The 69,685-nt window shown below is 36.1% G+C and overlaps 1 protein-coding gene across 3 annotated transcripts; it reads left to right on the plus strand.

Annotated features, from left to right (window-relative positions):
* The first annotated feature begins 3,970 nt into the window (after positions 1 to 3,970).
* Positions 3,971 to 57,162, plus strand: LOC127844970 (sodium- and chloride-dependent glycine transporter 1-like). 3 transcript variants are annotated; one of them, XM_052375567.1, is made up of 14 exons: positions 3,971 to 4,121; positions 8,403 to 8,616; positions 9,999 to 10,130; positions 14,296 to 14,572; positions 16,122 to 16,297; positions 19,085 to 19,176; positions 35,852 to 35,955; positions 40,838 to 40,962; positions 41,691 to 41,803; positions 43,505 to 43,633; positions 46,677 to 46,776; positions 47,606 to 47,706; positions 48,842 to 49,009; positions 50,713 to 57,162. In XM_052375567.1, exons 1-14 carry the CDS (start codon positions 4,083 to 4,085, stop codon positions 50,860 to 50,862), a joined length of 1,920 nt encoding a protein of 639 aa, XP_052231527.1. In that variant the 5' UTR covers positions 3,971 to 4,082; the 3' UTR covers positions 50,863 to 57,162. The 3 variants fall into 3 exon arrangements, with proteins under 3 accessions (XP_052231527.1, XP_052231528.1, XP_052231529.1); XM_052375568.1 differs by having other exon boundaries at positions 4,092 to 4,200; XM_052375569.1 differs by lacking the exon at positions 3,971 to 4,121 and adding an exon at positions 6,316 to 6,360.
* The last annotated feature ends 12,523 nt before the right edge of the window (positions 57,163 to 69,685 follow it).

The following is a 69,685-nucleotide window of genomic DNA, read 5'->3' on the forward strand; positions in this document are numbered from 1 at the left end:
GCGTATTCCTTCGGATTCCCATTGTGGTTTATTCATGCTGACGCAGTCTTTTATTTACCAGACCAATGTCACAAGAACGGCATATAAATTATGTTGATTTAAATGCACCATCTGAAACATTATGCTTTATTTTATTGTCATGATTTGTTGTTGCCTTGTAGGTTACATTTTTTGTCGTGCAAATATTTCCAAATATCGACTTTACAAACTATAGACCATATTTGTCGCCGATATAACCCTCCTGAAATTTTAAAGCGATTTCTGGTTATATTTGTTAATCACTTAAAAATCGACGTTTTATTCATAAATTGTCAACATATTAAAAATTAATGTTGTCATTTCCATCGTAAAATAGAAAATTGTATTTGAATGTTCGAACTAAGTTTATCACCCACAGCGATATCCAGGTAGAAAATGGAAATATCGGTGTAGCTGTCGGTACAATTTTGAATTGTTAAAGGAAGAAGATGTAATTGAATGCCTGTTGTCTCGAAATTATTCTGTCAAAATGGCTAGCGTTGTTCGCATGTGAGTTTTTCCCTCACATAGTTGTCCGGGCGTATCTATGTCTACATAGCTTAATTAAAATCCGTCCTGCTTAACTCAGATGCAAAGGGAGGAAGGGGAAACGAAGTACCGGTAATGTGCTTTTTGAACGTCATAATCTTAATTGTTTGTAATAACGTTGTTATTTTACATTTTTTGAATTAAAACTAAGGGTTCATGCACATAACACGATTTTATCATGGGTACAATTCATGAAATAATCAAACTTTCGAATGCGATTTCCCCTTGTCGCATACTCATATTATTTAGTTAGTTTTATTTTATTTATATTATTTATTATTATTTATTTTTATTTTTTTGTGGTGGGGGGCATATTGACAAACAGTTGTAAACATAAAAACTAGAAAAATGGCGCGGCAGAGGCCGACGCGTATCTCCACGCCGCATAGATGTTCAGTTTTAATTTGAAGTCGATTGGGTACGAAAAAATATTTAGGTTCGAACAAAAAAATGGGTATGAAAAACATTTGGTACGAAAAAATTGGATACGAAAAAATGTGGGTACGAATTAAAAAATAGGGTACGAAAAAAAAGATACGAAAAATATTGGGTACGAAATAAATGGGTACGTAAAAAAATGGGTATGAAAAAATGTGGGTAAGAAAAAAAATTGGGGGTACGAGGAAGTTGCACCCCTGGACCTCTCGATAAATTAAAAAGAGGACGGGAACCAAGCTGCCTTTACCTTTATAAATGGCCCTGGGGCGGGTAATGTGGACATCGATGGTCGATATAGATCGTGTTGCCATAAGAGACAAAATTTTGGGTGGGCGTGATTCTCCACTATCTCCCCCTACACTATTAGCACTAGAACCTTGAAACTTACATACATGGTAGATATGAGCATATGTGCGACGGTGACGGCGACGGAATTTTGATCTGACCCCTGGGTCAAAAGTTATTATCGTGTGCGTCGCATGTTGTTAGTAAAATTCGGTCGCCGTCACCGTCGCAAAAATGCTCATAGCTATTATGAGTGTAAGTTTCAAGGTTCTAGTGCTAATAGGCAAAGACCTAGGCGTTAATTATATATATGATTGCACTCAAAATGTTGGTAAATTTGTCTTAAAGCCACACACCTTGTTTAATTTATTCTAGGTCTTTGTAATAGTGTAGGAGGAGATAGCACATGGCCGAACGGACGGACAGAAATCGGAGATCAATACAATATCCCCACGCTTTTAAAAGCGAGAGGATAACAATCGCCGGATCAATGTTAACACTTGTCAATGCGGTTACTTGTCGCCGTTATTAAAATGCTTATTCGGATGTGGTGTCTAATTTTTAAAACAGGTGCGGCAAATAACATTGCAAGAGTAATGGCTAGTAAAAAGAACACGCTCCTGTGTCACGTTAACTTTACTATTGCGCGCTTTTGAAACATAAGAAAGTAACTTTATATATAGAAATAATAGCAGGCATGTTTGTCCAACTTGTTGACGCTCTCAAATATTAAGCTACTTTTTATATTGGTAATATTTAGTTCCAAAGAATTTAGCCCTTATAAATAGTATCTCTAAATTCTATCTATATATACTGCTAGTCGCCAACAATTAGCATTACACGCAGGCGCGTGTCAGTGCTAGGAAATTAAGGAAGAAGTGTATAGGAGATAAAAAGCAATACATAATGCATTTGTGAGACATATAAAAAAGGTGATAGTGTTATTTAAAAGAAGAAATATACAAATAAAAGGTTAAAAACAGCCAACCTGCTTAGAAACTGTGGTCTAGTTTGGTCACCCCCTGTCTAAACTGGTCCAGGTTAGGTGCCTGTACAATATTGGCTAGTAGAGAGTTCCATAGGACAATAGTTGCTGGAGAAGGAAAATTTATAGAAGTTGCTTGAAGTGGGGATTTGTCTGAATGAAAGAGGGTGCAGATGTCTAGTGAGCCGGGTCGAAGGAGTGATGTATTGAGGCATTGGTACAGCAACCAGTCCGTGGACAATTTTATAGAACATTATAGCCGGGAGTCATAGCTTCTGTTCTCAAGTGAACGTCACCCTAATTTGTCTAGCATGTGTGTGACACTGTTGTGATATGAGAAGTCATTTGTAACCCATCGAGCGGCCCTGCGTTGGACCATCTCGATCTTGTTGGTGCTGTGTTGTGTGTGGGGGCTCCATACTGAGCTACTGTACTCAAGTTGTGGGCGGACAAGGGTTTTGAAGGCAAATTCTCTAATGCGTGGGTGTTTTATGGAAATGTTTCGTTTGATGAAGTTAAGTGTTTGAATGGCTGTTGCGGTAACCTGGTTTATGTGTTTATTCCAGCTGAGGTCAGATGTGATGCTAACACCCAAGTATTTAGCATCACTAACTGTTTCAAGGGTATGACCGTGGAGTGTGTGAGTGGATTTGTAGGGATGTTTTGACCTGGTGATGTTCATAACCGTACACTTGGAAGGATTAAATTCCATATCCCAAGAGTGTTCCAATTTTTGTAGCCGATCTAGATCTTCTTGCAGGGTATTTTGTTAAGTGGGATTGTTGACCGTGATAAAGACAGCAGTGTCATCAGCAAATAACCGGACCTGTGACACTATGTTTTCTGGCAGATCGTTTATGTAAAGCAAGAAGAGGAAAGGGCCGAGAACAGAGCCCTGAGGGACACCTGATGTGACTGGAACCTCGTCTGAATTGTCACCATTTACCAAGACAGACTGAAGTCGACCTATAAGGAAAGATTTGACCCATTGTTATGTGCTATCTTGGATGCCGTGTTGGTGCAGTTTGTAGAGTAACTTCATGTGATTGACCTTGTCAAACGCTTTCGAGAAATCCAGGAGTATTCAATCTGTTTGTTGACCATTAATAAGGTTCCTGGATAAGTCCTCTACAAGTCCTATGAGCTGTGTCTCGCATGACAGTTTTGACCTAAAGCTATGCTGAAGATGGAAAAGAATGTCGTTGACCTGGAAATTCTTTGCGCGTCTTATAAATGAGACTAGCAGGCATGCGTACCGGAAAATATTATATGGAAATTATTAAATATTATGAAATAAAAATAGCACTTTAGCGTTTTGTCTTGTGTGGAATTTGTTGGTAATAATACTCACGTTAAAAAACATTACTACATAAAGTTAAAAGAGTCTGTCAAATAAATTGCGAAGCGCAATGATCTATGTACAGTAGGTTTTTTAATCACTAACTGAATATTATCAAAAACTTATACTACAATACTTGACTTTAAAATATACCCAATTCAGATTGTTCACGTAATCATAATGACTTTTTAAAGAAATATTTGAAAACTTCGTCAGATTGCAAATAACTAATGTTAACGTAACTAAATATCGTTAAAAGAATATCATCTTGTAATCAATGACCAGAGTTAACCAGTCATCGTTGAAAGAATACCATCTTGTAATCAATGACCAGAGTCAACCAGTTTGGACCCGACTTATACACACGAACGAATAATACTAATGTACTAAACTTTAAGTAGAACATCCGTTGCGAAATAGGAACAGCCCTTTATCAGCGTGCCCTTTTCGAGTGTTTATTACAACGAAATGGGATTTTGTAAATTCGACAGTTTAATAAAGAGGAAGGTAATTCTGCTGTTTGTTTCTATTCACCATTAGACGTCAAATGGATCTAAATTTCGGTCAACATTTTCGGACAACAGAAGTAAACAAATTCTAGCTATAATTATTTAATGTTCGGTTAATAACTTACAGTTACTTTTTAGGTTTATTTTTCATCAGATAATACTTATGATCAGTGTAATTGTGACTAGTCTTTGCTGTTAGATAATATATAAACAAATCATCGTTACTAGGGTGCTTTCTTATAATTGGCCTGTTTTCCCAAGGCAGAAATATCTGGTAGGCCTACGTAAATTATTTTGACTTTATATTATATTGCTTTAAAAACATACACAATATTTCAAATATCTTATTTGTGGTGTGTGTTTGTTTTTCATTCATGATTAAAATATATATTAACTCTTTACTGCCATAGAATCATATCAGGGTTAGAACGTTTTCCTTCAATGCACATCTTGCAATACTAAAGATTTAAGTGCTACCTCCAACTGCCAACTTAACATATTTAGTATTTTTTAATTAAATTAACATACCTGTATGAATACTAAATTTTTATTAAAAATTTCCTTAACATTTTTATGATAATAACACGTCCATTTCGATGCATCAACAACTATTAGTCTATTAAAAAAAACTAATCATCCATTTGGTTTTTGCATGGCATTGTAGGTATACACAAGAAAATTTTATGTATGATGTACCGTGTACGTAAATATAATAGATAAATCAGAAGTTAAAATTAGGATTTAATCAAAAATGCACTAGTTCAATGTTAATATCGGCACGCATTAGACATTTAAGGGTTTGTTTCAACGAAAACAGTTGATAAATTGTGAAGTTATCCAAATTAATCAATATTCACAGCAATTTAAACTCTCTGATTTCCAGTATATACATGGAAATGGTCACTTTGTGTTATAAGTCTCATTTATTAGAACAGGGTGGTAGAAAATGTGTTAGTAGTAAACTATAATCTATATTTGTAGTTTCAATCAATTAATTTGCTTATTTGTATTGTTCTCTTGTATTCTTTCTTATTGTGTAAAGTGAACAGTGTTGTTTTTTTGTCAATTCATCTGTGACTGTAACGGCAATTTAGAACACATGCTTGCATTTTTATGCTCCACGAAAATATTTTCGGTGGAGCATATAGTTGCAAGTTTTTAGTTCCGTTATTCCTTACTTCCTTCCTTCCTTCCGTCACACTTTTGGTCACTGGGGTCAAGATCAAGGTCACCGAGGCTAATATTACACTTCCTTCCGTCACACTTTTGCTACCGTTTCTCATAGCGCCTTTAATATTTTACCAATTGCTTTCATATTTGGCATGTAGGTACCTTGCATGGACCTCTACTTTTTGATGAGGTTTGTGGTCACTGGGGTCAAGGTCAACAAGGCTAGTAATCCACTTCCTTCCTCACACTTTTGCTACCGTTTCTCATAGCGCCTTCAATACTTTACCAATCGCTTTCATATTTGGCATGCAGTTACCTTGCATGGACCTTTACCTTTTGATGAGGTTTTAGGTCACTGGGGTCAAGGTCGAGGTCATCAAGGCTAATAATAGACTTCTGTCACACTTTTGCTACCGTTTCTCATAGCACCTACACTATTTTACTGATCTCTTACATATTTGGCATGTACATACCTTGCATAAACCTCTACCTTTTGATGAGGTTTGAGGTCACTGGGGTCAAGGTCACAGAGGCTGATAATAGATTCTTTTAGGTGGTTATTAACACATAGATTGACAAAGCGCATCATCGGGGAGCATCCATCAGTTTCACTGATATTCTTGTTTTAATTTTTAGCTCGGCTGTTTTTGGAGAAAACCCGAGGTTTGTCATAGCCAGCTTGTTGTGTCGTGTCCGCCGTCCGCGTCGTGCTAAAACCTTAACATTTTGTCAAGGTTTTGTACATCTATCAGCTCTAAAATCAAACTAGACAAAGGCTTCAACCTACAACTTTGAAACTTCATATGTAGCTGCACCTTAATGAGTTCTACATGCCACACCCATTTTTGGGTCACTAGGTCAAAGGTCAAGTTTACTGTGACCTCTAAAAAAAATAAAAAAATAAAATAAAGTTCTGACAAGCTTTCATCTATTCAAAACTGCAACCGCAGCCCAGCGTGGTGCTCTTGTTAAGTATATATATCTATTGTAGATCTACATGCATTTTTAGCGCTGACTGTATAATGTTATTGTAAAATATGAAGTGTCCTGTTGTCTGCATTTCAAAGGTAGGGTTATTAAAATTTTGGATTTTCAACGTTTCTATTATTTTGAATGCTATTTTGGTTGTTGCATTTAATTGTACATGTTTCATGTGCAAGTGTATTCCATCAGGTTCCATTTGTGGCTTTGTGCAAGTGTATTCCTTCCAGGTTCCCTTTATGGCTTTGTACAAGTGTATACCTTCAGATTCCCTTTGTGGCTTATGCTGAAACAATAAAGAAACCTATGCCATGTTAATTTACCAGTGTGATAACACCAAGTACTATAATAAGTTGCAAACATCAGCTTAAGCACAAATGATTTCCAAAGATGTGAAGACCAGATATAAACAGCTTACATGTATTTACAGATTTCTCCAAATCAGTGACAATATACCTTTTATTTCTGCTTAAACTGTCTCTTAACAAAATCACCATACAATTTTTTGTCTATGTTCCAGTCAAGACCCTGTTCAATAATGGGCAATCTCTCTAAATAAATTATAAGGTGTAGGTTTGATGTCATAAGTACTTTTGAAATGCAAGGATTTGTCTTTGGAATATGATTAGAGTCGCATTGTGAAAAAAACTGGGCATCATGCATGTGCGTAAAGTGCTGTCCCAGATTAGCCTGTGCAGTCCGCACAGGCTAATCAGGGAAGACACTTTCCGCATAAATTGGATTTTTGCTAAGAAAAGTCTTCATTTGAATGAAAAATGTCATAACAGCGTAAAGTGTCATCCCTGATTAGCCTGTGCAAACTGCACAGGCTAATCTGGGAAGACACTTTTCGCACATGCATTTTGCCCAGTTTTCTCAGAACGCGACTCATTTATACTGTAAAATCATGAATTTAAGCATCAATTCACTTTGAAATATTGATATAGTGATGGCTTCAGTGTGTGTTTTTTCATTAACATTCAGGCACATTACCGGTAAACGGCCCCATTCCCAATAAAAAAAACATATTTTTTTCCCAAATTGGGCCTAAATTGAAGGTTTCAAAAAAAAAAAGATTTTGGATATAAACATACACAAAATGTAAATTTAATCTCCCATCCAGCTTTTTAAGTTGAACCTGAGTAAATATTATATAGAAAACACTTTGATTCTTAATTTTGAAGCATTTTTTAGTAAACAAAAACAACATTTATTTCCCAATTTTAGTCAAACCGCCACAATTTTTCCCAATCCAAATGAACCCGGCCCAATTCCATAAATGGTTTTAAAAAACACACTTTGTTTCATACATAAATTTATAGTACTTACATGTATTAATAATTATTAATCAAATTTGTTAATTGCATAACAGAGAAAGTCCTGAACATAAATATATCAGTAAAATGAATATTACAATTTAAAATAGTTTTTTTAACAGTCAGCAGCTATTTTTCCAAATATCTGCAAGTCAAAGTATCTGTCAGGAATTAAAGAAATGGATTGGGGTAAAAAACAGCATCCTTTTGTGATTTTAACTTTGACCAAATAACAGCTTTAAAATCGGCATAAAATTGTCTTCAAATAGTTTGTATGGCTCAAATATTTTGTATACATTTTTCTTGTAGAAAATGATTTTAGCGTATTGATATAAATAATTCTGTTGATGCTATACTTTGATCATGAAGTTCATCTCAACCTTGGAATGTACTCATTTCAGATGGCTTAAAGTTTGTTTAATGTCAACATAAAGTTGTACCTTGTTTTTGTTATTGTTTGCATTCATTTGTTGAACTTTTTGCAGAAACTGCACTTTTTGTAAGATATCCTCATGTATTAAATTCAAAACAATTTAATCCGAAGTCAAGTTACACTTTATTTCTTGTTTGAAATTTACAAGTTAGCAGTTACAAGAAAGTGAGAAGGCATTGAAGCTTATTTATTTTATGTTTATAGAATGTGCAGACCTGTATATTTGGAATTTAAAACCCATAAATTTGTGCATATGTTTTTCTGTACAATATTAACATATGTTAACCTATATAAAAAAAAACATCAAACTATGGGTGGGAGGACTTTTGTCATTTCAAAGCCTTGTTTTTAAGACCATGGAATGTGCCTGTATTTTCAGAAAGACTCCAAAGAGCCAGAGAGTGAAAATGGGGGCTACCAGCCAGCAAAGCAAGACGATGACACAGAGGGAACCGAGTCGAGTTCCGAGTCTGGTGATTACTCGAGAGGAGTGTGGGCTCGCAAGATTGAGTTCATCTTGTCCGTGATTGGCTACTCTGTTGGGGTTGGAAATCTTTGGAGGTTTCCTTACCTGGTGATGCAAAATGGAGGAGGTACTATACATACAATGACTCTAAGTTCTACATATTTTGTGACAGTGACTTAACAGTTAAACTTAGTGCCTGGGGTGTTTTGATGGTGATGATTTTTATGCCCCCGGATCGATAGATCGGGGGTATATTGTTTCTGTCCTGTCTGTCTGTCTGTCTGTCTGTCTGTTGTCTGTCTGTCCAAAACTTTAACCTTGGTTTAAGTTTGATAACTTTTGCAATATTTTACATACCAACTTGATATTTACCATGCATGTGTATCTCATAGAGGCAAGTCAAGGTCAAGGTCATCCTTCAAGGTCAAAGGTCAAATATCATTGTATTTTTCTTTCCTTAAACTGTAACCTTCATTAAAGTTTTATCATAACTTTTTAAAATATTGAACACAGCAACTTCACATTTGGCATGCATGTGTATCTTGTGGAGCTGCACATTTTGATGGTGAAATGTCAAGGTCAAGGTCATCCTTCAAGGTCAAAGGTCAAAAATATGAAAAAATCATTTCTCCATTCAATCTCTTACTGACTTCTAGTGGAGCTGCACATTTTGAGTGGTGAAAGGTCAAGATCAACCAACAAGGTCAAAGGTCAAAATATAAAAAACATAAATTTTCATAACTTTTAAAGTATTGAACACAGCAATTTAATATTAGGCATGCATGTGTATCTCGTGGAGCTGCACATTTTGAGTGTTGAAAGGTCAAGGTCATATTTCAAGGTCAAAGGTTAAAAAATATTAATATTTTTCATTTCTCCATTCAATCTCTTACTTACTTCTCATGGAGCTGCACATTTTGAGTGGTGAAAGGTCAAGGTCAACCTTCAAGGTCAAAGGTCAAAAAATAAAAAAACATAAATTTTCATAACTTTTTATGCCCCAGGATGGAATGATTGGGGGCATATTGTTTTTGGCCTGTCAGTCTGTCATTCCGTCATTCTGTCCCTAAACTTTAACCTTACAGTAAAGTTTTGCAATAACTTTTGGAATATTGAACATAGCAACTTGATATTTGGCATGCATGTGTATCTCATGGAGCTGCACAATTTTAGTGGTGAAAAGTCAAGGTCAAGGTCATCCTTCAAGGACAAAAGGTCAACAAAAAAGCAGCGCATTAGGGGGCATTTCGTTTCTGACAAACACATCTCTTGTTGGATGATTGAAATTGGTTTAAACTCATAGACCCTGCGATGATATGTTTGCTATCAGGCTTGCCCTTGATTCTCTGCTTGGCCTAGCAAATTTTCTCATACTGAAAGTACTACATTTTTCTACTTTCGTATGAAGGAAAAGCAGTTAAATATATTCATGTTGGTTGTATTCAAAATTTGAAAATGCGTCAGATCTGATAATGATAAATATGCTAATATTATGCTCTCTTTTTTCAGGAGCGTTTCTCATCCCATTCTTCTTCTTCCTGTTTGTGTGTGGAATTCCCCTGTTTTATCTGGAACTCTGCCTTGGCCAGTTCTCTGGGGTCAGCTGTCTCTATGTGTGGAAGTTCTGCCCACTCTTCAAAGGTTTGTAGCCAAGCTTTGACCAGTCTGTGTGCTTGGCAAATGGTCCCAATGGTGTTGATGTTGTTCAATAACTAGTAGACCTGTTGACAATAAACTAAAGTACTTGAGAGTGATACAATAAAATTCTTATTTAAAAAACAAGTTTAACTTAAATATTATTTGTTAAAAGACCGTCACTTAAAATGTAGTTTTCTAATCCCCCCTACTCCCTTAAAGAGTGGCTGAAGAGGACCTATAGGAATGCCGTTTGTAAGTATGTGTGTAACATTTTTATGCCCCAGGTAGGGTGGCATATATCATTTGAACTGTCTTAGTCCATCAGTCAGTCTGTCCGTTTGTCCGAAAACATTAACATTGACAATAACTTTTACAATATTGAAGATAGCAACTTGATATTTGGCATGCATGTGTATCTCATGGAGCTGCACATTTTGAGTGGTGAAAGGTCAAGGTCATCTTCAAGGTTAAATATATGGCTTCAAAGCAGCACAGTAGGGGGCATTGTGTTTCTGACAAACACATCTCTTGTTTCCTATGTCTTTTGAATAATTTTCATGAAATTTCCATCCAATGTTTCAAGTCATTTAGGCAGTGTGCAAAAGACAAATGTCAGCAGTGCTTTACCTGGCTTAATAATTTATTTAGCCTAACTTTCCTAGCCAGCTATGGAAAATTCTTTATATTTTGACTCTTTTAAGATTTAAATGCCCTTAAAGACAATTCATGTGATTCAATTTTGGATATTTTCGATTTCTCACAGCTTTAATGTTTAAAGTTTTTATTTCTCTCAAAAAGAGAAGTTTCGAGTTTTTTTTTACTATTTTGATTTTTGAGTGTTTATATTTGTCTCACCCATAATTTTGAGTGCTTACATTTCTCACAGCTATAATTTTGAGCGTTTATGTTTCTTACAGCTATAATTTTGTGTGTTTATATTTCTTACATATATAATTATGAGTGTGTATATTATTCACAGCTATAATTTTGAGTTTTCATGTTTCTCACACCCATAATTTTGAATGTTTATATTTATCACACACATAATTTTTAGGATGTGTATGAAGTTGTGGATGTGTGATTTTGTCCTGCATCAAATATTACACAAGTTATGCCCCCGTTTTCAACGTTTAATTTCTGTAAATTTCTGTATTGTTACTTTAGGCTCTATAAGCACAAAAAACATATCTCTGAAAGTAGAACATCCAGTGTGTTATATTTGGTACATGTATGTAATATTTATAATGGACCTCTCCTTAGTTTCATCAAATCATGACCCTGGGTTCACAACTGGCAACACTCAGGGGAACAATTCATTTGTATAAACAATGCAGAAATACACTTTAACATTGGTTTTCTCTGAAACCACAAAGCCCAAAGGATTAATATTTCGTATATATTATGAATGTTTAAATGCTTTGCCCCAAAAATGCCCCAGTAGTGATAACTGGCCATGCTTAAGAGTTTTTTTTTTATAGTAACAACTTGTTGTGTGTTGCTTCTTGCTAGGGGGGCAGGGAGACGTTCTGGTGGCCAACTTCAGTTCGCTTATATACTTATTTTCCTTTAAATTATGACTGTCGGTTATTCATGTAGTTCTCTATGGCTGCAGTTATAGGCTTCATAATGCTATATCTCTCAAGGGCTGAAGTTATAGGCTACATGATGTTTGTACTAAATTGCAGGTATAGGCTACATACTATATTGCAGGTATAGGCTACATACTACATTGCAGATATAGGCTATATAATGCAATGCCTCTCATTGGCTGCAGGTATTGGCTACATAATGCTATGTCTCTCGTTGGCTGCAGGTATAGGCTACATAATGCTATGTCTCATTGGCTGCAGGTAAAGGCTACATAATGCTATGCAGGGCCCTCACACTACTTTGAGGGAAGGGGTCCGCAGCCCTTAGAAGGGGGAATTTTCGCGGCGTTTCCCTTTTTGGGGGAATTTTTTACTTACTCTCTCATTATTTCATTTGTACATGTTTGCACTATATTCATTGCATTTTTCATAATTTAGTATGTTTGAAAAGATTAAATTGAAATAGAATTGAGATATAATAATCATGAGACATGTTTTCTATTAAAAAAACAAACAAAAAAAAACATGTTTTTTTTGGGGGGGGGCGAATTTTTCCCCCTAAAGGGCAAAAAAGTATACTTTTCAGGTGGGGGACTGCTGTCGAAATTCGGCGGCAGATTTGTTAGATTGAGGGCCCTGCTATGTCTCTAATTGGCTGCATGTATAGGTTACATAATCTAGGTTGGCGCTAAGGAAAAAAAAATAGTAGCCAAATTTCAGCACAACGATGACGACCCACATTATAACATTATTTTCTCAATGAACCACATAATCATTATCATGAATCTATAGGTATCAACAATGAATGTATTAAATTATCAACGAAGTCACATTTAAATAAATTATTTGTTACCTGACATCACATAATTTCATGTTGTTTTTTTATGTTTTTTTCAATTATATTTATGTTCATGCACTGGCATAATCGGTATACAATGTTATAACTTTCAGATATCCCCTGGTCTATGATTGGATGTGTCTTGCGTAACTCCTATTCGCCACCCCCCCCCCCCTTCTCCCAATAATTTTTGCCGTAGTCTGGTGCTTCTTGATTCTTGAAAAATAAATTTTCTGCAATGTATTCTTGAATTGACATATGTTTCCATAGTTGCAATATATTATTTATTCAAACGTACCGGTAAATTTGTAAGTCTTAAATACTGCATGTACTGAGCGGCTAGGCTATATTTAGTTACACATCGTCTGTTTAAAAAAAAAAGCATGCTTTGCATGCGTAGAACTTGGCATTGCAGACGATTGCAATAATTGCGCGCTCTTTCTTATAACACGGGTTTTACATGGCATACCGGTATTAAAGCATAGTGAATAGTTATTATCACGTGGCTGTAGAAAAACGGTGTAAATCAGTTCTACAAATAGACATGATAAAATATACATGCATTGGATTTAATTTGTTACCGCATCAAATTATTAACGGGTTTTGTTTTTTTACAACTTACTTGCCGTTAGTAATTTTACACTGCTCACCAATTGCAATTAATTTCGCATAATTAATGATTGTTTACAGTACGGTAAATAGGTGTGATGATGATGCTCGAAACCGCCTTTAATGTACTGCTTTATTTACCGGTTTTATATTACGTATTAATGCTACAACTGTGATTCATTGTTAATAAACCTGCGATAAACGCTTACTCTGTGACCGACGTCAATCAAAAAATAATAATCACTAAATAACTCCGCCTCCATAGACATTCTCGTAACCGATTGGACGTTAAATATCACAGTTTGGCGACTGGAAAGTTACCCCAAAATTTCCCATGATGCATCTGTCAGCATACATGACTGTGTTAAGTGGCTTGAATATACGATACGGGCATCATCTCTTACCAGTGGACTATCTATTACCACCTGGAGCTTTTATGGCGATTACATGTGGAAATCGGTACCGAGTTCTCTTTAAAAGTAGGGAATATTATATACTTATAGAGAAATATCAGGGTTTTTTGCAATCGCCATTTTCATTCACATTTTAAACTTTAATCGCCAGCTGAAAGATTCAATCGCCTTTGGCGATTTTGGCGATCGGAAACGCTAACATAGCATAATGCTATGTCTCTCATTGGCTGCAGATCATAATGCTATATCTCTCATTGGCTGCAGGTAAAGGCTACATAATGGTATGTCTCTCATTGGCTGCAGGTATAGGCTATATAATGCTATGTCTCTCATTAGCTGCAGGTATAGGCTATATAATGCTATGTCTCTCATTGGCTACATAATGCTATGTCTCTCATTGGCTGCAGGTATTGGCTACATAATGCTATGTCTCTCATTGGCTGCAGGTATAGGCTACATAATGCTATGTCTCTCATTGGCTGCTGGTATTGGCTACATAATGCCATGTCTCTTATTGGCTGCAGGTATAGGCTACATAATGCTATGTCTCTCATTGGCTGCCGGTATAGGCTACATAATGCTATGCCTCTCATTGGCTGCCTGTATAGGCTACATTATGCTATGTCTCTCATTGGCTGCAGGTATAGGCTACATAATGCTATGTCTCTCATTGGCTGCAGGTATAGGCTACATAATGCTATGTCTCTCATTGGCTGCAGGTATTGGCTACATGATGTTGGTGGTCTCATTTGTCTACTGCTGGTACTACATCATGGTGCTGGTGTGGGTGCTGGTGTACCTCTTCAACTCCTTCATGTCTCAATTGCCGTGGGGACAGTGTAACCAGGCCTGGAACACCGAGCACTGCGTAACCGGGCTCGCGTCTGGAGTCAGTGCCATGAGGAATGTCTCAGCTGAGAGCTTTGAGAATGATACAACATTTTCTGAAAGCAACATTTCTGTTATGTCCCATACTGCCAGTAAGGAATTCTGGAAGTAAGTATCATTTGTATTGATATACAATTGGCGTTGTCCGACAGTCGTCCGTCATTATGTTGTCCATCGGTCTGACCATTTTACTGTCACAAACTTGGCAGGGCTATAGCTCAGAAACTACATGATATGAGATATCAGCATGAAACTTCATGGGTGTGTAGATATCAATGAGGGGAATTGCCTTGCATAAGATAAATAGCCCTTCACTTAGTTATTTCTAAAGGATTCTACTGTATATAGAGGGATTTGCACCCATCCATAAACAAAATATATTTGGCAAGCGATGTCTGTTGAACAAATTTGAATGTTATGTTTATTTTAAATGTTTACCATAGTTGTAATCAATTTAAAAATCATAATAAACTTTGTAATTACTAAACCTTGTAATGACAGATTTTATTGAAAATAATTGTTGCTAAAAAAATTAAGATTTGTGTCTTTTGGCCTGGTAACAATAGATTTTCTAAAAGTATTAAGTTTGCTCCTAAGGAAGTTGTATCCAGCACATGACAAACATTGTTTAGGGCTTTCACTGGAATATTTTTAAAGACTAAGGGGAAATCGTGGTTGGCAATTGATTAAATTTGTATTATATGTGGCTTTAATGATTTTTTACTTAACGTCAGAGCTACAACCAACACAAGCAGATAATATTAGGAAATTCAGCACATGTTTGCCCCTGATTTAGAAATTGAGGCACTGGTTTGCCCCTTATTTGGAAATTGAGGTACTGGCTTGCCCCTGATTTGGAAATTGAGGCACTGGTTTGCCCCTGATTTGGATATTGAGGCACTGGTTTGCCCCTGATTTGGAAATTCAGGCACTGGTTTGCCACTGATTTGGAAATTCAGGCACTGGTTTGCCCCTGATTTGGAAATTCAGGCACTGGTTTGTCCCTGATTTGGAAATTCAGGCACTGGTTTGCCCCTGATTTGGAAATTCAGGCACTGGTTTGCCCCTGATTTGGAAATTCAGGCACTGGTTTGCCCCTGATTTGGAAATTCAGGCACTGGTTTGCCCCTGATTTGAAAATTCAGGCACTGGTTTTTTCGCCTCCTTATTTTCGAAAATTCAGGCATGGTTTGCCCCTGATTAGGAAATTCAGGCACTGGTTTGCCCCTGATTTGGAAATTTAGGCACTGGTTTGCCACTGATTTGAAAGTTTAGGCACAGGTTTTCCCCAGATTTGGACATTTAGGCACTGGTTTGCCCCTGATTTGGAAATTTAGGCACAGGTTTGCATGTGATTTGGAAATTCTGGTAGATGGGTGTTTCTGAAATATAAATTCAAGCACTGGTTTGCCTGTGATTTGGAAATTCAGGCATGGGTTTTCCCTTGATTTGGAAATTCAGGTACTGGTTTGCAGGTGATTTTGAAATCAAGATATGTGTTTTCCCTTGATTTGGAAGTTCAGGCAGGGGTTTGCCTGTGATTTGGAATTTCTGGCAGATGGGTGCCCTTGAAATGGGAATTCAAGCACACAGGTATTTCTATGATAAAAGGAGGGAATGTTCTATTACTAAATAATAATGGAAACTTAATTTTCAGCCGATACGTTCTGAACAAGTCCTCAGGCCTCGAGGACTTTGGAGGCATTCAGAGCCACTTGGCTATTGCCCTCGTGGTGGCCTGGGTGGCCATTTTCCTCTGTCTCATGAAGGGAATCAAGAGTGCGGGAAAGGTCGTCTATGTCACCGCCCTTCTGCCTTATGTACTTCTGACAGGTGGGTTGGCCAATTATCATGAATGTTCTCATTTTTTGGCGCAACTCAGAAGATGAGATTTGAGTTTCCACTCAGCTGGGTATTGTTGTTGAGAATATCTGTAAGCTCATGTACTATCTTAAAACTCAGCTATTAGAATGTCCACATATTTTTCTGTAAACTCAGGTGTGAGTCAGACTCAGAACACAGAAAATGCTTGAACACCAAACTGAGCCTAAATCAGCAAGCTCATTAAAAAAATTGAGGAAAAATTTAAAGTTGAGTCTGAATATTTCAAAAGTATGTTTGTGATATTTGGCCCTTATTGAAAAAATTTAAGCAAAACAGAATGTTTGTTTTGGATACTGAAAAATGTGTTCAAGTCTTTTTAAACAGACATGTACTGGTTTTACAGTCTAAATTCATCTGGTCTTTGTAATACTGTTTTGTAAACAAAGCATGTATTTGAGTGAATATCCAATTCTAGATCATCTTTATTCCTCTTAACTCTGAATAAATTGAAAATGTGATAATTCAGTCCAACTGAATAGTCACTAATCCAATGTGGAATGCACGAACTGTCACATATTTTATCCACAATAAAAGAATGAAATTTTATAATGAAAATATCTTATTTGATGTAAGTTATCATTTTGAAATATAGGCCTTTTCTTTATTTGGAATAAAACATGCTTTTGATAATGTTTATATTATACATTAAACATAAATATTGATCATTAAGAGTTTTTCTCTGTCTGGACATTGATATCTTTTTATGTCCCCCACTATAGTAGTGGGGGACATATTGTTTTTGCCCTGTCTGTTGGTCTGTTGGTTGGTTGGTCTGTTGGTTGGTTTGCGCCAACTTTAACATTTGCAATAACTTTTGCAATATTGAAGATAGCAACTTGATATTTGGCATGCATATGTATCTCATGGAGCTGCACATTTTGAGTGGTGAAAGGTCAAGGTCAAGGTCATCCTTCAAGGTCAAAGGTCAAATATATGGGTCAAAATCGCTCATTTAATGTACACTTTTGCAGTATTTCAATATTCAAGATAGCAACTTGATATTTGGCATGCATGTGTTTCTCATGGAGCTGCACATTTTGAGTGGTGAAAGGTCAAGGTCAAGGTCATCCTTCAAGGTCAGATTTCAAATATAGGCCAAAATCGCTCATTTTATGAGTACTTTTGCAATATTGAAGATAGCAACTTGATATTTGGCATGCATGTGTATCTCATGGAGCTGCACATTTAGAGTGGTGAAAGGTCAAGGTCAAGGTCATCCTTCAAGGTCAGAGGTCAAATATATGTGGCCCAAATCGCTAATTTTCTGAATACTTTTGCAATATTGAAGATAGCAACTTGATATTTGGCATGCATGTGTATCTCATGGAGCTGCACATTTTTAGTGGTGAAAGGTCAAGGTCATCCTTCAAGGTCAAATATATTTGTCAAAATTGCTCATGTAATGTCACTTCTGCAATATTGAAGCTAGCAATTTTATATTTGAAATGCATGTGTATCTCATGGAGCTGCACATTTTGAGTGGTGAAGGGTCAAGGTCATCCTACAAAGTCAAGGTCATCCTACAAGGTCAAACGTCATTTAGGGGGACATTGTGTTTCACAAACGCATCTTGTTTATGTTTGACTTGATTATTCACCAGTAATCCCAGCTATACTTCTCAACCAAGTGTTGAAGTCAGCATCTGTTATGTTCTGGTTAAGGAGCATAACAGAGTAGGGATGGCAAACCAAAGCAAATCAGTAACCTGTTAACCTGTTTCGATATTCGAGCGGTCAACCGGTTAACCGACTGTCGTGAAAAAAAGCATCCGAAAAACGTATAAATTTATTAACAATTACATGTATATGCAAATACACTCTGTCTTGTTGATTGTCTTATAACCTATTTACTTAAACCATTTTATGTTTCTTTACAAATTTTTTGGTCCTTTAAATTGGGAATTCAAATTCTAAATTTAATATTATACATTTTGAATCTAATACTAAGTCATGTCTGAAAGTCATTTCCGACATTTTTTACATGCTTGTCGGTGAACTGTAATAGTATTAAGAATTACGTGCATTAAAACAGTTTGCTGATCAATAACAATTGTCAATTAGCGTAAATAAATTTTGCAATGGGCATAGTGGTTTCCAAACCTCTGTTGTTAAGGCCTGTTTATACTCAATGTCTTTATAAGGGCGTTTAAGTTTGCAATAGTCTTTAAAACAACAATGATCGGATGTAATCACAGTTTCCAGCTTTATTGAATAATTGAAACACAATAGAATGTATAGTGCTAAACAAACACAATGCGGAGTAGGTGCTAATTGCGCCTGTGCCTGCTAATTAATCCGCTACAGCCCGATGGTTTACAACTCCACAGGGGGCATCAAGGGGTGGTTATTGCCGATAATTTGAGATAAGATAAGCAGATTAGCCAACACAGTGAAATGAGGTAAAACAAAACTAAAATTTGAGCATTTATTGCGTTCAACAAAAATGTGTTTTCTGCAAGAGTAACTGAATATTGATTTTGTAACCGGTTAACCTCCTTAAGAAACGGATAACCAGTTAAATGAATAACCGTTGCCATCCCTATAACAGAGTAATGCAACATCAGCGTATTGAATTGTACTACAGGTATTCAACTGAAACCTCACACATGTGCCTGGGGTTATTGGGTGTGTTCAATTACTAAGTTCAATAACTCTGACCTTCAATTTAGCAGAATTATTTGCTCTTTTGTTTAACATGCATATTTTGTATAATGGTACCGTGTCTCTATGGTTACAGTGTTCCTGGTAAAGGGCCTCACATTGCCTGGGGCTGCAGATGGAATCCTGTTCTACATCAAACCTAACTTCTCAACCCTTTTGGATTTCAACGTAAGGCTTAATGTGACCCTTTCCACCTGTAGGTGGGAAAGTAAAAATGGCTATATGCAACCAGCAGTTAACCAGATCTTCTTATTAGTAACTCACTGCTTGTTTAAGTTTAATGCTGTTCGCTGCTCATCAGTATCTTGGGGTTGAAATTAAGTATTTTAGAAGGTCTTTAATTTTATTTGATTTTTCTAAGGGACTATATTGATGCATAAAGAAATGGTATTGTCTGTCCTTTCATTTTTCTGTCTGTTTTTCCGTATATCAATCTGTTTAACTCTGTAAGTATTAAAGGGAATCAAATGAAACTTCATTTTATGATAGAGGGCATTAACGAGATAGGCAGGGTGCAAGGACGATAACTGTAACTTAAGGATTTACAGATTTATTTACTTTTTCGTCATTTTTCTTTTGCCAGCATAATTTCCAAAGTATTGAAGGCACTGTAATTATTCAAGGTTTGTACAAGAACCACAACTATTGTATCAGTATTTTTGGAGTTAGTGCCCATTGCTTGTGTTTTTTTGTCCAGTTTTTTCTTCTTGTCCACTGCATTATTCAGTAAGTATTGACTGGATTCACATGAAGTGTTCATATCACAACAGAGGGCTAAAATGGGAACTACAGATTACAGAGTTATTGCCCTTTAAAAAAAATCTTAATTATCCCCACGCTTTTTAAATAGGGTGGGGATAATGTGGTTATCTCCTCTGTCCGTCTGTCTGTCCGTCCGTCCTGGCCACTATCTCCTCCTACATTATAAGCACTAGAACCTTGAAACTTACACACATGGTAGCTATGAGCATATGTGCGACCCTGCACTATTTGGAATTTGATCTGACCCCTGGGTCAAAAGTTATGGAGGTTTCACTCATGTTTTTATGTTATTTTACAGTAACTTCTTCATCTCTTATGACAATATGGTAGATCTCAACTATGCATGGCCCCATTACCAACCCTGGGGCGGCTCCCTGGGTCAAACATGCGGCGTGGGAATACGCGTCGGCCTCTACCGTGCCATTTTTTACATTAACTTCTTCATACCGATTTACTTAAAAATGATACTGAACATCTCTAATGACAATACGGTCAATCTCAACTATGCATTTCCCCATTACCAACCCTGGGGCGCCCCGCCCATATAGACCATGCGCACCCAAAATTTTGTTTTAACATAACTTCTTCATTTATTCACCAATTGTCTTCAAATTAATACTGGACATCTCATGGTCAAGATCCTGAGCTATTTCCAGCATAATTAAAATCAAAGCCAGATTGGCGGTCAAGTCCCCAAGCTAATTCATAATTAAAATCCAAGCCAGATTGGCAGTCAAGACCCCAAGCTATTTCAGCATAATTAAAATCCAAGCCAGTTTGGTGGTCAATATCCCAATCTATTTCAGTATTATTAAACCCAAGCCATTTCGATGTTAAGACCCCGAGCTATTTCGGCATAATTAAAACCCAATCCAGATTGGCAGTCAAGATCCCAAGCTATTTCAGCATAATTGAAATCCATGCCAGATTGGTGGCTAAGACCCTAAGCTATTTCAGCATAAAAATCCAAGCCAGTTTGGTGGTCAAGATCCCAAGCTATTTCAGTATTATTAAAACCCAAGCCATTTTGGGGGTCAAGACCCCAGGCTATTTCAGCATTTTCAAAATACATGCCACTTTGGTGATCAAGATCCCAAGCTATTCAGCATAATTAAAATCTAAGCCAGTTTTGTGGTCAACAACCCCAAGCGATTCAGCCTTATTAAAATCCTAGCCAGTTTGGTGGTCAAGATCCAGAGCCAATTCAGCATAATTAAAATCTAAGCCAGTTTGGTGGTCAAGATCCCAAGCTATTTCAGCATAATTAAAATCAAAGCCACATTACCCACCCCAGGTCACCGCCAACATAGGCCACACCCACCAAAAATTGCCTTTTCGTCCGTCTTGGCCACTATCTCCTTCTTCACTATAATCACTAGAACCTTGAAACTTAAACAAATGGTAGCTTTTGGAGTGGGGATACGCGTCAGCCTCTGCAGCACCATTTCTAGTTTAATATGCGCAGGATAACATCCTAAGCGTTGAAAGTACTTAAGTAAAAGTTTGTACATTGATAGAAGATATTGAGAGTAAGTGCAGAGTAACATTTCACTTATAATACAGGGACAAACCATTTTTAGTTGTGAGCGGTAGCTCACGACTAATGTTACAGAGCAATTTTGCAAGTCAGTCTGCTTTTAGCTACGCTAGGAATGATAACCACTGACTGTTTCTGCTCTTAGCTACGCTAGGAACAATAACCACTACCTGTAGGCCTGCACTACCTGCAGTAACATTATGCAGACGACGAATGCTAGGAGCATCTGCTCAACTACGCTAGGAACGATAAACATCGCATCTGCCTGTTTGAAGTACACAACTGGTAGCCTCTGCAGTGTGTAATAGTGTTTAAAAGCTTGTAAGACGACATTGGCCAGTCTAGTGTTTATCATTGAAATCTGTCCATATTGGCTGCTTTCAGGGAAAACAGGGCTTAATGCATGTCAAATAAGATTAGCCTGTGCACAATGATTAGCCTTTGCAATGTGCACAAGCTAATCAAGGACGACACTTTCTGATTTTATGGTGTTTTTCGTTTAAAGAGAGTCTGTGGTACTGGGATGACAATTTGTGCATATGCATTAAGCCCTGTTTTCCCAAAATGAAGCTTAAATTATCTTTTTATGCACCCAGATCGAATGATCGTGGGTATATTGTTTTTGTCCTGTCTGTCTTTCTTTCTGTCTGTCATACTGTCATTCTGTCCCAAAACTTTAATCTTACAGTAAAGATTTGCAATAACTTTTGAAATATTGAACGTAGCTACTTGATATTTGGCATTCATGTGTATCTCATGGAGCTGCACATTTTGAGTGTTGAAAGGTCAAGGTCATCCTTCAAGGTCAAAAGTATAAAAAAAAGCGGCGCATTAGGGGGTATTGTGTTTCTAACAAACACATCTCTTGTTTATTAATGATTTGAACACATCTTGACCTGTGCTTTAAGATACACTCTTTATAAATTTATTTACTTATGGAAGTCCCAATAAAAAATGTTGGAAGTCCAAACAACTCAAATGGTGATGTTAATGGAATGTCAACTGTGTAAATGATCACAAACACTTCCTATCCTTTTTTGGTTACTGTACATCTGTGAAAATAACTAGATATATCATACAATAAGGGATGAATTTTACTGCAACCAGTCAAACTGCTTTAACCAAGTCGTCTGAAACACGCGACTTCCGTGTTTCAATTGCTTTGGGTTATTTTGTTTTCTGATTAGATTTATTTTCATTAATTTTTTATTTACGTTTTGTCTAAAGAGGAATGCACAAATCGGCAAGGGTATGTTGCGACATTCTGAACACGAATGATAAGTGGTACAAGTTTAATATTTTTGTCAAATTCATATCTGTGTTTGCCAATTAACATGTACATGTTTGTATTACGACATACAAATTTTCTGACAGCCAATCATAACACTCGTGAGCCGCTTTTCCTTCAGATTTATTCATTATAAATGTTTGAAATCTCTTTTTATGCCCCCCTTCGAAGAAGAGGGGATATATTTTTTTGCACATGTCGGTTGGTTAGTCGGTCGGTCCGTCCACCAGATGGTTTCCGGATGGTAACTCAAAAATGCTTAGGCCTAGGATCATAAAACTTCATAGGTACATTGATCATGACTCACAGATGACCTCTATTGATTTTGAGGTCACTAGGTCAAAGGTCAAGGTCATGGTGACCCGAAATAATATAATGGTTTCCGGATGATAACTCAAGAACGCTTATGCCTAGGATCATGAAACTTCATAGGTACATTGATCATGACTCGCAGATGACTTCTATTGATTTTCAGGTCACTAGGTCAAAGGTAAAGGTCATAGTGACCCAAATAATATAATGGTTTCCGGATTATGACTCAAGAACGATTATTCCTAGGATCATGAAACTTCAAAGGTACATTGATCATGACTCGCAGATGACCCCTATTGATTTTCAGGTCACTAGGTCAAAGGTCAAGGTCATGGTGACCCGAAATAATATAATGGTTTCCGGATGATAACTCAAGAACGCTTATGCCTAGGATCATGAAACTTCATAGGTACATTGATCATGACTCGCAGATGAACCCTATTGATTTTCAGGTCACTAGGTCAAAGGTCAAGCTTACAGTGATCGAAATAGTAAAATGGTTTCTGGGTGATAACTCAAGAACGCTTTAGCCTAGGATCATGAAACTTTATAGGAACATTGATCATGACTCGCAGATGACCCCTATTGATTTTCAGGTCACTAGGTCATAGGTCACGGTGACTTGACACAGTAAAATGGTTTCTGGATGATAACACAAGAAAGCATTTGCCTAGGATCATTAAACTTCATAGGTACATTGATCATGACTCGCAGATGACCCCTATTGATTTTCAGGTCACTAGGTCAAAGGTCAAGGTCTCAGTGTCAAAAAAAGTATTCACATAATGGCTGCCACTACAACTGACAGCCCATATGGGGGGCATGCATGTTTTACAAACAGTCCTTGTTTTAATTGAGGACTAAGTGAATAAAAATATCAAAATTGAAAAAAAACATTAACAAAGAATTTTTAAGTGTTTAATACATTGAAATAGATTATATACCAATTTGAAGAAGATCAATGTTACCTTTTTATGCCCCCGGATCGATAGATTGGGGGTATATTGTTTTTGGCCTGTCTGGGAAATATTTTTTGAAATATTGAAAATAGCAGCTTGATATTTGGCATGCATGTGTATCTCATGAAGCTGCACATTTTGAGTGGTGAAAGGTCAAGGTCATCCTTCAAGGTCAAAGGTCAAAAATTTAAAACTTTAATATAGTAAAGTTTTGCAATAACTTTTGAAATATTGAACATAGCAACTTGATATTTGGCATGCATGTGTATCTCATGGAGCTGCACATTTTTACTGTTGAAAGGTTAAGGTCAAGGTCATCCTTCAAGGTCAAAGGTCAAAAATTTAAATATTTAATATAGTAAAGTTTTGCAATAACTTTTGAAATATTGAACATAGCAACTTGATATTTGGCATGCATGTGTATCTCATGGAGCTGCACATTTTGAGTGGTGAAAGGTCAAGGTCATTCTCAAGGTCAAAGGTCGAAAAATTTAAACTTAAAGATAGTAAAGTTTTGCAATAACTTTTGAAATATTGAACATAGCAACTTGATATTTGGCATGCATGTGTATCTCATGGAGCTGCACATTTTGAGTGGTGAAAGGTCAAGGTCATCCTTCAAGGTCAAAGGTAAAACAAAAAAGCAGTGCATTAGGGGGCATTGTGTTTCTGACAAACACATCTCTTGTTTAAAGTTAACATTATCAAGCATATTGTGAGTATTTATTGACCATGCGGGGCGGAGTATCATGGTCCGGCGAATTGCTGTGTAGGAAATATCCAACCGTAACCAAACAGTTACTTAACAATTACGGGATTAAAAATATATAATTACCTCCCTGGTTTGGTTGTATTTCGTGTAAACCATTATTTGCTTAAGTCAGAGGTTAATTCCGCCAATCCAGGTCAACAAATACGCACAATATCTATGAGTTAGCAGTCAATAGTCCCATAATTTGGTATAAATAATAATAATAATAATGTTCAACAAATAAGCACAATATCTATGAGTTAGCGGTCGATAATCGCATAATTTGGTATAATTAATAATGATAATAATGTTCAATGTCAAATATCTCTATAAGCAACAGATGTAAGGCGTCTTCTGATAGGCTAACACTCAAGGGTGAGTAAAAATTGTATGTCGAAGTACAATTTTGTACGTTGAAGTTAAAAAAAGTGTACTTACGCCATAGTTATAGTCGAAGTCCAATTTTGTACGTCGAAGTTAAAAAAATGTACTTGCATGTAGACGTACATATTGTATGTCGAAGTACATTTTTCTTTTTACCTTGTAGGTCTTGTTGACATTCGGTATGCCATAGTTATCGGCGTATACAAACAATTATCTGGCGTAATGTACGGCTGTACACCACTTAGTGCAAGCCCTGATGACTTGTGTTCATTTTAAACTTGCGATATAAAAAGCTATAACATAATTTTAAAAACTGAGTTACGTCTAAGATTATTCAACAGCGAACAACTTCAGTGCCTTCAGCGCTTTGATTTCAAAAGTACTTTGAAGAACATAAACATACTTTTTTATCAAAGCTTCAGTTGGCAAACTTTGCCATTATTGATAAAAAATTCTTCATAAAGATACTGATAATACAAACGATGGTGGATAATGAAAATACATAAAATTCCAACTCTAGAAGAAGATGGAAACAAGGTATATTTTAAATAATTTTAATATGTTTTATGAAGGTTAACAAGAAATATCTTTAGAAAAAGATATTCGGCTAATGTCCTGACATTGAAATAAAGGTAGATAATAAACTTTTCTAAGTTATTAAATAAGAAAGAAAGGTTAAAGATTGTAGTGTAATTTTTTCACTTAAAAGTCCCATATTCATCACAAGAAATGTTTGTTAAGAAGCACACTTATATTTAACCACATAATATTGTTTGTTGATACAAATTTTACTACTTGAGATCACATCATATGTGTCCTCACCTGGCTTAACATTTATTTATTTCTTTGTCATCGAAAGAAATGATATTTGATTAAGACGAAGTTTTCGGTCCATACATTCAAATAACACTATAACGTGCATGCCATGCAGAAATTGGTCTCATAGCATATGCCGCCAGCATGACTCAAGCCCAGCCTCTCCGCACTTGGGCAGTATTGTCAGGGGCTACACTTTCTGCTATAAAAAAAGGTACTCAAGGTTTTATGGTATCTCCTGAGTATCCTCCCAGTATGCATATCCTGACAAGACTCTGCGGATGCTCAGACTGGGCTGGAGCTTTGCTCACACTGTGTTAATTATGGCAAAATGGCAAAATTAATGTCAGTAGCCTATTCTGGCTTGCAGGTAAGATGTTCAGACAGACTAACCCCTGGTACATCACACATTTGTGGGTAGATAATGAAACGATTTTCCGTCTATCATTGACACTACACTATTTCGATAGTTTTGTCTCACAATACAAAACAAGTGGCATTAAACAATAGTTTTCATTCATTTCTATCCCTAAAATTTGTGATATTTTATCTCTTGAAAGCAATTCTGTGTTTTCAACATCAGGCATTCATTGATAGTACTTTTCGTCTTCCCCTAACGATTTACTGACCCAGTACTAGCCCTAAACAAGGATTTTTTTTACATTTAATTGGGATTAAAGTTTTAACATTCCATTTAGCGCTTGTATTAACATATTTTCATGTGTTCCTATTCATGGTCTAATTGACTGTTCCAGGATGACGGGAATTTAGACCAATACATGCATGTTTCTGCAAAACGTTATATCCACCAGAGAGCTTATAATTATTATTTCAGTAGTAAAATAAACGTCAGTGGGATGTATTGAGACTACAAAAAAATGTAAACCTAAAGCAGTTTATTTGACAAAGAAACACTTTAAACTTTATTGTAATATTTTGTCGAAATACAGTATTTTTGTCCCAAAACTAAATTTGTTAAGTATATGACTCCCAATAGGCCATCAAAGGCGCACATACAAAAACAGCACAAATCCCAAATACCTTCAGTTTCGTTTAAAAAAAGATGAGCATAAATGACATTCAAACATTTGTCACTCAACAATGACTAATGGATAATTAAAAAACATCAGAATTTATAAATAATCAAATATGGATACTATTTAAAAGTAACTTACCATAAAAACATTAAAACCATATATTAAAATATTTCATGAAGACAGACTGAACTATTAATAAACATTAACATTCTAGATATTTGTCCTACATTCTTCTTTTGAATGGTTCTATCTTGAGAGCATTAAACAAACTTATTTCCAAAATAAATTTTAATTCTTGTGAATAACAAAAGATAAATTGAATTAACTATTATTATTGTCTTGACCTAGTGGTAAACTGCTATTACGTAATAATCCATGAAAAAAGATGGAAATTTCATTTATAATCGTATTCATATGAATGTAGCACTGGAAGAGCTATTTTAAGTTCATAACAATGATTGTACTGTTATTATTAAGTCCTAATATGATCTGGTGAGTGTTAGTGTTGTAGCAGACAGACACTAGGTACCTCACTCCATTTATCTGTGAAGCCAGATTGGCTAGTTTTTGTCTCCCCTCACTATCCACCTGTATGACATTTGGGGATTTCCTTCCACAGACTAGTAGGCGCTTGTTTTATATGATGTAATCTTAAGACATTGAAACAATTCAGTTTAAAAATGAAGTTTAATTACTTGTTAATAACAAAAATGCTTTTCCTGACCTATATAAAAACCTTGATAACATAAAAAGCCATTAAAAGAAAAAAAAAGGAAAATACATTTATAAACTTTACATAATTGTGTTCACACTGTAATGGCTATTGCAAGTCCATAACAATGATTTTACTGTTATTAGTTAGTCCCATAATGATCTGGTGAGTGTTGGTGTTGTAGCAGACTGAGGCTGGTTTGTAGATTCCATCTTTCTGTGAAGCCAGAGTTGCCAGTTTCTTTCTTCTCTCACCATCCACTTGTATTACAGTATGGGAGCTTTGGCCACAGACAAGCACTTGTCCTGCAGGTGTGACATGTAAACCCCATGGACCTTGTTGTTCAGGGTCCATGAAGGTGGATATCAGGGTGCCATCTGTGGCCAGAGTGAGGAGCTTGTTCTGCTAAAAGTTGCTGACATAGATCCTGTCTCCTGCAAGACTCAATGCACATCTGAACACTGCAAAACATGGAACATAAGTAGATCAAGATTATAATATATGTATTAATACTATTTTTCCTTTATTTTACATGTTTGTTCTAAAAATAATTTCAAAAATGTTAATTAGTGTTTACAAAAATCAGCAATAGAGAAAATCTTTAATTTGTATTGATGAAAAATATATTTACCCCCACAAGAGTCTCTTAAATCCTCATACAACGTTTTCACAAGACATCCTCGCAGTGTGTAGTGGTACAGGGCAGTGCCAGAGGTGACATACAGCGCTCCCTGATGGTGGGCAATACCTTTGACATCATGTTCTAATGGAAACATAAACATCCTCCCTTTCACCAGCTGCCCATTGCTCACAGAGATAAACTGCACATCTTTATTTATATTCAAAGTTACAGCCACCTCACTGGATGTGATATTACAAATGTCGCCTGGACCACCATATACGTTTAAGTGACTGGACACTTTGTAGTGCTGGTCCAACAGCTTCACTTTTTTATTATTGTAATCTGCAACAATGACCTGGCCACTAGGCAGGCTGCAAATGCCACTGATTTCGAAACGCTTTTGTGTGTCACTTGGTATTGCAACACTATAATTTGATGTCCTTTTCACAAAGAGAGGTTGCGTACTGTCTAAAATCCTTCCTAAACTAGACTGTGTAAACAGGTACTGCTCAATGTCAGTGTTTGCTCTGAATATCATTGAACTCAGCTTGGTTACAGGGTTCTCCTTCAGATATGACTCTGACTCATGTATTTTATCCAGACATTTCTTGCTGGCTATGAACTCTATTTTTTTTTTGCTCTTATCATAAAGGCCAGTTACAGCTTCACTGAGTTTTTGCAAGTCATCCTTAAGTCTGCTGCAGTTTTCAACATCTTTCTTGAGAAAGGTTTGCCATGTGGTCCGTATTTCATCCAGTTCTTTCAAGGTTGTTTTTTCTAGTGTATCCAAAGCAGCATTTAATTTCTTTCGCAGGTCTTGGATTTCAAGCAGTTTTGCATTACATGATACCTCCACAGACTTAATGCTAGCCTCTTGTTTTCTCCTAAACTTATTTAATTCATCAACAATACTTTGCAGTTTGTTTGATAACTGTTGCATATCCATTGACAGGTTTTTGTCTGACTCAGAAATTAGAGCCATATTTGTGCACTGTCTGAAATAGCAACAAGAATCAAAATTATCACAGTTATCATTTGTATATATGAAATATCTTACTAAAATAAAACATGAACAAGTATCAAATTTTTAATACTCAAAGCAAGGCATGTAATGGCAAAGATTTTGAGTTTTAAATTTTAAACTCCTAAAAATGTCCTTACACAAATGTTCTCAAAAACAAACATAAGTGTACTACACAGTAAAAAGTTTTATAAACAAGAATTTTACATTAATGGTGAGCAATTTAGTCATCTTCCAATCAAAACCGTATCAATTAAAGCTTTGGCATAACAAACAATGTATGCCCCATTTTTCAATCAAGACATCAAGCAAAAATGTATTCAGCCATCAACAATTCAACATTGTCTAGTATAACTATTAAAATGCTTAAAACTTCTGTGAAATCCAGGAGAAGAATGAAAATAAAAACATAAATTTGATTCCATTGAAAGCAACCTACATTATTAAACTGTAATATCTTACAATATGTAAACTTTTCCTAGATTGTGCTAGACATTGGAAACAACCACTACACTGTAACGGCAATATAACATGGATGACGGGGTCCAAGCCACAAGACTGCATTATAAACGGATCCACATTATAAGTTCTGAGCTCATATATAAATTATTGCCATGTTGTTTTGTCATTTGTCAATACATGCATATAAACCTTATATTATCGAGTGTGCACATGCTGCTTTTCTAATGTGCATATATATCTGAGAATCAAATATAATTACAATATCAAATTTAAAAAAAAAAATCGGGCAATTTATGATGATTGATTTGTTTAAGAATTTCATAAGCACAAACATACACCATTTTTCAGAAGGGTAAAATGTGCAGTGCATAATGGGACAGAAACTTCATTGGGCACTGTTTAGATTTAATTATAATAACCAATGGACGATGGAATTTTAAATTTTGATTGAACGGAATTCAATGTTTTATTGCAGCATACTCTGAGTCATGCAAAAAACTTGCTTCTTGGGAACTTTCTGAAAACCAGGCAAAATTGGAAGTGATTTCTGTTAACAATTACCTGGCGTTTGCATGTAATTAAATCCTCTGGATTACTTATTATATCCCCATTACCATTTGTAATGGGGCTATATAGGAGTCACTTTGTCGGTCGGTCGGTCTGTCCCGAAAATTTCATCCGATCTTCACCAAACTTGATCAGAAGTTGTATCTAGGTGATGTCTAGGTCAAATTTGAATATGGGTTATGCCGGGTAAAAAAACGAGGTCACAGGGTCACTTAGTGCGTTTTTTACCGAAAGTTTGTCCGGACCATGACTATGTCATTTATTGTTAGATTTTAAAATGGCTTGGTACATTTGTTCACCATCATGGGACGGTGTGTCAAGCGAAAGAAGTACGTCGATATCGTCAAGGTCACACTTGGAGTTGCCCATAAATGAGCTTGTACAGGCCATAACTTTGTCATTTGTTGTGAGACTTTTATATCATTTGCCACATTTGTTCACCATCATTGGAGGGTGTGTCATGCAAAATAATTACGTTGATACCTCCAAGGTCAAGGTAACACTTTGAGTTCAAAAGTCAAAAATTGCCATTGATGATCTTGTCAGGGCCATGACTATGTCATTCATTGTGAGATTTTAATATTACTCCGTACATTTGTTCACAATCATTGGACAGTGTGTCATGCGAAAGAATTACGTCCATATGTCCAAGGTCAAGGACACACTTTGAGTTCAAAGGTCAAAAATGGCCATAAAAGATCTTGTCCGGGCCATTACTATGTCATTCATTGTGAGATTTTAAAATTACTTGGTACATTAGTTCACAATCATTGGATGGTGTGTCATGCGCAAGAATAACGTTGATATCTCCAAGGTCAAGGTCACAATTTGAGTTTAAAAGTCCAAAATGGCCATAAATGATCTTGTCCGGGCCATAACTATGTCATTAATTGTGAAATTTTAAAATTACTCAGTACATTTGTTCACATTCATTGGATGGTGTGTCATGCGAAAGAATTTCATCGATATCTCCAAGATCAAGGTCATACTTGGAGTTCAAAAGTCAAAAATGGCCATAAATGAGCTTGTCTGGGCCACAACTATGTCAATCATTGTGAGATTTCAAAATGACTCTGTATACTAATTTTGTTAATAGTCATTGGACAGCGTGTCATGCGAAAGAATTCAAGTGTTCAGAGGTCAAAATGGCCATAAATGATAATGGCATAATAATTCTTAAAAATCGCCATAAATTGGTTTCTTTTGTTTTGTGAAGACAGCATGCAAAATATTATGTGTCAGTGCAGCATGTGGAGGTATGCGTCACATCTGTGACAAAGCTCTAGTTAAAACTGTCTTTCAAATGCATTTTAGCAGGCAATATTTAAATACATATTGTCTTCAAATAACAATGAAACAATAATGCCTTTATGAACTTGTCAATGATTCAATAGATCTATAGCACATGAATAGTAAAAGCATAAGGTCAATGATTCAATAGATCTATAGCACATGAATAGTAAAAGCATAAGAGCGTGAAATACTATAAACAGGCCTCTTGTTCACAACTTTCTTTGCATCATTTATAAATTTCAAATGCCTCAGTAATCGTTATCGCTCATATTGAGCAATTATGCAATCAGCCCAATTGCTGCTGCCATACTTGAATTTCAAGAAAATGCTCAAGACCAAAATGGAAGGTTGCAGAAAAAACAGGAGACAAGACCCACCCGAGTTATATTAGATTCTGCACTATACAGAAGCGCGTTATATAGGATTTACAGTGTTTAACCAATGTACCAACAATATTGCCCCATTTAATGTCCAAATGTTTGATTCATTCATATAACGTTTGTTATGATATGTGCTTTGGAAAGGATTTTAAATGGGTGAGTTTTGTTTGTAATATCTGAGGATGTTGAGGTTTTCTTAATCTATGCCATGATGGTGTGTTACTTACCTGTGATTTAGTAAAACACAATCAGTGCAACACAGCTGACTGTGATCCTTACAAAACATTTTCAGTTTCTTCTCCTTGTGGACATCACAGTTCAGTAGCAAATCCTCCATTGTCTTTGTAAGAGGCCATTTATTTGTTTCTCCCCTACCATATTTGGAATGGTTGGCATATATTTGATCATGAGGATCAATACATTTTCTGCAGAAAAACTTTGTACATGTTGAACAAAAATAATCTGCACTTTCATAAATTTTTCTGCTTTCGCAGCCTCCACAAACATAGTCTTTCACTAAGTCTTTCACTAAATCTGAACCACTATGACATGAATCTACAGATGTCGCCATTTTGCAAAATATTGTGAACTGTCCTTTGTTTTGAAACGCTATGTTTCAACTGTTATCATTATCCCATCCCTACTGACAGAATGAGTATTTATCATGAGACGCACAGTTTTTGATTTGAACATTCACAAATATTCTTAAGTTTAACTTTTGAAAAAAGATGAATTATGTTGCCTGTTTAAGCCCACAACCCAGTTAAAATATGCACTGAAGTACAAATCAATAGTCAATCTACAAAAAGATCATGTATATAGTTGGCTTAACATTTCACTTATAATACAGGGCCAAAATATTTTCTGAAAATAGATTGAAACATGATATGTATAGTACACAAGCACACTTTTGGTAATTTTCTGGTTTAACTTTATTTATTTCATGTTTCTCCCTGACAATTTTTATCAACTGTTAATTTGTGCAATTGATTTAACAAACTTGCAAACCTAATAACCCTGAATTGCACTTCATTAAAGATTAAAGAGTCTACTGCTGTCTCAAAACATTACATCAAAGCACACCCTTTTGTTTTATCTTGGTGTTTCTAAACCAAATTGAATGCACATCTGCATCTAAGATTTTATAGCCACTATGGATTGAGAAATAAAAAATCTTGATTAAATTTCAGTCCAGTACTTGGAAGATCATAAAATAAACTTTTTAATGAAAACTACAGTTTGCATAGTTTGCAAATATAAATAAGAAATGCTTCTCATAGAGACAAATCCTCTTAATATGAAGATAGATGGATAAGGAACATGCATGCAAGCCCCAGAAAAAGACCGAAAAAATGTATATTTGAAATAATTTTAAAATGTTTTATCAGGTTTAAAATCTCTGTTCAAGCAACTTTTTAAAAGGCAGTACCTGTCTTGATATGATTCAGATGCAAATTATAATAAACTCACAGCAGTTTCAATGCAGACATCTCAACAGATGTAAGGATAATCCTGAGAAATATAACATGCTCAGGCAGTGCACAAACCCAGCCATGTCTAGAATTCTTGATACTGATTTAAGTATTTTAAAATCATGGCTTTTTGTTTCACGATAAATGTTTTCCATTAATAAGATTGTTTTGTCAGTGGCACTGTTGTTTAACATTTTTCATCTCTGTGGCAGAAGCACAAAAACATGAAATTTTTAATGTGTGGATATGATTTTTCTATGTTAGATTGCAAAAAAAATATCTTACAATCATATTTATGGTCAGAAGATTTGTCCCAATGATATCGGGATCGAGTTCGAAACTGGGTCATGCTGGGTCAAAAACTAGGTCACTAGGTAAAAAAAAAGAAAAACCTTGTAAACACTGTACAAGTCACATTACATGCCCAATCTTCATGTAACTGTGTCAAAATGTTTGCCTTAATGATATGTTGGTTGAGTTCAAAAGTGGTTCCGGTCCGTTGAAAAACATGGCCGCCAGTGGGCGGGGCAGTTTTCCTTATTTGGCTATTGAGAAACCGTGTAAACACTCTAGAAGTCACAATTTTTGCCCAATCATCATGAAAGTTAGTCAAAACACTGGTTTTATTGATATCTCGAACAAGTACCAAAATGGTCCAGCTCGGTGAAAAAACATGGCCGCCAGTGGGCGTGGCATATTTCTCTATATGTATACAGTGAAAACATGTGAACACTCTAGAAGTCACATTTTTGGGCCAATTTTAATGAAATTTGGTCAAAATGTTTGCCTTAATGATATGTTTGTTGAGTTCAATAGTGGTTTCGGTCCGATGAAAAACATGGCTGCCAGTGGGCCGGGCAGTTTTCCTTATTTGGCTAAAGAGAAACCTTGTAAACACTCAAGGAGTCACAATTTTTGCCCAATCATCATGAAAGTTGGTCAAAACATTGGTTTTATTGATATCTCGGACGAGTTTGAAAATGGTCCAGATCGGTAAAAAAACCTGGCCGCCAGGGGGGTGGGGCATTTTTCTCTATATGTATATAGTGAAAACATGTGAAAACTCTAGAAGTCACATTTTTGGCCTAATTTTCATGAAATTTTGTCAGAACATTTGTTTTGTTGATACAAGAGTTGAGTTCAAAATGGTTCTGGTCAGTTGAATAACATGGTTGCCGGGGGAGGGGGGCAGTTTTCTTATATTTATATATTAAAAAGAGCTTGTGAACACTCTAGAAATCACATTATTTGCCCAATCATCATGAAACTTGGTGAAAAAAAAGGTTTTATCTATATCTCAGATGAGTTCGCAAATGGTCCGCATGGGTTTAAAAACATGGCCGCCAGGGGGGTGGGGCAGTTTTCCTTATGTGACTAGAGAGAAACTTTGTGATCGAACACTTCAGAAGTCACATTTTTTGCCTAATCATCGTGAAACTTAGTCAAAACATTGGTTTTATTGATTTCTCGGACAAGTTGGAAAATGGCTCAGATTGGTGAAACACACCTTTTAGCTCACCTGATTGCTCAGGTGAGGTTTTAGGATTGGTCTTTGTTTGCTGTCCGTAAACACTCTAGCATTCACATTTCTCAAGCATTCTTTATCAAAGTTGCTGAAAGATCTCCGTCAAGTTTGATAATTAGCAAAATCTATTAATTAATGCCATACTTATTGCCCTTAGATTGTTCAAATTTTCATTATATTATACAAAATCTTTTTAGTAAACACTCTAGAGGTCACAATTTTGTTTCAGATTTTATGAATCTTGGTCATAATATTTATTTTTGTAAGCATATTTTGATGTTTGGTAAGGGGGGTCAACTCAAAATTTAGGTAACCAGGTCAAATCTTACAAAAACAAAAACACTCCATACGCCAGTGTTTTGGTTCAATAATGATGAAACTTGACCAGGATGTTTGTCTGGACAATATCTAGGTAACGTTTGACATTTCAGGTAAAGATTGAATAAACCGACTCCTCTCAGGTGAGCGAACTAGGGCCATCTTGGCCTTCTTGTTTATGTTAACACGAGTTTACAAATGCTTCCAATATACAGTCATCATGTATATTTCCCGACAAAAGAGCGCGAAAATAAGGTACAAGGTTAAGGTATACGCATGGAAAGAGTATTGATTTTTTTTATACAAGTATTGTAGCGCAGAGAACTCATGTAGGTAAAAAGTTTCTTTGGTATTTTTTAACACAATTATATCGCGAATAATAGGTGTGCTTACAGGCAGCAGTACATAGGCTGTTCACTATATTATCCACCCTCCCATTGCAGGTGTGGGTACAGGCAGCAGTACATAGGCTGTTCACTCTATTATCCCCCCTCCCATTGCAGGTGTGGGTACAGGCAGCAGTACATAGGCTGTTCACTCTATTATATCCCCCTCCCATTGCAGGTGTGGGTACAGGCATTATTGCATGGGCTGTTCACTCTATTATATCCCCCTCCCATTGCAGGTGTGGGTACAGGCAGCAGTGCAGGTGTTCTACTCACTTGGCCCAGCCTGGGGAGGGCTTATCACCATGGCAAGCTACAACAAATTCAACAACAACTGCCTAAGGTATGTACCTTGTACATATTTTCCATATATGTCAATATAATGCGAGTTTTAGCCAAGCATTTCAATTGCTGGGATAATGTTTCATTATTCTGTACTAAGCAAAACCTGGTTATCATATTCTGCATGTTGATGAAAGAACTGAATGGTGTTACATTTAACTCTCAATTAATGCATGGTGTTCATTTACCGGTAAGTATGTATTTTATGCTGTATTATTTTTAGCTCACCTGATCACAATGTGCTCATGGTGAGCTTTTGTGATCGCCTTTTGTCCAGTGTGCGTTGTGCGCGTAAGCATTTGCCTTGTTAACACTCTAGAGGCCACATTTATTGTCCAATCAACATGAAATTTGGTCAGAAGATTGGTCTCAATGATGTCTTGGATGAGTTTGAAAATGGTTATGTTTGCTTGGAAAACATGGCTGCCAAGGGGCGGGGCATTAATCTTTTCCTTGGATGGCTATATATGGCTATATTAAAATCTTGTTAACACACTAGGGACCACATTTATTGTCCCATCTTCATGAAACTTGGTCAGAAGATTCATCCCAATGATATCTTGGATGAGTTCAAAAATGATGCGGGTTGGTTGAAAAACATGGCTGCCAGGGGGCGGGTCATTTTTCCTTATATGGCTTTAGTAAAATCTTGTTAGCACTCTTGAGGCCACATTTATTGTCCAATCTTCATGAAATTTGGTAAGAAGATTGGTCTCAATGATATCTTGGGTGAGTTTGAAAATGGTTTTGGTTGCTTAAAAAACGTGGTCACCAGGGGGCAGGGAATTTTTCCTTATATTGCCATATATGGCTTTAGTAAAACCTTGTTTATACTCTAGAGGCCACATTTATTGTCCAATCTTCATGAAATTTGGTCAGAGGATTGGTCTCAATGATATCTTGGATGAGTTCGAAAATTGTAATGTTTGCTTGAAAAACATGGCTGCCAAGGGGCGGGGCATTTTTCCTTAAATGGCTACAGTCGAAACTGACCTAACGGCCACCTGAATTTACCGGTCACCTGCAGACAACGGTCAGTCTGGAATCCCCCCGACGAAAAACACTCTATATTACACTTGAATTCAACGGCCACCTGTCCATAACGGCCAACGGCCACTACATTCCACTCCGAAATTCATGTTTGACCTGAAATCAATGGTCACGCGTCAGTCGTCTCGAGTCGCGAAAATTAAAAACACAGCACATCATGTGTCCGTCTATTTTGCGGTAAAAGCGTCTGATAGCGGTAATTGTCTTTGATATTATAAAAGCGGCCCTCTGCGAGTAAACAAACAATTTGTGCGTCCATGACCGGTATGTAAAATTGTTTTACCATTATTATTGACTTTTCATTTTGATTGCATTAAAAGACCAATTGTCTGCAACTCATTTTGCTACCAGTTAATTAAAAATATATTTTATATTCGTTATTTTACATGACTAACCCACTCCTCTAAGCCGAAATGATCCGTAAAACAAAATTGTGTCTTTGTGTCGTATGAACGAATCTGCACTAAAACTAAATTTAGGTTCACATCGTACATGCATGATCAGTTGTTTAACGAAAAGAGGGTTGATATTCAAATGCATTTTTTTTCTCCGGGATAGTGTTTTAGTATGTTGATGCTGAATTAATAAATATAAGTGTACATTGTATATGAAGTGAAAATACCAAAACTAAACAACGGTTGCGATAGCCAGCTATAAACTGTTAGATGCCCATAATATCACTTTAAACAGGTGACATTAACAATAACACTGTGTATTAATAGCAATTATCGTCTGCATGCATAACACATTAGCGCGTGACAAAGTCAATTGATCTGTATCGCTGATTAAGTGTTAAAAACAACATTAAGCTTGCGAGTGTTTTGATAAGAAGGCGATAAGAGGATTAGTGAAGGTGAAGTCAAAGAACATGTGTTCGAATTGCAGTTGTACAAAAAAATCGATTCTATTTTAAGATATCACAATACACACAATCCTGCTTTATCTATAAGTGTCTGCAACATTCATTCATGTAACCAAAAAAGAATAATTGGACAAATAGGTGTGGTGTTTTAGTCTGTAGAAGGACAGCAGGCCATTAAGCTAGTTTCTAGGGTGCAGAACTGTCAGTTGTGGGATCACATCCAAGCCTTGATATATAATGTTTGTGAGGGATCGGTAATGAAATCATTTAAGCCTCACCCGGGGTAAATGGGGCTTATTGCATATACATAAAGTGTAGTCCCAGATTAGCCCGCTGTAATTGATTTTTATGCCCTCCTTCCAAGAAGAGGAGGTATATTGTTTTGCTCATGTCGGTCGGTCGGTCCGTCCGTCCGTCGGTGCGTCCACCAGATGGTTTCCAGATGATAACTCAAGAACCCTTACGCCTAGGATCATGAAACTTCATAGGTACATTGATTATGACTCGCAGATGACCCCTACTGATTTTCAGGTCACTAGGTCAAAGGTCAAGGTCACAGTGATTCGAACCAGTAAAATGGTTTACGGATGATAACTCAAGGGCGCTTATGCCTAGGATCATGAAACTTCATAGGTACATTGATCATGACTCGCTGATGACCCCTATTGATTTTCAGGTCACTAGGTCAAAGGTCAAGGTCATGGTGACTCGAACACGTAAAATGATTTCCGGATGATAACTCAAGAATGCTTACGCCTAGGATCATGAAACTTCAAAGGTACATTGATCATGACTCGCAGATGACCCCTATTGATTTTCAGGTCACTAGGTCAAAGGTCAAGGTCACAGTGACTCTAAATAGTAAAATGGTTTCCGGATGATAACTCAAGAATGTTTTTGCCTAGGATCATGAAACTTCATAGGGGTATTGATCATGACTGGCAGAAGACCCCTATTGATTTTCAGGTCACTAGGTCAAAGGTCAAGGTCACAGTGACTTGAACCAGTAAAATGATTTCCGGATGATAACTCAAGAACGCTTATGCCTAGGATCATGAAACTTCATAGGTACATTGATCATGACTAGCAGATGACCCCTATTGATTTTCAGGTCACTAGGTCAAAGGTCAAGGTCACAGTGACTCTGAATAGTAAAATGGTTTCCGGATGATAACTCAAGAATGCTTACGCCTAGGATCATGAAAATTCATAGGTTTATTGATCATGACTGGCAGATGACCCCTATTAATTTTCAGGTCACTAGGTCAAAGGTCAAGGTCACAGTGAATCGAAACAGTAAAATGGTTTCCTGATGATAACTCAAGAATAATTAGGCCTAGGATCATGAAACTTCATAGGTACATTGATCATGACTGGCAGATGACCCCTATTGATTTTCAGGTAACTAGGTCGGAGGTCAAGGTCACAGTGACAGAAAAAGGATTCACACAATGGCTGCCACTACAACTGACAGCCCATATGGGGGGCATGCATGTTTTACAAACAGCCCTTGTTATGTATCAATTTGCCTGTTTTTTATATGTCCAATCTCTAGCTACACGTTGATGTATTGGAATGAACCAGTTAAATGAAAATGAGAACTATATATAGATGGAAAAGCCATAGCTGATGATTGTGGCAGTCTTCGAAATTAGCTTTGAAAAGTTACATGCCAGTCGGGCCAGTTACTTAAGAATTTTTACATGCCCAACATATTTCTTACATGCCCAAACTTTTTTAACCAAAATTATAACAAATCACAACATTTTAACACTTACATGCTACACATAGTAAAGCAGAACATTTGTTTCAATAGTAGTGAATACAACTACATCTAATCAGTCACTAGAATTAAGACGGTCAATCGTTACACCAGTGCTCTTGAAGAGCGTTCTCTGGTGTCCTCGTACCATTTCTTGGCTTCCTTTTTCTCTAAATCAATTTTCTATTTTGGAAGTGCTTTATATGGCTTAGCCCCATCAACATACCTAAGATACTGCATAGCCTCTATGTCGACAATGACATTTGTTTACATTGACAAAAACGGAAGCGTATTACTTGATTGAAATATCGATTCAAAAAGCATCTTCTCGATTAATGTCTAGAGAAACCGTCGATAAGAACCGAATGTGACCGAACTGCATCGGTCAAAAACAATAACGATGACGTGTGCAAGCAGGTGTGTGTTGTTAAACCAATCGAATTTCATTGTTTTACAACTTACGGCAAGGTGTTTGTTCGCAAAATTGAAAAATAGATCTGCAAATATCAAGAACCGCTTACGATTTTTTTTATAAACTGTCAATTGTCTTCAATAATTTACATGCCCGGCGGGCCACAAACGTGAATTTTTGTATGTGCCCGGCAGTAATTTTACTCGCCACGGGCGATCGGGCGTGTGCTAATTTCGAAGACTGTTGTGGGATGTGCTTCCTATACAAATTGTACATACACTTTAAGAGACATATTAGGATAAATAAATAGACAGTAAAAAGCTGTGTTGGAATGAAATAAAACTTGCAGTTCATTGTTTGTTGTCACATGATCCACTACCATTAGTTAAGAATCTTGGTATCAAATCATACATGTTTCTCTCTTATGCTTTCACCCCTACATATCTAAACTTCCGGCTATTGGTTATTAAACAACAAACTATGATATACAAGTATTATTTCTTAAATTAGCTTTATTATCGTAAAACTGGGCTTATAGCATATGCATAATGTATCAATCCTCATTAGCCGGTCCTCACGGGCTTATCATGGACAAGAATTTCTGCGTACACATGATTTGTTAAAAAAAATGTCTCTTCTAAATGAAAATGCAGTTAAGGCCGAAAGTGTTTCCCTCATTAGCCTGTGCGCACTGTGCAGACTAATCTGGGATGACACTATGCACATGCCTTAAGCCCAGTTATCCCAGAATGAGGCGCAAATAAACACGTGTTCATGCTGCCAGTACTCCATTTAAGGGATGCCTTGATTTGCACAGCCGCTGATGGGTTCACCAGTTTCTATGGTGGATTTGTCATCTTCTCAGTGATTGGTTACATTGCCAAGGAGGCCAATATGGAGATAAAGGATGTCGCAACCTCGGGTAGGTTACATATCACTATATCTTAACTACTATCACTACTTTTCATAATAATATGAGGCACTATCTGGGAACACTGGGCTAAGCGCATGTATCTAAATTGTTGTCCCATATAAGCTTTGCAGTCTGCACAGGCAAATCAGGGAAGACCCTTTCTGCTTTAATGCTTTGATTTTTACTTACAAGAGATTTTCTATAAATCAAAAGTCCCATACAAGCAGAAAGGGTCATCCCTGATTAGCTTGTGCAGACATGCATCAAGCCATGTTCTCCTAGATCGTGTCTCATGCATAATCACATGAATTATGTGGCTGTCCATTTGACAAATTACATTCTATGGAATATGCCAAGCGCTCTTTTTAACCCACATGCATGAAGCAAAAAGTATGATGAGCTGATATTGTTGACTGCTTTGTAACATCATTTGATGTTGTTCATGGCAAAAAAGAGATGTGATGAAAATGAATAGAGCCCTTGGTTATAATTAAATGCAGGTTATTTCGTTGTCACGTAGATGCCACAACTCCTGGTTCAGGTTCCCATAACAAACTTTATTCAATTTTTATATACTGATAGTATTTTCAATATAGTTATGTTCTTTCTACAGGCCTGGGCCTAGCATTTGTGATAAACCCCGAGGCAATCACTGAGCTGACGATCCATCAGCTGTGGTCTATGCTGTTTTTGCTCATGCGCCTTATTAAATGTTAACTTGTTTCCCTGTGTTACAGGCCCAGGCCTAGCACTTGTGATATACCCCGAGGCAATCACCAAGCTGCCTATACCTCAGCTCTGGTCCGTGCTGTTCTTCCTGATGCTCCTCTCACTGGGAATTGACAGTCAGGTAAGGAATTGTCCTACATTATTAGTCTGACACTGTAATGGACTCACTGTTTTTGTCAGAGTATTCCATCAATGTCATTTATCCAACATATTAAAAGTGGGATGTTTCTAATTTTTCCACTACTTCACATTTTACAAACCTTGAATGTGATTAAAACGATAACAATAGGTGATGAAGTTAACAACAGGATTGACCTCAAGTAATATGTGTTGAGTTATTATGTATATATTTGTATAAAAAATCGCATAACCTGTATATGCAATGCTTCCAAATCCAAGGACAGGAACTTCAAGCTTGACAGTAAGGTCAATGCCAACCAATTTTTAGTATACAGAATATTCCTTAAACTGCAATATACAAAAAGCAATTCTTAAATATTGAGGCTTACTTTGTATTGAGCACTTTTATTATACCCCGCCATAGGCGGAGGGATATTGTTTTGGCGTTTTCAGTCCATCTGTCCGTCATTGTGTACGTCCGTTCCGTTCTTCTGTCCCTCTGTCCGGCACTTTTGTGTCCGGAGCCATATCTTGGAAGTGCTTTGGCGGATTTCATTGAAACTTGTTATGAGTATATATATGGATAAGAGGATGATGAATGCCAAATGGCATTGTACACCATCTGTTAATAACGGAGTTATGGTCCTTTGTATCTTGAAAAATTGCTTTTTTGTGTCCGGAGCCATATCTTGGAAGTGCTTTGGCAGATTTCATTGAAACTTGTTATGAGTATATATATATGGATAAGAGGATGATGCACGCCAAATGGCATTGTACACTATCTGTTAATAACAGAGTTATGGCCCTTTGTATCTTGAAAAAATGCTTTTTTGTGTCCGTAGCCATATCTTGGAAGTGCTTTGGCGGATTTCATTGAAACTTGATATGAGTATATATATTGATAAGAGGATGATGCACGCCAAATGGCATTGTACGCCATTGGATTATAACAGAGCTTTGGCTCTTGTATCTTAAAAACATGCTTTTGTGTGTATCCGGAGCCATATCTTGGAAGTGCTTTGACAGATTTCATTGAAACTTGGTATGAGTATATATATTAATAAGAGGATGAAGCACATTGGCGTTGTCCATCAGTCCAGAAAACTTTTGTGTCCAGAAGTATATTGGCTGGGGATATCAATTCAACGAATTTGCTTATTTACCATATGCTTCATATAAAACATGTAATTCACATTAACACCAGTAGAAACCTACATGCAAACCCTGAAGCTTTTTTATGGGTCAAAGTCTATTCTTTATTATAAGAGTTGTGTTCTGAGAAAACTAGACATAGTGCATGTGCGTAAAGTGTTGTCCCAGATTAGCCTGTGCAGTCCGCACAGGCTAATCTGGGATGACACTTTCTGCTTTTATGATAATTTTCATTTAAATGAATTCTCTTCTTAGCAAAAATTCAATTTAGGCTGAAAGTGTTGTCCCTGATAAGCCTGTGGGGACTGCACAGGCTAATCTGGGACAACACTTTACGCACATGCATTATGCCAAGTTTTCTCAGAACGCAACTCATAAAGCCTAAGAATGGGTAAGTGAATACATGCCCGAATTCCCCGAGAATTCTGGGTAGAATCAGTACAAAGTTTGATCTTGAGCGCCAGCCCATTAAGAAGGCTTGGTAGACAGTCAGTCAACCAACTTTGGCCTTCCTTGCTAATCACTGACCACTATCACTTCCCACTTTCAGTTCGGTGTGTTTGAGACCCTGTCCAGTGGTCTGCTAGATACGTTTCCACGGTTACGGAAGCGAAAAATCCTGGTGACCGCCTGCCTCTGTGTCATCCTGTTGCTTCTTGACCTGCCTTTCACTTTGAATGTAAGCTGTTATGTTTTTAGCTCACCTGAGCACAATGTGCTCATGGTAAGCTTTTGTGACCGCCTTTTGTCCGTCGTGCGGTTCAACATTTGCCTTGTTAACACTTTAGAGGCCATATTTATTGTCCGATCTTTGAGAAATTTAGTCAGAAGATGTGTCTCAGTGATATCTTGGATGAGTTCAAAAATGGTCATGGTTACTTGAAAAACATGGCTGCAAATGGATGGGGCATTTTTCCATATATGGCTTTAAATGGCTGTAGTAAAACCTTATTAACACTCTAGAGGCCACATTTATTGTCTGATCTTCATGAAACTTGGTCAGAAGATTCGTCCCGATGATATTTTGGATGAGGTTGAAAATGGTTCTGGTTGGTTGAAAAACATTGCCACCAGGGGGCGTTGCATTTTTCCTTTTATGGCTATAGTAAAACCTTGTTAACACTCTATAGGCCACAATTATTGTCCAATCATCATGAAACTTGGTCAGAAGATTTGTCCCAATGATATCTTGGACGAGAAAAAAATGGTTTAGGTTGGTAGTAAAACATGGACACAAGGGGCGGGGTATTCTTCCCTATATGGCTATAGTAAAACCTTGTTAACACGTTAGAGGCCACATTTATTGTCTGATCTTCATGAAATTTGCTCGGAAGATTGGTCTCAATGATATCTTGGATGAGTTCGAAAATTGTTACGTTTGCTTTAAAAACATGGCCGCCAGGGGGCGGCGTATTTTTCCTTATATGGCTATAGTAAAATCTTGTTAACACTCTAGGGACCACATTTATTGTTCCATGTTCATGAAACTTGGTCAGAAAATTCATCCCAATGATATCTTGGACGAGTTAAAAAATGATGCCGGTTGGTTGAAAAACATGGCTGCCAGGAGGCGGGGCATTTTTCCTTATATGGCTATAGTAAAACCTTGTTAACGCTCTAGAGGCCACATTTATTGTTCGATCATCATGAAACTTGGTCAGAAGATTTGTCACAATGATAACTTGGATGAGTTTAAAAATGATTGTGGTTGGGTGAAAAACATCAGCACCAAGGGGAGGGGCATTTTCCTAATATGGCCATAGAAAAACCTTGTTAACACTCTTGTTTATGCCCCTGGTAGGGTCGCATAGAAGTTGAGCTGTCTGTTGGTCTGTCATACATGCCATTTCGGTAGTTTTTTAGCTCGGCATTTTCGGAGAAAATCCGAGGTATTGTCATAGCCAGCTCGCCGTCCGACCTCTCCTTAGGCATCGTGCTAAAACCTTAACATTGGCTCTTAAATCAAAGTGCTTCCACCTACAACTTTGAAACTTCATATGTAGATGCACCTTGATGAGTTCTGCACGCCAAACCCATTTTTGGGTCACTAGGTCAAAGGTTAAGGTCACTGTGACCTCTAATATTAAACTAAAGCATAAACCTTAACATTTGCTCTAAAATCAAAGTGCATCCACCTACAACTTTGAAACTTCATATGTAGATGCTCCTTGATGAGTTCTACACGCCACACCCATTTTTGGGTCATTAGGTCAAATGTCAAGGTCACTGTGACATCTAAAAAAAAAAAATCTGACAAGCTTTTGCAGCCGAGCCTGGCACCCGTTATGCGGTGCTCTTGTTTCCCTAATGTTCTCAGATATTTATCTAATTTGTTGTGTGTGAGTTATGGGCCTTGAACAAAGAAATTGTCCTAACAGAATTTTTATTGAAAACCTTCGAGATACTTCTGAACTGATTGTTAGTTTTTGAGTCTTCTTATACGACTTACTTACTAATAGGTCAAGCTCAAGTCTTGCTCCCGACAAAGTAAGCCTTGGACTTAATTTTTAACCAGGTTTTTAACCAGGTTTTCCGAAGGAAAAAACTGGTTATTAGATTGGCGAATGCGGGCGGGCGGGCTGGCTGGCTGGCTGGCTGGCGGGCGGAACAAGCTTGTCTGGGCCATAACTTTGTCGTTCATTGTGAGATTTTAAAATCATTTGGCACATTTGTTAACCATCATTAGACGGTGTCTCGCGCGAAAAAATTACGTCAATATCTCCAAGGTCAAGGTCACACTTTGAGTTCAAAGGTAAAAAATAGCCATAAATGAGCTTGTCTGGGCTATAACTATGTCTTTCATTATGAGATTTTAAAATCATTTGGCACATTTGTTCACCATCATGGGACAGTGTGTCGCACGAAAGAATCAAGTCAATATCTCCAATGTCAAGGTCGCCACGACTAAAAATAGATTTATTTTAAAACAAACGTACAAAGGGGGTAAATTTTTTTTGTTCATTTCAAAAGTTCAGTTTCAGTTGTCTCCCTTTATCAGATTTTTTTTCACAATGAAAACCTGGTTTTGTGAAAATTTTGTCCCTTGTTCTTCCTTAGAATTAAAAATGTCTTGATTTTTTTTCCGAAATCCTTTAATATATATTTACCTGATTCCTGTAATGTGAGTCTACCTGCATGACTTTTAGATCAAGGTTGATTTTGTGACGTCAAATTTCAATGGACCCTAACTTCGTCATTATGTTTTCACTTGTGATGTAGCTCTGTGTGGCTCTAAAGTTCAGTAATTTCACAAACACAGTCCTTATTTCACTAAGTTTTGCTTTCTTTCACAGACCATGTGCTGAATTTTGACCTTTTCAAGTCATTCAATTGCTATTACTGCTATTATTATTATTTATGTACGATTTTGGGAAGATGACCTTATAGCATAAAATTTTAGCCTTCAGAATAAATTTACGTAGAATTTCAAAAAAATATGGGGGTTTTTAAGGAAGAATATTAATTGAATAAATATTGATAATTTAACTCTTTCAGTGCTGGAACCGAATTTTAAAGGCCTTTGCAAACTATTTGGATCCAGATGAGATGCCACAGAATGTGGCGTCGCATCAGGATCCAAACTGTTTGCTATTCTTATAGTATTCTTTGAAAAAAATAAAAGAAAATGCTAATTTTAGAAATTCAGCAGACAACATTTTAGCAGACGACAAATTTCCCAGCATGCAAAGGGTTAAATGAAATCCCAGTTTATTATGTTTCAGGGAGGCATATACCTGTATCAACTTGTGGACTGGTACTTTGCAGCCTTCTGTGTTCTTATCATCTCATTTCTGGAATGCTTCCTCATTGCCTGGGTGTACGGTATGTTACCAAGAATAAGTGGTTCAAGTGGTTAACTTCATTATTTGAATTGCACCTGTAGGTCAGTCAGTATTTTTTCACTTTGAGGGTCTATTTGTTGAGCATTTCATTTAGTGCAGGATATTAAGTGAACATTTTACTCACGATCATCAAAATGAGTGTGGCAGAAAATGAAGAAGCCTTTTGAACTGGAAAGTCATGGTCATTTGGCCTTGTAACATGAAAACTATTTTCCCCAAATACCATTTTGTTGTGTTCCGGTTGTCTAGCTAATGGTTTGACCTCCGATCATCCACATTAGTTAGCTGGTTATTCTGAAGGAAAACCAAGAAAACTGTTATTGAATATGAGGTCAAACAGACATAGGTCAAGGTCACAAGATCAAAGTTACAAGCCGATTAACATGTGAAACATTTCAGCTCAAATATTACCTGTATAATTCTCTAACTAATTGTAAAATTTGTTTTGGTTTGTAATGAAAAGAAAGAAGATCCCTTTTGATTTTAAGATCAAAAGATCAAATTTCAAGTTCACATAGGCATGCAATAATTAAAAAGTCGTTTCACATGTCTTGTGTGTTGTTATTAAACAGTGAGTGCATTATCCATGTGTAGTTTAATTCCTGCAGTATCATATAATTGTTTGTTGGAGCACAAAATGATGTTAAATGGATCACCATTGGAATCCAAAATGATATTTATATGAACACCATATCATGGTTTATATGAACACCATTTTATTGTTTGTTGGCTGGTTAACAATAAAATGTATCTATAAGAATACATTAGTACCTGTGATATTTCGTCTAGTCCCTTTTAACATATTCCAGGTGCTAACAGATTTTGCAATGACATCAAGTTGATGGTTGGTCGGCCGCCCCCTCTGTATATTCGTATATGTTGGTGCGTGTTCACCCCAGTCATCTTGCTGGTAAGATATTTGAGAGTTTGGTTTATTGCAGTGTTACATTGTACAAGCCTCATTCTGAGAAAATTGTGCTTAAAGTGATGTCTCAGCCTGTGTATATAGCCTGTGCAGTATGCTAGCCTGTGCAGTATACACAGGAGTACCGCACATAAAATAATCAATTTTAGGCTGAAATATCTACAAATTACCTTTGTATGGCCTCATTCAAAGATTGCGGCATATAGCAGTCACACTGTCAGTCAGTCTGTCTGCATTTTTTTGTGTCTTTGCTATATCTTTGCTAATAATTGAGTGATTTTGAAATAATTTGGCTTAATTGTAAACTATTTTAAGACTTCATAGAGTATTGGAGACAAAATTGGAATTTGGTGGCCCTGTGGACACAGGTCTTGTTTATTTTAAATTCATGCTCTTGTAAGATGAATGTTTAAACTAAGTGAAAATGGTTTATACCGTCATTATTCTTTGTAAAATTGATGCCATTGATTGCAAAATGGGTTTACTGATGTATTTGGAAAATACTTTCTTAGTTTCTGCAATTTTATAGCTTTAATATGTTGTTTTGGACATTTTATTGTGTGTTGTTAATTGGTTTAACAGGTTGATTTAACATGTATATTAACAATAATGTTATTCTATTTTATTTAAAAAAACACTCACAAAAGGACTCCAAACACTAGTAAAATGATCAAGCCATATCATTTTAATGAAGCTTGAGTCAAATGGTCAGTTTATAAATAATTGGTATTCTTCATTCATTCACTGTATAGAGAATGAAATATACTTTTATATTACTCAGTTTCGTATCCAGTAGGGATACATATTAATTTACACAGAACTCTTCACTCTTTTCTAATATATTTCACCTAAAAAGGCTTTTTCAAAGTTTGTTTATACAAATTAGCTATTCTTACAAATTGTTTTTATCAACAAAACAATTGTATATTGACGTCAAAAAACAAACAGACAGGAAATGACGTCATGACGTTAAAACGACAGTATATAATAAGTATACTTTGATAATGCACATTCTGTGTCTAATCATAATCATCTGGATCCTGCAATGACTGAAAAATTACTCAAGCCAGGTGGATGAAAATCAGTATGTATGTATCAATATGTTGTTTCTCATTGCCAGACGGTGTTCCTGATCATGTGTTTCCAGTACGAGCCCCCATCGTACGATGGCTACAAGTATCCAATGGTGGCCAAAGTGTGCGGGAACATTCTTGCCATGATCCCTGTAATTCCCCTTCCGATAGTCATGATTTATCAGATAGCAAATACCCCGGGCAGTCTGTGGCAGGTGAGTTGGCCTGGAAATGTTGAGCGTAAACCTAATGTATCTGACGCAGAAGTGTTTGACAGTTAACCCATTTATGCCTAGTGGACTCTCCCATCCTTTTAAATTGGATCAATTTATTTCCAAAATTAGGGATGTCTTGTATATTTATTTCTATATTTAGAATATTTCTTACAGAAATTCCTTTAAGCAAACAGCGCAGACCCTTATGAGATGCCTCATCTGGGTCTACGCTGTTTGCCAAGGCCTTTTTTCTAGACGCTAGGCATAAATGGGTTAAACAAATTGTATGTTTTACTCTAAAGTGTTTGAGCAGTTCCTTTTTATTCCCCACTTGAAGAAGAAGGCATATAGCAGTGTCATCGTCTGTCTTTCTATCTGATGGTGCATCCATCCCTGTGAAACTTCCTGTCTCAGCCATAATTTTGTCATATATGGATAATTTTTTAAATAACAATGTACAAATGTCAACTATGGCAAGACTTGGCCTGTGTTACACCCATTTTCCTACCTTAAAGGCCAAGGTCACATCTAGATCATTATTCAGCTTGACAATTTCTGTCTCAGTCATATATTTCCATATATTGAAGTTTTTTTAAATATTATTGCAAAAATGTAAATCATCATGTTCCGCGTAACACTCATCTTCCTTTTTCGCAATTCAAGGTGTGTTATTGAGTTCAAATTACCCACAAAATAGCTTATCTAGATTGTAACTTTTTTATTCATTATTCAAATTGATAATAGCTTACCACCAATTACCAACATCAGAATAAAGCGTGTTGTGTTTAACTTGGGACTCCTTTCCTCAAAGGTCAAGGTCACACTTCAAGGTCACAGTCAAATTTGACCATAGAACAGCTTATTTAGATTAAGTGGAGATTTCAGACTTAAGTAAAATGTGGGGGCTTCCATTTCCAATAAAACCATTTCTTTTAAGGTTCTATGTACTTTTTTGTTAATCTAATTATATTATTGCTACTAGTAGAATGAGTTACTGGTACATAGTAATCAATCTGTCTTTTTGAGATGGTGTGTGGGTGCAAGACCTATATGGCTTCTTTACAGTTCAAGGTCAAACTTCCTGAGGTTACTTCCTGATGCTTGGAAATTTTTTGAAATGACTTGACACAAATGTCATATTAAATTAAAATTCCATCACTACTTGTATTGAATATTGGTCGCTATGCCCACCTATACACTGGTTGTTATGCCCACCTATACTCTGGTCGCTATGCCCACTGATACACAGGTCGCTATGCCCACCTATACACTGGTCGCTTTGCCCACCTATACACTGGTGGCTATGCACATTTATTCACTGGTCATTATGCCCACCTATACACTGGTGGCTATGTCCACCTATACACTGGTCGCTATGCCCACCTATGCACTGGTTGCTATGCCCACCTCTACACTGGTCATTATGCCCATTTATAAACTACCCTAATGACATAATCTCACAATGACAATTTGTCTGAAGAATACCGGTACCTCTCTTTGCAAAGTAATGGTTTAATTAGTTTTAAAAAAAAAATTATCAAATGTAAAGACCTAATGGTAGTAATGGCTAAATCTGCAATGTCATATTTTATGTTAGAGCTTCTTTCCATCTTATCTATAATTAACAGTAGCACATATATTGAACTCCTGAAGTTATTTAGGCCTTATTTATTTTGTATTTATGTGTATTTTCTTCCTTTCAGAAAATAAAATTCCTCCTTAAGCCGTCATATGATTGGGGTCCCCATGTATCCCAGTACAAACAGGGCTACGAACAGTACATTGAGATGCAGAAACCATGCGGAATGTTACATTCTGTGCGAAAAAATCTGCTTGGAGCAGCTGACAGCTAGAGGCAACAATAGTTAGGAAGAATTCGTGTTGTGATGATGACATTTAATGTGTTGCAGTGTTTTGTTAGGGCATTAGTTGTTAGGGAAACAATTAATGAAATTAGATAGCAGTAATATCTGATTGATTAAGCTAATTCCCATGCCACAGTAAAGTCTGTGATTCATAACTATTTATGCCCCCGGATCAAATGATTGGGGGTATATTGTTTTTGGCCTCTGTCTGTCATTCTGTCTCCAAACTTTAACCTTGAGGTTAAACTTTTGCAATAACCTTTGCAATATTGAAGAAAGCAACTTGATATTTGGCATGCATGTGTATCTCATGGATCTGCACTTTTTGAGTGGTGAAAGGTCAAGGTCATCCTTCAGGGTCAAAGGTCAAATATATGGCTTCAAAGTGGCGCAATAGGGGGCATTGTATTTCTGACGAACACATAGCTTTGTTATTTTCACACAATTTGTTTTCCAGTGATTGTGATTTTCTGCTACAATTTTCAGGTTGTTTAATTTCTGTATTGTTTGTTCATGATGTACGGAGCCAGTGTTGTGAAGCTGGTTAAGCATCATGATTTTTCTTAAAACGATTGCATTTTGATATTATATTCAGAATCTTATAAACACTTTCCCCATCAGAAGCAAATGGCTTTTGCAACCAGCATAAAACCACAACAGCCTGCAAGTAACTCGCAGTCTGTTCAGGTTTTATGCTGTTTGCTGCTCATCAGTATCTTAAGGTTGGAAATTAAGCCTTTAATACTTGATACTAGTAAAAAATATTTTAAATTTGATTAAATTTTCTAAGGGACTACAAATGGGTCAAAGTTCGTTTGTAATGGGTAAAGGGTACACATACATGGTAGCTTGGATCCTGTGTCCTCCTAGCTATAAGAAATTCCCCGGTTTGATACCCACTCTGGGAGCTTTATCTCGAGACACCAAGTAATGGTTTTACCATGGAAAGAGTTTCAGTAAGCCTTAGGCTTTCTATGCAATAAAGTAGAAAGTATAATCTTGGCTTTTGATGCAATTGAGCTAACATAAATACATATACACTAAAATAGTATTTTACAGAGGGGTGTGAAGTACATGTACATGAAACTATGAGTATATTAAACACAATTATGTAGATAATTATACATTTTGATTTGGCTATTGTAATGCATATCACTGCAGTGTCAGGTTTTTGTGTGTAAACATGTCTGTGGTCAGTTTTATTGGTGTTGACTTGCTTTGTATTTTTATGCCCCTCTTTGATGGAGAGGGGTTATATCGTTTTGCTGGAGGTCTGTTGGTTGACCAGTTTGTTTCCGTTCAATAGCTTGTAAACAAATTTACCAATTGGCTTGATACTTACCATGTGAATTGGCCTTTGCAAGTAGATGACCCCAATGGAAATTGGGTTCACTATATCAAATGTCTAGGTCACTGTCACACTATGAGTGAAAGTTGTTTCCAGTCAATAACTTGTGAACGGAGGGACTGATGGCTTGATGCTTCCCATGTGCATTTGCATTGGACAGTAGATGGCCCCTATAGAAATTAGGGTCACTAGGTCAAAGGTCAAGGTCACTCTCACAATAAGTGTGAAAATTGTTTCCATCAATAACAAGTCAACACATTGACTGATTGGCTTGTTCAAAAGTCAAGGTCATTGTGACATTAAGTGTTAAATTGTTATATGTTCGATATATGGACAAAGGATTGCGTGATGGGTGTCAAGGCCCTGTTTGGTAGGCATCTGTCTCCAACCCTTGAGCTCTTGTTTACCTCTGTTATTCTGTGATTATATGTACTGCTAGTCCTCCAAATTTAAAGGGCAATTCCGCTGAATTATTATTTACTTTAGTCACAATGTTAAAGTAAAGTGTCATTATCACTAAGTAGACTCAAAAGTTGATTTTAAGATTGATAACTGTCAACAATCCGACCTGACCTTTTTGATGTTTTTTGTGTGAATGCCAAGTGTATTGTAATATACAATGTTAGACACTAAGATAGTATATTATAAAAAAATTGTAATTCTTTTTTTCTGAGCTATTTTTTTAATCTTGTAATTCATTATTATATCTTTCATATGTGTACTTACATCACGAAAGTAGCTGATATTTTGCACATCTTTATTAAAAAAAATGATTCTACATGACAGAGCTGTTATTTTTAGAATAACATGTTCTAGATTTTATTGATATTCTTATTGAAGCACAATATTTTTTGTTTTTCTTTTTGAGTCTAGATGTTTTCCTGCTTCACTTGTGTTGTTTGCAATTATTGTGTACACTTTAAGTGATTGTTTTCTTCTTATTATGCGGATACCAATTGTTTAAAGGACCACACAGGGTTGTGTTACAATTTAATCATAATTTTGATTGTTGTTAAGATGCTGTAATAAATTGATATGTTGTCATTGTTTTTTGCACCATAACTGAATATTTATAGTATATTTAAACCTTATGCAAAGGTGCTACAGTTCATGATCATTTCAGATACCATTTCAATTATTGTGATCATTATAATTATTGAAAACGTCTTGAGCCTTTTTAAGGTTTATTTAATTTTTCTGTACACTTCATGTTTCATTTCTGATAACTCTAAGACCATTTGGTGTTGTTTTTTTTCACTTAATACTTATATTTCACTCAGGTATATAATAGTGTTTTTTATCTTTTGATTACTTACTTTAAATGGAACATTTAAGTGTAATTCACTCGTTTTGTATTTCATGTTGAATTATTTAATATTCTTTCTTATAATTCAGGCTGTCGCTGACCCATTCTTTTTTTTTAATCATACTCTTAGTTCTTTTTTTCACTCTGTTTCCTTCATTGTTCATTGAATATTTTTTAAATTCTCACGGTTTGTTTATGTAAATTATATCTCAGCAGAAGCCAATGATATCACAAATTGTGGTGCAAACACTTACCATATATTATTGCCATATATAAAATAATCCAAACAACACATTAAACCAATAGTTATAAATTATCGTGGGAATGGGTCGATTCTTTTTGTAATACTAATTTTCCTTCATAATTATTAGTATTTTTTGTGGCGTATTTTTGTAGCATTGGCATACATTATTGTAACATGACTGATTGTACTGTAATTTCTTAGTGTTTCAGCGATGTTAGTATTCAACTGCACAATTCATATTGGCGAATAAGTGGTTTAAAAAATAAATAAGAATAAAATAAATATAGTTCACACCCTGGAATAATTGCCATTTGTGTGTAACAAAACACTAAACTGCGCAGTTTTTATATAACATTACGAAGAACATTGAAAGAGGTATTTTTTCAAACATTTATTATATATAACCATATTTTTTGCCTTTGGATCTAGAAAAAATGCAAACATACACATTATTTATTTACTTACATGTATTACATTGCCTTCATCCAATATACCGGGTACACCTAACTTGCAAAGTCGTTGATAGCCATTATTATTAAATATGAGTGAAATTTGAGCAAGATTTGACTAGAATCACATGAGTTTTTATCCTTAGTTTTTGAAAAATTGTGCAAAAATCGACATTAATTTTCACCCATCTTCACCAATATTTCACAGTTTGTCTATGACCAAAGACATCCTTCGGAGAGTATAATTTTACACTTAGTTAGTTTTTGCATTTTTTCCCTAAAATTATGCTGAAATAGGAATTAAATTGGACGGATATCGTACTTTTCATCAAATCCTAATTCAACTTAGCAAGTCTTTATATACAACCACATGCTTTAAGTGAAGTATTATACAAGCAAGAACCAATCAGCAGCATAAGATTTATTGCCATATGCTTCTTTCCACAAAACACTCATAAAAAACAATCTGTACCAATATTGAATAGTTACGTAATTATAAAATTTAAAATCAATTTACACTGACTTATCAACATATCATCATGTAATTTATCAAACCTAATTTATGCAAATATAAATATCCCCTTTTTGAAAAGAGTATTCGTTGGAATCCCTTTCGAAGATGCAGGAATATTCTTCAGATACTAGTAAAATACCCTTATTATCAAAGCTGGCAGAGGTATGAGCTTCATCTTTGAAAGAACTTGGGTGATAACTTTTGCCCAATCATGACTCTTGTCATATATTTTTTTGTTGGATCAAATGTCAGAAAATATCACTGCTTTCCATTCTTAGTTGTTGCAAAATCCGTTCTTGAGCTCTTCTTTGTAAGCCTCCTCTTTTTAGCTCACCTGAGCACAGCTTTTGTGATCGCTTTTTGTCCGTCGTGCGCCGTCAACATTTGCCTTGTTAACTCTCTAGAGGCCACATTTATTGTCCAATCTTCATGAAATTTGGTTAGATGATTGGTCTCAATGATATCTTGGATGAGTTCGAAAATGGTTACGTTTGCTTGAAAAACATGGGGCGGGGCATTTTTCCTTAAATGGCTATAGTAAAATCTTGTTAACTCTCTAGAGGCCACATTAATTGTCTGACCTTCATGAAACCTAGTCAGAAGATTCATCCCAATAATATCTTGGACGAGCTCAAAACTGTTTCCGATTGGTTGAAAAACATCGGCGCAGGGGCGGAGCATTTTTCCTAATATGGCTATGGTAAAACCTTGTTAACACTCTAGAGGCCACATTTATTTTCCGATCTTCATGAAACTTTCCCAGAAGATTTGTCCCAATGATATCTTGGATGAGTTTAAAAATGGTAACCTTTTCTTGAAAAACATGGCTGCTAAGGGGCGGGCATTTTTCCTTATATGGCTATAGTAAAATTTTGTTAACACTCTAGAGGCCACATTTATAGTCGATCTTCATGAAACTCAGTCAGAAGATTCATCCTAATAATATCTTGGACGAGTTCAAAAATGATGCCGGTTGGTTGAAAAACATGGCCACCATGGGGGCGGGACATTTTTCCTTATATGGCTGTAGTTTTAACACTCTAGAGGTCACATTTATTTTCCGATCATCATGAAACTTGGTCAGAAGATTTGTCCTAATGATATCTTGGATGAGTTCGAAAATGGTTTTGGTTGCTTCACAAACATTGCCACCAGGGGTGGGGCATTTTTCCTTTTATGGCTAAGTATGGCTTTAGTAAAACATTGTTAACACTCTAAAGACCACATTTATTGTCCAATCTTCATGAAATTTGGTCAGAAGATTGGTCTCAATAATATATCTTGCTCGAGTTCGAAAATAATTATGTTTGCTTGAAAAACATTGCTTCCAAGGGGCGGGGCTTTTTTCCTAATATGGCTATAGTAAAATCTTGTTAACACTCTACAGGCCACATTTACTGTCCGATCTTCATGAAACTTGGTCAGAAGATTCATCCTGATAATATCTTGGAAGAGTTCAAAAATGATGCTGGTTGGTTGAAAAACATGGCTGCCAGAGGGCGGGACCTTGTTCACACTCTAGACTAGAGGCCACATTTATTGTCTGATCTTTATGAAAGTTGGCCAGAAGATTTGTCCCAAAAATATCTTGTTATCTCAGGTAAGCGACTTTGGGCCTTTTAGGCCCTCTTGTTTAACAGAAGCCACTCGTTCTGTTTATTTCATGACCATTTTAATCGAAAATCCAGTCAGGTATTCCGAAAACCGTTTTTAAAATGGCTTATCTGTAGCTCAGTCTCCCACAGCATGCAATATGGCCACAATAGAACACGACTTTATTCATTACATTCCATTTACGTTTGAATTGTTTTTATGTGTTATATTGTACTTTTTTTAAGAATTTAAGTTTGTTTGATAAAAGAAGTAAAATGGTATTGCTTACAAACATTTATTTCTGAATTATGCAATTTTGTATAATGACTGAATTTAAACAATTTTCTCATAGTATAGTAGGTTTCTTTTTGAAAATTTCTATCAAGATTTTCAATCCTTTTGATAAAGAGATAACGAATAGGCCTTCAAATATTTCAATATGAGACCTATTATCCACTTTGTTTTCTCCTTTTTTTACAACTTTTGTGTTTCATCTGTGGACAATCATGTTTTTCTTAACACTTTGCATGCTGGAAAATTTGTTGTCGTCTGCTGAATTTCTTCGATTTTTTTCAAAGAATACTTTCAGAATAGCGAACAGTTTGGATCCTGATGAGACGCCACGTTCTGTGGCATCTCATCTGGATCCAAACTGTTTGCAAAGGCCTTTAAAATTTGGTTCCAGCGCTGAAAGGGTTAAGCTTATTATCGTTATTATTATTATGTATTTAGAATTTAATGTTACTATGTCTACCTTTAAAAATTAATGTTTTTGAAGAGACAGAAACTGTGTCTCAAAACGTTATAAGTGATAATAAATGTTTTAGTTCCATATATGTTTGTCTCCGAAATTAACCCTCATGCGTGTTTGTCTTTAAAGGGTCCTTTTCACGTTTTGGTAAATTGACAAAATAAAAAAAAGTTATTACAGATTTGCAAATTTTCGTTTTATTTATGATATTTGTGAAGAAACAGTAATACTGAACATTTGAACATTTACCATGCTGTAAAATAGCCATTATATGCATCTTTTGACATTTTAAAAACCTGAAAACTATAAAGCGTTGCAACGCGAAACGATTTTATAATTTGGAGAGTTCTGTTGTTATATTTTATGAAACTACGAGGATTGCTTATATAAAGTATAAAATGCATGGGTTATTGTATAAGCATGGATGGCCGAATGGGTCTAAGTGGTAGACTTTTACTCCCGAGGTCATTGTTTCGAGGCCTGGTGAGAGTTACTTTTTCCCTACGTGCTCATGGTGAGTTTTTGTCGGTCGTGCGTTGTGCGGCGTCAACATTTGCCTTTTTAACTCTCTAGAGGCCCAATTTATTGTCCAATCTTCATGAAATTTGGTAAGAAGATTGGTCTCAATGATATCTTGGATGAGCTCGAAAATGGTTACGTTTGCTTGAAAAACATGGCTGCCAAGGGGCAGGGCATTTTTCCTTATATAGCTATAGTAAAATCTTGTTAAAGGGGCCTTTTCACAGATTTTGGCATTTTTTAACTTATTCATTAAATGCTTTATATCGATAAATGTAAACATTGGATCGTAAAAGCTCCAGTAAAAAATCAAGAATAAAATTAAAAAAAGGAAAAGAACATTGCCCGGACCAGGTTTCGAACCAGTGACCCCTGGAGTCCTGCCAGAGTACTGAAGTAAAAACGCTCTAGCCTACTGAGCTATTCCGCCGAGGACATACATGTGAAGTATTTTATACCTTATATAAGCAATCTTCGTAGTTTCACAAAATTTAACGACAAAAACAGAACTCGCCAAATTATTCAATCGTTTCGCGTTGCAACGCTTTATAATTTTTAGGTTTTAAAATCGTCAAAAGATGCATATAATGGCTATATTAGACCATGGTAAATGTTCAGTATAACTGTTTCCTCACAAATATCATAACTAAAACGAAAATTTGCGAATCTGAAACAACTTTTTTCAATTTTGTCAATTTACCAAAGCGTGAAAAGATCCCTTTAACACTCTAGAGGCTAAATTTATTGTTCAATCTTCATGATACTTTGTCAGAAGATCCATCCCAATAATATCTTGGACGAGTTCGAAAATGATGCCGGTTGGTTGAAAAACATGGCCGACAGGGGACGGGGCATTTTTCCTTATATGGCTATAGTAAAACCTTGTTAACACTCTAGAGGCCACATTTATTTTCCGATCTTCAATAAACTTGGTCAGAAGATTTGTCCCAATAATATCTTGTTATCTCAGGTGAGCGACTTTGGGCCTTTCAGGCCCTCTTGTTAAAATTGTATTCTTGATTTTTTAATAGAGCTTTTTAGATCAAATGTTTACATTTATCAATATAAAGCTTTTACTGACGAACTTCAATACATGCAAAAATCTGTGAAAAGGTCCCTTTAAGGAAATCAATTGCCAGAAGCCCGAGAGATAAATTCGCTCTTCCACCTGAGCTCTAAGTGACACGTGTATGAGATAGACATGGTAGCGAACTATCAATGCACAGGGCGATATAACCTACTATTATTAAGACTATGTCTCGTTAACAATAATTGACATAAAAAGACGTTCGAAGTCCAATTTCCGTGATCGTGTTACAAATCAGTAATTTACGTCGAAATATGACGAATGTGGTACAAAAGTGACATGATCTTGCCATTAATTGATTTATTTAGTTAATATTCATTATTTAGTTTGACGTTCACACCGCCGTGAAACCTCTATACAAGTTAAAATGTTCAGTGTACACTACAGTATTCGGTATTTTCTCATTATTTAGGGGGGGTGGCTGTCTAAAAGGGTACACATTTATTTTCTTGTACTTGACATTAAAATCACGCTTTAGAAAAAGAGAAATTGACGAAAAATGTAAATATTTCTCAGGGATGTTTTTAAATTATTACAATGACAAACGGACTCAATAATAAACCAGGCTGTTAACCCATTTATGCCTAGCATCTAGAAAAAAGGCCTTGGCAAACAGCATTATGCGGCGTCTCATCAGGGTCTGCGCTGTTTGCTTAAAGGAATTTCTGTAAGAAATATTCTAAATATAGAAATAAATATACTAGACAGCCCTTATTTTGGAAATAAATTAATCCAATTTAGAAGAATGGGAGAGTCCACTAAGCATACATGGGTTAAATTTTTAAAAGGTTTGGTATATGTATTAGTCTGTTAGATCATCAGTCCATGCTTGAGAATTGTTACCTTCTAATGAACGTCAAATTAGCGATAAATTATACGTACATTTTACAAATTCTAAATGAAAGCAATGCTTTTTTATCGAGCGTGGGTTATAATGCATAAAAAGAAGATTTTGATGTAAGAAATTCGATCCTTAATAATGCTGTTAAATAATTTTCATAACCGCATTGATAGAACTAGCGTTGCTTTAAGTCGATTGTGTTTATTTTCATTATTATATTATTAAATCCCTACTGTATGTTCCAACCTGGGACGTAACGTCAAAAGGTGATGCGCACTCGAAAAAACCGCATTCTTGTCTCTGGCAGTTCACCCGTCACATTTGTATTCTTTGTGTCAGAAAAAATATAATTATATCTCTGAAATCTTCGTTAAATGCCGCATTTAACAATATATTTTTTCTTATTTTATTTAAAAAAAATGATAATCAAACAGATCATTTAATCCGACGTTTTTCACCAAATAATGAAAATGCGATGTAACACAAAATGTTCACGGTTTAACAATAAAAATAGCTATGGCGGTAAAATTTAACAGTGATTTGGCGCAAAATTACGTCTGTCAATAGAACAGACGTTAAAAACAAACTGACGTCAGTTTTGTGCGTTTCCGGTAAAATTCAAACGGGATGGGGCGAAAGAAAAACAAAGGTAAGAATCCTGAGATTTATATAATTTAACTTTCTTTTTTCTTTTTTGCGTTTAGGTCTCAATAAAATTGGCATTTTCATATGTGTGTTAAATCTATTTGCATACAAAAAATACTTGCATAAACAAATATCATTCGAATTGAGCGACGTTCGACTTTTATATTTAAAATCAAACAATGTCTTAAAAATGTCCAGTTTAACGTTTACATGTTGATATTTGAAAGATATAAATATTGAAGTTATTATTGATATAGCTATTATTTAACTTTCGTCAACATAAAAATATGTCTGAAAAACGTTTTTTTTTTATAGAGTATGTACTGCAAATTTTAATACGTTCGACACAAAAATAAGAAAATTATGCATTTTTTTCGTATGTCTTAAAAATGTCCAGTGGCGTCGAACTTAAACCTCATTTATGTTCTTGACGTCAAACGTTTCTCACGTTATTTTACATATTACGTGATAACTTTAATAATGGAAATAAAAACTTTTTTATCATGTTAAATATAGGTTCGCAGTCTCACAAAGAATAAAAAATGACACATCTGTTCGATCGTTATAAGCAACTGAAGAGGGAAAAACAACAGCAAAGGAAAAGGGAAATACACAAAAAGTATTAAGAGAAAGCCAAAGGAAATAACATGATTTCGAAGTGCCCAAGTGCAGTCTTTAAACGCAATCAAAAGGCAGCGAAATAAGTTAAAACATAACAAATTGAATGAAAAGAAAGCTAGACACAGGGAATATCAACGCCGTTATGAAACAAAGAAAAAGGAGAAACAACAACGTGATTTATTAACACCACCTGATTACAGCAATAGAATTGCACGGTCGCGAGCAATTGGGCGTTTTAGGAAATTATTACCGGCATCGCCAAGTCTGAGAACACTGTGAATGGCTTCGTATTTGAAAACAAAATCGCCCTCACTACAAAATCTTAAAGATGTTTTGCAGTGCAACAGCGACGAATCCCTACCAACCAGTGTGCTTTCTGATATAAAATCAGCATACAACAAAACAAAACAAGAGCACCGCCTTGCGGGTGCAGACCGCTCATCTATTTTCTTTTTAAAGGTGAAGGGACTCTCATTTTCAATCACAAAAGAGGGAGGGATGGAGTGAAGAGGGGTGTATAGTGTGGGGGTGTGGACATTTATTACATTATCTTCCAAAAATGCGAAAAAAATGCAAAAATGCAACAACAACAAAATTCGAGGGGGGGGGGATTCTTTGGTGCGATGGTTGGACGGTATTTCAAACATAAAATAATATAAATAAATATTTGTGTTTTTTAACTGTTTCAAAAATAAAAATTGGGGGGTGGGGTGGGGATTGGGGGTATAGTGTGAGGATGTGGTGGTAATTTGTGAGATGATCTTTAAAAAAAAAAAAAAAAAAAATTAGGGGGGGGGGGGAATTAGGGTGGGGGGAGGGGGGGATTCTTGGGTGCGATGGTTGGACGGTATTTCAAACATAAAATAATAAAAATAAATATTTGTTTTTTTTAAACGTTTCAAAGAAAAAAAGTGGGGGAAGTGGGGTGGGGGGGGTATAGTGTGAGGGTGTGGTGGTCATTTGTGAGATGATCTTAAAAAAAAAAAATATTGGGAGGGGGGGGGGTTCGGTCGGGGGGGGGGGGAGGGGAGGGCACGGGGGGATGGTTTGGGTGGAGTCCATTGTGGTATGTCAGGTAAGAGTAGTTTTGTCAAAGTATCAATCAAATCTAATCATAACTAAAGAAGTTATGGCAATTTTAGCAAAATTTAATAATTTGACCTTGAGAGTCAAGGTCATTCAAAGGTCAAGGTAAAATTCAACTTGCCAGGTTACGTAACCTCATGATAGCATGAAAGTATTTGAAGTTTGAAAGCAATAGCCTTGATACTAAAGAAGTAAAGTGGATCGAAACACAAAATTTAACCATAAATTCAAAGTTACTAAGGGCCATAATTCCGTAAAAATGACAATCAGAGTTATTCATATTGTCCTTTTACTGTACCCTTATGATAGTTTGCGAGTGTTCCAAGTATGAAAGCAATATCTATGATACTTTAGGGGTAAAGTGGACCCAAACACAAAACTTAACCAAATTTTCAATTTTCTGAGTATAAAGGGCCCATAATTCCGTCCAAATGCCAGTCAGAGTTACATAACTTTGCATGCACAGTCCCCTTATGATAGTTAATAAGTGTTGCAAGTATGAAAGCAATAGCTTTGATACTGTAGGAATAAAGTGGACCTAAACACAAAACTTAACCAATTTTTCAATTTTCTAAGTATAAAAAGGGCACATAATTCTGTCAAAATGCCAGTCAGAGTTACATTACTTTGCCTGCACAGTCCCCTTATGATAGTTAGTAAGTGTTGCAAGTATGAAAGCAATAGCTTTGATACTTAAGGAATAAAATGGACCTAAACACAAAACTTAACCAAAATTTTCAATTTTTTAAGTATAAAAAGGGCACATAATTCTGTAAAAATGCATGCCAGAGTTATCTAACTTTGTGTGCCCAGTCCCCTCATGATAGTAAGTAAGTGTACCAAGTTTGAATGCAATAGCATTGATACTTTCTGAGAAAAGTGGACCTAAACGCAAAACTTAACCAAAATTTTCAATTTTCTAAGTATAAAAAGGGCACATAATTCTGTCAAAATGCACGCCAGAGTTATCTAACTTTGCCTGCCCAGTCCCCTCATGATAGTAAGTAAGTGTACCAAGTTTGAATGCAATAGCATTGATACTTTCTGAGAAAAGTGGACCTAAACGCAAAACTTAACCGGACGCCGACGCCGACGCCGACGCCAAGGTGATGACAATAGCTCATATTTTTTTTTCAAAAAATAGATGAGCTAAAAAACGCAGATCCGATAGAAACAGTCAAAGTTAAATGTGTTTTTTTCTGCAATAAAGTGGAGAAAAAGTGTCAGAGCGAAGATGCAAAAGAAATCTTGCGAAATTCATGTGCGTCCGTCGGCGTAATATGAACGGCGGGCAGCGGATACGTTCTACCGTTCTTAAGGACGATGACTAAAGTTGGACCCTCGCAAGAAAGAAAAATCGTTCAAACAAAATATCAGACTATGTTAAAAAAACAAGTCTGGTATTGTTAGTGTCAACTCAATTGTTTGTTTGCTAGAAACTGTAAAGCAAATGTTAAGGTCGCTATTCTTGAAAATGATCACGTACGTGTTTTGTCATGTATATATATATGTTTAATCAAGTTAAATTGTACGCCTCGTTTGTATGTATATTTGAATTGAAATGTATGAAATATTGTTCTTATTTTTGTTTAACCTAGAAAACATGAATACCAGTATAATTGTTTCATCATTCTCTTTTAAATATAGAATTTCAATTGTTTCTAGATGTGTTATTTATTAATTGTATTACACGAGTGAGTGCTTGAAGTTTTTATTCGTCATAATCGTATTGTGTTTGTTAAAGTGTATGAACATGATATTTGTTAACCTAAAATTTTACATACAATTTTATAATTTTATTTTAGCAAAGAGTATAAATATTCACAGAGTTCATAATGCTTGTTACATTCGTTACACATACAAAAGACGAAATGAAGACGTATTAATCTTACGTATTCGTAAAAATATCAAAAACGACGTCGTTTAAGTTTTACGTTTGTGTACCTCACCTTTTGGCGTTACGTATATTGTTTTGTTGCTATACCTTTTAACAGACAGAAAACACTGTGTACATCTAACAATGAAGAGATGTACTTAAGTGTGAATAAAATGTCCGTCTGTCTGTCTTTCCTAATAGTCGTTTATTGCCAACGACCCGACCGACTCTAATTTTTTAAGGCGACCGTATCCTTGTTGCGTTCAGGTAGAGTTTGCAATCATTTGAGCCGCGTTCTGAAAAAATTGGGCTAAATGCATGTGCGTAAATGGTCGTCCCAGATTTGTCTGTGCAGTCCGCATAGGCTAATCAGGGACGACACTTTTCCCTTTTATGGTATTTTTAGTTTCAAGGAAGTCCCTCCTTACCGAAAATCAAGTTTATGTGGAAATTGAAGTCCCTGATTAGGCTGTGCGAACTGCACAGGCTAATCTCGGACGACACTTTACGCACATGCATTAAGCCCAATTTTCTCAGAACAAGACACAAATTTGTTTTGCTTCTTTCGAGTATACTCGCAAACTAATCGTTATATAAAAAGGAAAACATAAAGTACACTGATTATCATTATAATCATTAGGACATACTTCGTGTATACAGTATTAAAAAATAGCAAACACATACTTTATTTTTGATTATTTCTGTGACAGGAGAAACATTGTTGTATACTACAAATGCCTTGTTTTGCTTTAAGGTTGGAGACTACATGAGACTTTGACAGTTGTTGCGAAACCCTCTTCAACTCGAGATAAGCCGGTAAAAAATGGCCGTAAAACAGTGACTGTTGATTCGCGCCGAGTTCTTTCTTACATACTGCATGACCTAGCTTTGTTATTGTTTAAATCCATACGGCTTGGAATGCTCTTTAAGAAAAAGTATGGTTATGAAGGTGCCAACGCGCAAAAGTTTGACTTTATTTTTCGTTGAAGTGGTTGCTTTTACATTGAATTTGTAAAGGAAATCGTTTAGTATATTGTGACATTCAAGCATAGCATCTTAGTTTTACGGATACGTTTTGTTGAAAGAAAGGCACTTACGCATTTAAAAAAAGCACTTTATTTTTCGTCTGTTAATACGCATTTTACCATAAACGGCCACAGTTCACTTTACACGAATATTGTTAGAGGTTCCATTTATCAAACTTGGTCAAATGTTCTTCAATTCGGTCGTCAGGTCCGAAAGGAATTATCTTTGTTTACTTTGAAACAGCAACCGACATTTATTTCGGTTACAATGTATCTGATAGATAATTTCAACTTCGCTCGATATGATCTCCAGTAAGTTTCTCTTATGGACCACGCTTGCTAAATGTGGACCGCGCATGTAAAATATTGGCCGAATTACATTACCATCCTATTGACCAAATTACAGCAGGGTTATACACAGCTAAGTTGCACTGCGAGGTAGCGCTTTATTGTATTTCGCTGTTGGCATTGAAGAACTTTAATAAAAAGTATTTACTATCAATATTATAATTGGAAGTTGTTTTAAACATTTAAAATTATATATGTAATTTATTTTAATAAATGGTCGTGTTCCAACTTCCATTGATTTTACTTTGCGAATTATATAAGTTTTGTGAATGTGTTTGCCGTAAAAATTTATTACAGTACACATTAAATGATACACAGAACGAAAATGTTCGGTACTATGTTCGGTACTATTTAAGAAAATGGAAAACCCACTTCGGGCGCAGTGGCATGTTGCAAAAAACACTTTTTAATCCGTATTCGACCACGGTCAATGTATGGTGTTGTGAGTGTATTTTCAACTTCTTAAGGTCCTTTCGCTGAGGCTACATTATGTGAGGACCTGGAGTGTGTCCCAGCACTGCTACCCAATAAACTTACAACATTGATGAAAGTTGGGACACATTTCGTAATATGGTGACAATGTCTATCTATTAAGTTGTCATTGGAGAAAAGTTTGGTGACGTATTGGGTTTTGGGGGATGCGGAGTACGCGGATGAAACTTCATCTGTCCGGTATGGTGACCAGCGTGTGAGAAGCGTGTGGACCAAAATCAGAGTTGTCGTTCCTTGCACTCGCATACAGCTATGCTGGTTCCAGTCAAATCTCTGCGCGGAGGTTGGCCCAACCACTGCGCTATCTGAACAGCCTTTGGAACTGCTGACTAGTCACTATTATATCATGGGGCCCTCATTTGGGGTTTCTATTTCTCATGGTCATTGCAATAAAAAAAATGTCCTTCTTACGCAGTTAATAGCTGAGTACACGAAATACTCGAATAGCAAAAACTTAATCGGTTAAGGGTTACACGTTATTAAATCACGCCATGGCGATTGCATCAGCTATAATAATTGTGTACTAGATAGCTGCCGTCTAAATTCAGATTAATTGATAAACAATGTGATATTTATGGTTAAAAATCATTTCACTATCAGATAGCGCTATCAGGTGTAACCCACATTTAAAGGTCAATCTTGAAATGAAATAATTTCGAGACACGGTATCAAGACGGATTTACACAATCTCGGTTACATTCATCATTCATATTGTGTCCCAAATTTGGGGACACCAATTATGCAAGTACTTCTTTTCGTTTGTTGGTCTGAGGACACATGCTCTCGGGAGTCACCGTGTACCATATTATCAACGTAATGAAGCATAATTTCGATAACCGATATAATCATTTCGTTAAGCGAACTACTTCCACATTTCTCATTGAAATCGAAACATCAAATAAATCATCAAATGAAATTTATATGTGCGAGACACTTTTCAGAATGCTCTACAAATTCCTGCGTTCTTTGCCCTTGAACTTTGCTGAACTCTTACCTTGAACTTTGCTGAACTCTGACCTTGAACTTTGACAAAGCGTTGCGTGAATTTTAATCGCGTTTGAAGCTAAGCTTAAATTATATTAAATGCTGCATGCAGATATGGGGATCATGCCATATTTGTCCTCTATAAAGTCACGTACGGTTTCGTGATTTCAATGGCGGACTGGTTGGTCTGGACTGGATCTACGCTGGCCATATATGGCATAAAAGCCATTGTTCGCATCATGCGGACTATATCTTATGGTGCACATGATCACTGTTCAACATAGTACTATTAGGTGTTACTTTTCGTGCAAAAAAACCCACTTTGTCCCGCTAAGTTTTCGGTAATTGATTTAAGCAAAAAGTAACTTACTACTAAATCGCAAACATATTTGTAAAAATAAATGTTTATAAATATTTTGAACGTTACACCAGATTTAATAAACATTTTATATGTAAATAGCGATTTGATTAACAATTGAATTACATATATTTTCATGTAATAGTATACTTCATTATCAATTACACCATATACTGCACTTTATTTTCTAGCTAAATGTACAACACATTAAGGGCCTTGAACATATAATCAATAAGCCACAGTCGCACCGGGACGGCGTTCGAGTTGATTTTAACTACAGTTCGCCATGATTTCGACAAATGCCTGCCTCTCACTGCATTGAGCCCCATACCCGTCATATTCAGTCAATTCATCGGCACATAGATTTAGAAAAAAATCTACACGCTAATACGTGTTAATATGGAGGAACTAAACACTATCAAATGAATCATACTAGTATTACAAAATGTTCATTATACAATATGTACATCTAAATATGTCAGTCTTATAGTGTGAGATATCAAAGTAACGGATAAAACATACGGCATATGCTTGTAAATGTGTATAAAAACAACTTCGTTATCTTTATTGTTTTCGCGTTTGTGTTTCTAATTGATTTAGACCCATGTGGGTCCCATATGGCCCATACGTTATGCATCCAACTAGTTATGTAAACTTTTTAAGATAAAATTAAAAAAAAAAATCTTAGAAGAGAGTTCTCACAATCGAGCGAAAATGCAATGCGTTTTAAACAAAATAACAAAATTCCTCTAATTTTCATATCGGTGCTGCAAAATGAGCTCCGTATAGACAGTTACTTGTCTTTGCATCATCTTCCTTTTTTATAATTGTCTTAATCTTCATCACCATCATTATCATCAGCCGCAGAACATCGCCATCATCATCAACAGCAGCAACAACAACACAAACGTATACCCCACTCTCATATCCTTATCATAGTATCATCATTGCCATATCCGAACCACACTAGCATCACCGCCATTAACTAAATCGACATCATTATCAAGATTTTTGTCGACATAACAATCTTTACCGTTTTCATATTATTATCATAGTACGACTATAACCCTTTCCCACTCAGAAGCGAAGTGAAAATGGCTGTATGCAAACAGCATAAAACCAGAACGGCCTGTGAGTTACTCGCACACTTTTCAGGTTTTATGCTGTTTGTTGCTCATCAGTATCTAATGGTTTGAAATGAAGCCTTAAAAACGTGAATCTAGTCAAGAAGGTCTTGAATTAGTTAAATTTAACTTTCTAAGGAACTACAAATGCGTCAAAATACGTATCTAAGAGGTAAACGGATAATCAGCATGTAATACGGGATGTATACATACCCAGTATGAGAGTGATGATCACAAGTTTCAAAGCAATTATTAACCCATTTATGCCTAGTGAACTCTCCCATCCTTCTAAATTGGATCAATTTATTTCCAAAATAAGGGATGTCTAGTATATTTATTTCTATATTTAGAATATTTCTTACAGAAATTCCTTTAAGCAAACAGCACAGACCCTGATGCATCATGCGGCGTCTCATCTGGGTCTACGCTTTTTGCAATGTCCTTTTTTCAGGACGCTAGGCATAAATGGGTTAATAACCAGACATGAGTATTCCTGATATTTCATATCAAAACAAATGGCTACTAACCGATGATTGCAATATTGATAATCTGGTGATGAGAAAAATGCTTTTGATTATGGTGATGGCGATTAGGATCTTGAATTATGACAACGACGACGATGATGATGACGAGGATTACGACGACTACGAAAATTATGATACACTGACAAAATCAGGATTTACTAGTCACAACCTATGAGCGGTTCGTTTCACAATTATGGAACGCCAATGCTGCCTTCTGATGGCACTGGTCTTTATGTTCTGTGCATTTACTAAGTTGTTTTGTGTAAACTACATTTTGTCCTGTACAAACATCATTTCGTTCTGTGCATTTGTCATTATGTTGTGTGCATGCGTCATTATATTGTGTGCATTTGTCATTGTGTTGTGTGCAATTGTCATTATTTTGTGTGCATTTGCCATTATGTTGTGTGCATTTGTCATTATGTTGTGTGCAATTGTCATTATGTTGTGTGCAATTGTCATTATGTCGTGTAAGTTTGTCATTATGCTGTGTGCATTTGTCATTATGTTGCGTGCATTTGTCATTATGATGTGTGCATTTGTCATTATGTTGTGTGCATTTGTCATTACATTATGTTGTGTGCATTTGTCATTATGTTGTGTGCACTTGTCATTATGTTGTATGCATTTGTCATTATGTTGGGTGCATTTGTAATTATGTTGTGTGCATTTGTCATTATGTTGTGTGCATTTATCATTTTGTTGTGTGTATTAGTCATTATGTCGGGTGCATTTGTCATTATGTTAGGTGCATTTGTCATTATGTTGAGTGCATTTGTCATTATGTTGTGTGCATTTGTCATTGTGTTGTGTGCATTTGTCATTTTGTTGTGTGCATTTACTATTTCGTTCTGTACTAACGACATTATGTTTTGTGCATACATCATTTCATTATGTGCCAACGTCGTTATCATGTTCGGAAACATTACACTGGGCAATAAAAGAGAGAGCACCGGTGTGCACTAAAAAAGGTTACATTCCACTAGAAAACGGCCGAAAAAAAGTTGCAAAAACAGTCGAGTTTGACTTTTGACAAGTTTTTTCTTGGTTCGTACATGACATATCTTTTTTATTGC

Source organism: Dreissena polymorpha, chromosome 9 (genome assembly GCF_020536995.1).
Source record: "Dreissena polymorpha isolate Duluth1 chromosome 9, UMN_Dpol_1.0, whole genome shotgun sequence".
Lineage (NCBI taxonomy): Eukaryota > Metazoa > Mollusca > Bivalvia > Myida > Dreissenidae > Dreissena > Dreissena polymorpha.

Coding starts and splice junctions, on each gene's coding strand:
- LOC127844970 (XM_052375567.1), top strand. CDS start 4,083: ATGGGATTTTGTAAATTCGACAGTTTAATAAAGAGGAAG. Junction 4,122..8,402: donor ACAGTTTAATAAAGAGGAAG/GTAATTCTGCTG, acceptor CTGTATTTTCAG/AAAGACTCCAAAGAGCCAGA. Junction 19,177..35,851: donor CAACCCTTTTGGATTTCAAC/GTAAGGCTTAAT, acceptor CTCCCATTGCAG/GTGTGGGTACAGGCAGCAGT.